The sequence below is a fragment of the Anopheles bellator genome, chromosome 2 (genome assembly GCF_943735745.2).
Source record: "Anopheles bellator chromosome 2, idAnoBellAS_SP24_06.2, whole genome shotgun sequence".
In the NCBI taxonomy this organism is placed as follows: Eukaryota; Metazoa; Arthropoda; class Insecta; order Diptera; family Culicidae; genus Anopheles; species Anopheles bellator.
In genome coordinates this window covers 6,494,422-6,564,180 of record NC_071286.1, presented here as the reverse complement: position 1 = coordinate 6,564,180, position 69,759 = coordinate 6,494,422, and the positions used below count along the sequence as shown (strand labels likewise).

Here is a 69,759-nt window from a genome sequence, read left to right as displayed (position 1 = left end):
ACGGCCCGCAGCATTTGAAAATTTCGTGATCCCCAAAACACGTTCCTATCGGCGAGGGAGATCGAGGATGATTATTTTATGCGGACACCCGACCAGAGAAGGGGCATGAAAAACTTACTCACGAAAGCTCCGTTATCGCAACGCACAGCACATGGGGAACCGTCGATTGCACTGGCTGCACTTTGCCGAGCGACCGCAACCAGCAGCACCACCAGGACGACGAATGAGAAACGCGGCTCGAAGAAGGTTCGCGACATGATGCTTGGTGCACTAGTGATACCTTCCGCGATCTTTAATTCGCTTTTATGCAGTTCGCCGAGCGCTGGCCTCATGATTGATTCCTCTGGAATGTAGCATGGCCATGGCGATAAGCGGCCATGCGTTCTGAAACTGCGTCTCCAGAAGACGCCACACGAGGCCGAACGGTGCAGCTCGGCGCGAAACGTGACCAAGGCCCTGTTCCGGTTTTCAGCCTGTGTCCCGTGCTCTGCGATACTTCTGCGAAGACATGTGCCGGACAATGCACACGTGGGAATACGGTCGACGATGGATGCAACTCTAAACGACGCATGCATCAGTCCGAAATCTTGCGGCAATTTTACCCATCGAACAACACATTCTGGCCCACTGTGCTCGGTATCCCCGTGAGTGCCTTGCCGCACGCACACATTCAAGAAGCACTCGTTTACTACCTCGCGGTTCCTTCGTGTATGCGCGCATATTGTCCTAAAGTGCGAATTGGTGAGAAAAGTAACGGGTAGTGCGTAGAATTTGTTTACACGTGGCGTCGTCCGATAATGTGCTCTGATCCATCTACTTAGTTAAGTTTACCGCACAAACACAGGCGAGCCATGATTCAAGGACGGCCGAACAGAACGAATTCCAGGTTCTAGTCTGCGCAGTCAACACAGCAACAACTGCGTGCTTGAAACGAATTAGAGCTGATCAAGGTGAGCTATGAAATAACTGGTTGCATGTGTTTTCTTGCTCCTTGGAGAAGTGACGTGAAGCCGTCGAAAGTGTGCCACAGCAGTGCATAGTGTCGAGTGCAAATAAGCCGTGTCCGTGCAGTGTGTAATATCATCCTGCGAGCTGCCCGCCGAAAACCGTCACCGACGGGTGCACCGATTCAAAGTGCATCGGTAATTGCCGTTTTGATCTTTTGTCGCACCCTGCGGTGGGGGGACGACGACTAAAAATAGGACCTTATAGGACTGACCGCGCGCGCGTTGCTAAATGTCACACCGCCGATCCGCACTAACACGGGCGAGCTAAGGCAAAACAACAACAACCGGCTTGCTGCGACGAGTGCATGGAATTTTCGGTGGAAGGTTTACCGAAGCAGAGCGAAACACGTGCGCAGTGGCCCTAAGTTTTTGCCACGCCAATCTGCTCTGACGGAATATGGAACAGCAGCAAGGGACGGCCTCGGATGCGACGAACCAGGGAGGGAAAATACTTTCCCTCTGCTGGAATGCCGGGGCGCTGGCAGCGTCGTACTTCGATTTTGACCAGCTAGAGCTGTACGTCGTTCAGCAGGCGATCGAACCGCGGCCCCAGTACGTGCTGCTGCGTGAGCTGCTGCGCCGTTACCCCGCCCTGTTCTACATCGTTTCCGGTGCGGCCTGCTTCCTGGATGACTGTCACGAGCTGCTGCGCGTGCCTTCCGCCAGTGAGACGGCAAGCGATCCAAACGACACCACCACCGGACAGGGGTCCAACTTTCGGATCTACGAGTTCAATCCCAGATCGCAATCGAAGACCCGGGCCCGGCTGTTGTCCTTGAGGCTCCCGACGATGCCGCGCGATGCCGACGAACGCGAGTGCCAGACGTTTCTCGAGAGCATTCTTCCTTTCGAGCAGGAGCTGCTGGTCCACTGCGTCGGTAATCTGTTGCTCGTGCTGGACGGGGTCGGTGAGTCACTGTCCCCGAACGGACTGGTAACCAAGATCAACCTGATAACGCCCAGCACACAGCTCATCATCGATGGGCTGACGTACGATGCGTTACAGATTTTCGACGCCAGCAGACATCCGTCCGGTTTCAAGTGTGGCACCGAGCGCCGCGGAATGTCCGTCTACAGTTTGTTCAACAAGTGCGCCTCCCGGTACGGGGAAGAATGGCTTAGCCGGCTTATGACACAGCCGATCCGGGATCGGGAGGAACTCAACCGTCGGTACGATACCGTCCAGTGGCTACTCGCGAACATCCGGACGGCGAATCAGTTCGAGCAGTGCCTGAAGCACCTGTCCAGTCTGGGACTTTTGTATCGCCGAATTTTGCAAAGAACCGCCCGCAACGACGATTGGAAGATGCTGAAGAAGAATCTCTACTACCTCTACTCGCTCTGCAAGGCGTGCGCCGAAACGCTGGAGGATCCGCCCGGTCCGGTGGGCACAACGATTGAGAACCTTGGGCGTTACATTCGCAATCCGGCGAACGGCCTGAAGCACGTGCTCTACACGATCGACAAGTGTTTGGACCTGGAGCGGGGTGCCGAGGAAAACAAGGTGGTCGTACGGGCCGGGCTCGAACAGCCGATTGACCAATTGCGCACCCAGTACGAAGGCTTGCGGCAGCTGGTGCTGGAAACATCGCGGCTGGAAATGGAAACCCTCCGAATCGATATGACGAACATTTGCGTCACGTACCTTCCGTCGTTCGGATTCGTCATCAGCACCCAGGTGGACGAACGGCTTCAGCGGTCCAGCATCTTTAGCAACGCTTCGTTCGATCTGGTATTCCAGGCGGACGATACGGCGTACTTCCAGATCAATCTCTGCAAGGAACTGAACACCGAGTATGGCGTGATGATGGGCAAGCTGATCGAGTACGAGCTCGCGTTCCAGAACCGCATCACCTCGTTCGTGGGCCACAAGTTCCCCGAACTGATGGCGGTCTTCAAGGACGCGGGGAAACTGGATGCCCTGCTGTCGTTTGCAACGGTCGCCAAGATGTATCGGTACGTGCGACCGACCATTGGCGACGGTAAGGTGCTTCAAATCCGGGCCGGACGCAACCTGCTGCTGGAACATCGGAAAGCGTACCATCCGAACGATACCGACGTCGGTGGGACTCATACCCACCTCGTGAACGTGATTGCCGCCGACAGCTCGGTGGGCAAGACGACGTACCTCAAGGAGCTGGCCACTATCTGCTATCTCGCCCACGTAGGATCGTTTGTGCCAGCGGCGTACGCCAGGATCCCGCTGCTCGACTCGATCTACACGCGCCTCGATCACCCGGAGTCAATCTTTAGCGGCAAATCTTCCTTCATGTCCGAGTTGCATCAGATGGCGAACGTGCTGCAAAATGCCACCTCCCGATCGCTGGTGCTGATCGACGAGTTTGGCAAGGGTACGGGCTACGTCGAGGGTAAATCCCTGCTGATCGCTTCCATCGAACATCTGCTGAAGCGCAACGCGGAAGCTCCCATCACCTTCGTTGCGACGAAGTTCGTAGCGATTGGAGAGTTCCTACCGGTAGACCACCCGTTTCTGCGCGTGTTCCTTGGCCGACCGGAATCTCGGGAGACTTCCCGGAACATCTCCACCGACGACACACTGCACGTCACCGATACCTCCGGGGCGACCGAGCTGTAAGTGCTAAAGTTCACCCAAAATCGATCCCGATCTCGTCGCTACGGCGCTTCTCACCGTCCGTTCCGACTTTTCAGCCTCGAAACAACGTACCAGCTAGCGTCCCGTGCCGTAGCCTTCGCGCTGATAAAACACTACCAAACGGCTGGCCAGTTACCGGGGCCGGAAACGGTGCGCTCCTTGATGGACGCCACGCCGATCACGCGTGTAGCCGAGCGGTGTATCGAAATTTCGCGCTCCGCCGAGAACTGTAACCGGCACGGAAACGATGACGTTGACGACGCCTAATCGAAACCCCCCCCATGGCCGAGGAGTGTTGAATTTTTCAGCACGTCTCGAGTGGCGGCTCAGCCTGCCACGCGCTGGAGATCACCGGACCTTGCCGGAACTTGGCCGTGGTAGAATTTTGGCCATCACGTGAAAGGTTCGACGGTGACCTTTAATTCCGTGGTCCAACCCCGTCGGGTCGTTACTGGATGGGCAGATGATGTACTCTACTGCTCCGTGCCGTTACTGCGATTCCCTATTCCGACCGTGTCGACGAAAGTGAGCTGCCAATGTCAATCACGTGGTGCCCGGCGGAAGTTGACGGGCGATCGGGACGTGCGTCGTGCGGCGGGATAAATGCCGCCACACAAACCGAACTGGCGCACTGATTCTGTTTGTTTATAATTAATGATTTATTGATTTTCCGCGTTCGCACGCTGACGCTAGGCACGTCCTAGCCGCCGCCCGCGTTGGTGGCCGTATGCGTGTATCTAGCAATTTCCAGAGTAATGCAGGAACGTAGTTCCTGCGGGTCTTGCCCGCCTAATGGCGCTTGATAAAGGGTCATAAATTCGAAATCTTCCACGATTGGTGCCTTTGTTGACCTTCACGTAGGTGTCACTTTGTTGTGGAATGGAATAAACGATGAAGTACGGGGAACTGGGACGATTGGCATGACTCATTCCGTGCCCTGCTGTACATCTTGTTGCGATTCCTTACTAGAGCCGACCGGCTGGCCATCAGCGAAAGTCCATCAACTAATTGAGGCGACAGCACCGTCCCCAAACGGTTCGCCATGAGGAAACATGAGCTTCGTCCTTTTCGCCACCAGTCGAGGGGTCGGTTCGAGGTTGGTGCCTAGACCAGTGACCCATCAATCAGTGGTGGTTGCTGCCATTGACCTTCTGTTTCTTGCCTTTCATTCTTGTCGCCACCGTTGGGTGGTGTCGTATGTCATTCTCCTGCAATAATTCGAGTCTGTTAATCGAACGCGGCCCGTCTTAGCATTACAGAACTATCCAGACACAGCTTCCGAAGGCCAGTCAACATACACTCTGTCAAATAAGTATCGGGAATTTGTGATTGTAAAAAAATGCTTTACTTGATATTCGATTTTTTTGTTGCGTAATGTTGCTTCATATGCCACTCACTTATGTTGAAAATTTCGGCTAGTTTTAAAGCTCAATTAATTTTTTACAACTTTTTTGCGTGAAAGAGTTTTGTCTCATCGTCGATTTCTGCCTTCTCCTAAATAAATTGATCACGAAGCGGTAATTTGAGTTTTGGAAACAAGAAAAAGCCATAGCCACCAATCATTTGGTCAATACGGTGGCTTTGGCACCATTAGTTTGTAGTTTTTGGCCAAAAATTCGCACACAAGCAACGATTTTACACTTCGGATGCACGTGGTCTGTTCAAAAAATTTCACGACATTTGGGTTTCATTTTTTGATTTCGCGTTTGTGGCGGATTGCTTCGCGCAAAATGGCGCATAACTTGGAAGTAATATTCGTTGTTGACCGTTCTATCTATCGGCAACAATTCATGTGGCACTACGACCCTGTAATTGAAGAAAACTGTAAGCGAAACTGTTTACATTCGACCAAACTTTGCTTTTCGACGTTTACATCTTCTCGGTCCTCTGAGAAAATTTTGAACCACCAATAAGCACTGTTTTTGGTCGTAATAGCTTCACCATTAGCCACAGTCAACATTTTGAATGCGTCCGCGCTCTTAATTTCGTTTTCTACACCACATTTGATATAGTTTCCTTGCCATCCATTTTTTGGAAGAGAAAAAAATCGCCGATGGGCCAAAACGCGAGCACAGTAAAACAACTGTCAAAGATTAAGTGATAATTTAAAATGGCCGAACTTTTCACCATAAGTCACTGACATGTGTAGCAATCTAATGCCACAAAATAATCGAAAATCGAATAAAGCATTTTTTTAAATCACAAATTTCCGGATACTTTATTGTCACAATGTACATATTGCTCCGCTGTAGTTCGGGCGGCGAAACTAGAATCAGTTAGCAGTGGAGTCAAAAACTCCCACCACCATGCGAAGGCCACCAGCGTATGTTTACCAACACCCGCGACCGCAAGGGATCGTCTTTTCGCACCTCCAAAATATGTGGGACACCCCGGCGAAGTTTCCGGTCCCATCGGTGGGTCCGACGGTAGAGTAGGTTAATGTTTCCATTATTTCGTCTCTCAGCCGGCCAGGCGATCGTGGCCAGGAGATTGCGGCAGTACGCAATTAAAACAACGTTAGGCCCGCGGAACGAGGGCCGGCCCATTAAGACCGCCAAGGGTTCGGTGTGTGAAACCTTTACTTTCGTCGCCACCGGGACCATCGAAATTAGTATATGGAGGTGCATAGGAGTCTACGACTTTGACGACGCAAAACGGCCGGATTGGGGCCATCTTGAGCCGTTTTGGGGTGAGGAATTCACTTTCAAGGTGTCCAGCATCATTACTTCCCCGTCTGCTGCTGATAAGCATCTCAAAATTACGGACAATTAAGTACGGGAGTGGTTCCCCCAATCGGGCTCCACCGTTATCTAAATTGAACCCAGCACCCGACTGAAGGAATCTTCAATTTCTCGAAAAATCTCCACCAGTTACGTAAACCTCGACAACCTCTCTCTAAGGCGACCTCCACGGGCCGATCAATTGCCCACACCGATCGGTGTGTGATGATTTGCATCAACAGTTGCCGACAGTTAGCGGATAAATAGAGCCACCCACCCATTGCACCCGATAAAAACCGATTAGTGTGGTTCCTAAAAGTGGTCCCTTTTCACCGCACGGTGCTAATGAAACTGCCGTCAAGAAAGGGGCCCCGGTTTCAGTGTGCACACCCCGGCCTCGCCAAACAGCAACGAAAAAAGGTGGCCCATTAAGTGGTCCCCCAATTTGTTGTCGCATCCGATTAGTCATCCACGGGGCCCGACCGAAGCTGGCTACGCACCTTGAAACCACGTGCGATCCCGCGTGAAGAGATCCGGGCGAGATCGAACGATCCGATTCGATTGGTCCGCATATGATTGATGTTGCTGGTGGGCCTCATTCAAACCCTTTTCGACACTCGCTCTTTCTCGCTCTCTCTCTCACGCAGACCACGCGCGGTCATACCGCACCGCGAGTCTCGCGAAGTCGCCGCGATCCTCGGGGTGGCTCTGTGTCTGTGCGACTGGATTCCATCTTCTCGCCACCACCACGACGACGATGACGACGCATTTACGGGGCACTGTTCGCGGGGTTTCTGCCGGCGGTGACGTTGTTCTCCGTTCGGGGCCGGCCGCACACTCTGGTTCGGCCGGGTTCGGGTTGGCGTGCAGCGCGAACGCGATCCGGTCGCCAGTTCGCGTTTACCCCTTTCAGCGTCACGACACGTGGCCGCTGGTTGGTCCGGAGCGCGCCGCGACGTTGCGAGTTGCGCCCGTCGGAGTATTTTTGGGGGGCTCTTTTCGTTTCTGTTTTTTCTGTTACGCTTCCCGGTGTGCCACCCGTGTGCATGTGTGGTGGTGTGGTTTTGTGTCCGTCCGTCGGGCTGCGTGGCGTAACGCGGTCACCGGGAGGTTAAGGCTCCGCACCGTGACACGCAGAAGAAACGCGGGCGTCGCGAGACAGCACGTGCCCCATTGCTGTTTGTGACACGTTCTTTTCACAGTGTGCACCGGCCAGTGGTGACGGTCAGTGACTGGCCGGCCGAAGAAGATCTGAAGTTCGCGAGGTAACCGTAGTGAGTGTCTGCGCAAAAGATCGTGCGTGAATGTTGAATCCGGCGACGATCGACGGGCGAACCGTAAGGTTAGTTAGAAGGCAACGGCCGACAGTGGAATTATTATTCGTAAACAGATTTGCACGGCGTGAACGGTGGGCCGTCGGTTTTCCCATCCGCTCTGTGTACGAGTGATCTGTGGTTGTTGTGGAGTCGGTTACAGCCGTTCCCCACCCGAAAGTGGTTTCGTATCCATCCACGAGTGCATTCGTGCGTGAACGCGTCAGGCTTCGGCACGGCGGTGGCGGTGCGCCTGATGCGGTAATAGGCCGGGTGAACGGCAAAACCGGGTTTTCGGTGTAACACTAGACGATGGTGATGGCTGGGGCGGGGGGGCACTGTGAGCCCTTTGATTTATCTTGCGAGAGCGGCCGCGGCATCATGTCACGACCTTGTCGAAGGAATGCATCTCGGCGTGGGCCACGTGCTTTCGAGCACGTCTAGACCAGTCGGAGGCTCTGGGAACGGGCAGCTCTCCGGCACTGATCAGATTAACCGGACGAGCGAACAAGGTTAGGCCACCGGGCCTACTCATTAGTACACGAACCGCACAGTCTCTAACGTGAACGGTAAACTCGCTCGAAGAGCCATCGGACCCTCTCAGCCACAGACCCTGAGCCGCCGACCGCGTTATATAATGCTCGGTCGGTTCGCTGGGCTAAGCCATCCCACCGGAGACCGAAGGACACACGCGTAACCGGGAAGAAACCAACACCGGGCTAAACGATCGACACGGTGCCCGAAGTGGCAGGTTTCTAAGCCGCGGCAGCGGCGTGTAGGTTGCTCGGTCCAGCTGCGCTTCGACCGAGACCGAAACCCGAACCACGGAGTAGGAACCACCTTGCCGTGCGCCGTCGACTGAAGGTCGCCACTTTTTACTCGTTTTGAAACCCCTTTTCAGTCAGCGCGACCGCTCTCTTTCGCCACATAAACCATAAACCCGGGGGCCATCCATTGCGACAATTAGCGACTTTCCCACCGTAGCCCCCGTAGGCCAGGCGGCATTATGATCTTGATGACGATCGCGCGGTGTACTCGCGGGCAGCCGTCACCTCCGGGCAATTAGATCGTTGCCTATAATTTGCTGTTACTGTCAGCAGACATCAGCGTTCAATCACTGCTCTCCCGGTCACCCCGGATGGTGGTCAGCGTTTGTCAGCAAGTTGCGGATCCAAATCTTCGCCTTTGCCGACGACTCGTTGGACAGTAGCGCGCGGCTCGAAATAGCTGTGCCCATCGCACACATGAATCATGCCCGAGTGTAATGTCCGACGGTGTAAGATGTGTCATGCCCCTTTATCGGCGTCAACAGGATGACGAATACCGAAAAGTGGAAATTCTGGCCCGCTTTAGGCGGGATTTTGTTAGTAAAGTTACTGCCGCAATAGTAGCATGCCCTACATGCTCCCGAGCGGGCATTCGCGTTTGGGCCATGTTTGCCACACAACAAAAAACAAATGATGTCATTCGCTTTCTGGGGCGGGCACGTAATGGCCAGCTTCCAGCGTGTACCAGCAAGACAACCTCCGACCGTAGAACAGCGAGCTGGCGAAAGAAAATGAAGTAAATTATTTTACCACAAAGCTCCGTAACGACGGGCGTCCAAAAAAGCGGATTCGCCGGACCACGAGACCGGGGGCCGAATCCGATCGAGCGTAACCAGCCACCAGCGGTTGGTCCATAAATTCCACCGATGACCCTCGCTGGCGGGCAAAATATTGCACTTTCCGCGCACGTCAACCGGCGGAAAATGGATGGTTGGGCCTCAGGGCATCGATTGTTTCACCACCACCGTGGCCCCCGGCTCGGCTTCAAACCGGACGTGTACCGGATCTTGACCGTGAGTTTCGTAACATAATTCTAACATGCCCTACCGGTGCACCCGCGCGGCCCACCAGGAACCAGGAAAAAGGGGCGCTCGGAGGAAAACCGGATAGGAAAATCAATTGTCATCAAACCACCGGGGCCACGGTCGTTCCTTCACCAGGCGTTGTTCTTTATTCAAGTGGATGCAAATTTGTGTGTCCTGCTAGGGGTCCTCCGGAACGCCGGATGTTTACGTGGACGTGGGGTCCGTTCTTCACAATTATCCTGTGCCACGGGGCTGGGCTTTTAGCAGTAACGAACCGTTCGATTGCTTGACCCAAGACCTTGGCCGCTTGGCCTGAGTAATGGTTCGGGTGTCAAGCCGTGTTTTTGGTGCAAGAGCACTCACTCCTGCTTACTTGACACAATAATATCCACCAGTACTCTACCCGAGTACTCCAACGTTTCCCATCATTTGCATTTCCATTGCCGCGCGTTGGTTCGGAGGGCAAAGCGGAACTAATTCGCGGCGAACTAATCCGCCAGTGGCAGTGGGCGCTGTGCACTGACCCTTTTCTTGACCTTGGTTCACACAGCAAGGCGTGCGGCGGCCCTCTTTACATACGGCTGAATTTCATTACTTTTATGCCGTCCGATTGGCCGGGCCGGGCCGCGGATTTATTGGTAAGTTGTCGCATTAGGCAGCCGCAATCATTATCGTGCGATGATCGTGTGTTCCGATGACTCACTGACTAGCGGGCGGGAGCCACCACGGGTGAACCGGTTTTCGCCCGACCGAACGAGCAGCTCAGATAAGCTCAGCTGTGTGGCGCTCTGATAGTCCATTAGCCGGGGTGGGGTTTAGATAGCCGGCCGGTACTTGTGCACTCACTCGATAGCAGGGATCCAAATCCGTGGCTCAACCTCGGCCTATCCTATCATGAAACTCGAATCGAGAACTCGAATGTTCGAGTGAACACAGTAAGAGAGAAGGTAGAAGGAGAAAGCCATAGCAAAATGAACCTTAAATGAACGCTCGAGTTCTCGATTCGAGTTTCGTAATTGGGCTCTATGATTGATCCGGCACTAGGGGAAGCGATTGATGTTATTGATTTTCTGACGCCTCCCCCCAACGGTTGTTGTGAGTCGCCACAAGCCACAAACCTCGCGAGCCCGCCAAAAATCTATTACGATGACGTTTAACGGTTCGGCCCGGATGCGCTGCTGAAACGGAGGCACACCCGCAGGAGTGGAAACTTTGTTAACGGCAGTAGATAACGGCCAGAGACAGAGACATGATGCGGGCCGAGGTCCGGTGTCGAAAATCAGCATAAAAATACGTACCAAAAACACCCGTAAGGCCCAAGGACGCTCCTCGTCTAGTGTGTCTTTTCCACGCGGAACCGTTTTTTTAACCTTGCGTGTTTTACGCAGCGCCAGTTTATTGTTGCACCGCGCCTCGGGAACTCGGGAATAAACATAAAACCATGCGCCCGCCACGATTGGAGTGTATTTATTGGCCGAGTTTAAAGATAAGCAAAGGCATGCGCTGCGCGACTTCAAACATTAGACCGAATCGCGCATCGTATAGCTTGGTTCAATTCGTCACAAAATTTTACGGCCACGTGCGCCGGGTCGATTTGTGTATTTGAGTTCCGGGAACAAATGTTTTAGTGCCGAGAGTGAGCGAGAATGGCGAAAAAGGCGCTCTCTCTAAACCGCCATTAAGCTCGCCGCGATGGAACAATCTAAGTGGCAACACTTGTCGGACATGTAATAATAAAAAGGTCCGACAACATGTTTTTCACCGAACCGAATCCAACCACCCACTTGGGTCGGGTGGGCGGCACGGCCACTCATCGATTTTACCCAATAACCGCGCTTCACTGTCATTGCCGCCCTGTGTACGCCGACTGCCAGGTGTCCCGCGGTGATGTTCCCACGTGGGAATCTAGGTCAGCTGGCGGTGCTGGAGGTGGCGGAGGCAACCGGAATCGGTTGTATAGAACAATCGATCCATCGTCGAGCGAATCCTTTTTCCGATGCCCGGACCGCGCGCGTCCACGACGACGGTCACGGCTTATTGAACCGCCGGCCGACGTTCTTCGCGCAAAGCTCATTTGTCCCGCCCGGCTGGGGCGGGGGGTGACCGGATCCTGGTTCCCGGTTTCCGGCGTGCGTGCCCCATCTCAAGGTCGAGCGCAGGGGGCATGTGTGGGTACGCAGCCAGACCGGTGCTCTCTCCACCGGTATGGCTTCGCTGCGAATGCCAACCACCAACCTGTTGGCCAGCCAGGATCGATAAAAGCGCAGGGTGTTGGTCCACCTGTCAATACTGGCGGCATCTCGGCTCGCGGGCTGATTTATGATAGGGAGCTGCGATTTCGGTACGGCCACCGAGTGCCGCTACCGAGTCGATCACTTTTCAATGTTTTATCGATTAATTACAAACTTCGATCGGAGCAGCGAGAGTGGTTTATAATAATCGCTAATTACAAACCACTTTTCCCGGCGAGAAGGGGGCTTATTAACGAAACCGATTCTGCCAGTGCCACCCGTAATCTGGAGACACTGAAACATGCATGAGGTTCCCACGCTAAGGACACCGCCGATGGTGCTCGTCCTCGGTGTCGTGGTGCATCCCCGAGCTGCGTGCGGCCAAGGTCTCTCGTGAGCCAAGGACGTTAAACTTTAATCACCACCGCTAGTGCGTGAGGTGATGGCCACCGATGAGGTGTCCGGTACGCCGTGTGTAGCCCAAAAAGCGAAAATGAATTGTGACAGTTTGGGCGGCACCCCAAAGCACTGCCCAAATGACAAATTCACAAATCCATAAAACGCGACACACTCGTCATTAGTGCAGAGGGGTACAACAAGCGGAAACGGAAACGTCGGCTGGGGGTCGTTCGGAAATTGGTTTCATTTCGACCACCGTAATCACCGCAGCACGCAAATGGAGGGGAAGAGCATCTGGAGCCCCACCTTACCCGGAACGCTCGGTTTGTACCGTTTTGGCAAGCCGTCCCACAAGTTCGTCCCACTCACATTAGTAGACGAAAAAAAAATCATGAATTTTGGTGCTGGCAGCCAGAATGACTGTGAACCGATTTGCGTGAACGGACGAAGCACGCACTTTGAGGGACACTCGATGGCACATTAACCGGGACGGGGTGTTACAAGAACCGAGGTCCAGTGATTTACTGTGCAAACCATTACAGATATGCCGAGACCCCAAAGGGCTCCGAACCCTAGTCTGATGAGCTGTTTCACCTGTTAAAGTGCCCTTCAAGTTCACCACTCTGGACCGACGCGCCTGTAGATCAAACAATCGATAGCACAAACAGCCGAGATAAGAACCGGTTCTGCAATCTTCCTGTTTCCTTGTAAACACCGTTGCATAATGCCCCACAGGTGCTAACGAAATCAATAAAACGTAGACAAACTAGTGTTTATTGCTGTACTGTTTGTTCCTTGCTGGATGCGTTGGAGTACCAGCCAGTGAAGTGACCGTGCTCACCGATTTTACTGAGAACCATTTTGCAACTTTTGATCGATAACACGGTCCGTATCTCGCTCCGCAATCTCGAGTGCAACGAACACTCGGAACCGCTGGTGACGGTAGCCCTCCTATCTGCTTAAGCCTTGAAGGATTGGCTAAGTTACTCGAAGGTTGGAACACAATGGTTTGGCCATTCGGAAAAGACCCGCTGTATCGTTTGTTATCGATGTTTGATGATAATAGCACAAAAACCACCAATTTTCTGGGAATGCCGATACCGCTGGAAGAGAGGTTTGCTTTTTATTTTCGATTAGCGATAAGACAGCGCTGATTATAGTTAGGAAACACAGCCCGTTCGGCTGATACACATTACACGTTACAAATATCTCGGTATGTGGTGGCTCTGAGTTCCATATGTTAGGTCGACCATTATCGGCTTTCTGATAACACTATTCTGACAAAGTAGGAAACAATATGGAGCGCGTTCTGGGCACATGGTGAAACACTATTTTTCGGGGGGATTTCATGAGTTTACACCCTTTTACTCGCTACGCCAGCACTTTACTTCCAGAGAAAGGCCACCAACGCCAGCAGCAATAAGCTCGAGACAGCGATCGAATATCGGTTCGCACTGTTGCAGAGATTGGTGGTACACAGATCACAGTCCCTGATGGTAAATCCGGCTGGCAAGGATGCTTGAAGGGTCGAACACAGGCTCTTGTCGTTGAAGAAACAACTCCTCACAAAGGCTTCACCCCTGACACCACCAATCGTACCTTCCGCGAACACGCCCACGCAGGCTGGCTCGAGCTGTCGTTGCTGAGGCAGAAAGATCTCCTGGCCCATTATCGCGAACGAGCTACTTCCGGCACAGGTTACGGTCACGGCATTGGAGTGGCAGTGGCTCCAGCTTCTGTCACTCGTGCACTGGTAGCACTGAAGGGCCGATGCTACACATCGCAGAGTCGTCCGAAAAAATACGTGCATCAGTTAGAAGTCCATTAGGAATGTACTGGCCAGAATGGCAGTTTGGCCAGTTGATTGCACTCACCGAAAGGAGACAGTGTGGCAAGGACACCGAAAAGAAGGCACAACATCGCCACCGAGCTAACGCGCTTGTACATCTTGACTTGCGGAACTAAACGGTTAACTTCACCGACACTGCACTGCTTCGAACAATTACAAATCACCAATGAACCTCGACACGGTAGATATGAGACGTTTTATATCACATGTGTCGCACACTCTTGCGACAGGTACGGTGTTTTACAGATAAGATAAAACGATCATCCAACTGATCGGAATTTGGGCTTGACTCATTTTCCAAGCAAGGTGCTCCATTCTATGCAACATTTACGAGGCTTACATTATCTGTGGTTCCCCGATTGGTCCGTTGTTGCTGACGGCGTTTTCCCAATACGTCAATCGGGTAGATCAAATCAAACAGTTACATGTTAAGCGTGCCACACTGATGATTCAATTCCACCCAAGGAATGATTAAAAAGGAGGAATGAAAGGAGGTAAGGCCGGTCAATTTTTTTCCGAATTGAGGCAACAGGGCACTAGTAACTCCACAAAGATAACTGGAAACTGAACAGAGCATTTAGCCATAAGCTCGGCGGAAGATGGATACTACGACCGATGTTGTTTGTAGTCTCCTATGAATCCTTTTCTTTGATACGAGCTTAACAATTATCACTGGAGCTCGTGAAATGAACTTATGTATAAAAAATGTTTACCGTAGCATAAACACAATAGAATTTATGTTCCATTTATGTTCCGACAAACTTTTTTCTAAACTACTAATTAGTATTTGAGTATATCAATGGTGCAATGAACATGAACGCAATGAACGTAACATCGCTCAACTAGTACAGGTCACGTTCAACCTTGCCAGCTACAACAACGGAAGGTTACTTTGTGGTTGCTGCTAACTAAAGTCGTTACGGCAGTTCCTACAGTTAAAGAGCACTTCCGATCTTCCAATCCTTCGCTAGATCAAAGACCGAAACTCTGACTCCGCATTAGTGTGCTAAAAACGTACTAGCACTAAAGCCGTCAAGGACGATCATTCAAGAGCATTTTGTTCGTGTTTATGAACAAATCTTTAGCGGCGAGCAAAAACAACCTTCTTCGGAAATCGAACGGAGTTCTACCGAACTCGCACCGTTGCACAGCTCGCTAGTATCCAGATCACAATCCTCGATCCTCTCATTTTACGTTCGAAAGACGCACCAGGTCGCGTTACTTTGCACTAAAGGGCTGCTGGCTGCATTTCCGTGACGTCGAATTGAATAAACACACATTCGCAAGCAGCAATAGCGACAATAGAAAGACGCGAAAGGACCACCGGGTTATCGCTGCCTATGCATCTGTAAAATAGAAATATTGGCAAATCGGGGTCAATTACAAAAGACTGACAGAATCCAATAGCTTTAGTGTGGTACAACGACTGCCCATTATCTTCCAAAGCAGTATGCACAATTATTGATGAGATAAACCCGTTCATCCAAGGGGAGACTTATGCTGCAACTCCATTCTATCCAAGGTTCCCGAAAAGGAGACAAAGAAAATGTGCTCAAAAAGTAACTGGATAATGGTTTCAAACCGTTAAACTGATAATACCAGACAAACATCTCAGCGCGCGGTGGCTATGAGTTCCCTATGCATGTCCATAGTTGGGGTTGGTACTTACCATTGTCGGTTTTCTGAGAATACTGCCCTTTTGCAACAAACTAGAAAAATGTCCGAGAAAAATCATCCATCAGTTGGGAGTTCGTTAGGTTTGTACTGGCCAGAATGGCAGTTTCGCCAACAGATTGAACTCACCGAAACGAGGCGAGTGTGGCAAGGTCACAGAAAAGAAGGCACAATATCGCCACCGAGCTAACGGGCTTGAACATCGTGACTTATGGATCTAAACGGTTAACTTTACGGACACTGCACGGCTTTAAGCAAATAGCAATCGCCAATGAACGTCGAGGCGAGACGAGATATAGATTACGAGACGTTTTATATCGCATGTAACGTACTCTCGCTGGAGGTCACGGGATGGTGGTTAACAGATAAGATAAAACGATCATCCAACCAATCGGAACTTGAACTTAACACATTTTCCAGGTCAGGTGCTCCATTCTATCGTCACTTACGGGGCGACGGAAACCGTTACAGAAATATTTAGAGTTCCTTGTTTGGTATAAATAAATCTCGGAAATCCACGGACCCATTCATTATGTTCAAAATGCCGACCAACCACTCGTCTCATACTGTTAGAATGTGAAACAACAATACATAGTTTTGTATTGAGAAGGGAAATAAAAAATTAAATACTTTATTGAGTTTACGATTTGTCAATATATTACTTCGAACACCAGACGACCAACACCACCAGAAGTAGCAAACTCGAGACACCGATCCGAAACCGATTCGCTCCGTTGCAGAGATCGGTGGTGCACAGATCACATTCCTTAACAGTGACTCCCGGCGGCATACCGGCCTGAATGGTCGCGCACATGCTCACGTCATCGTAGAAACAGTCTCTAAGATAGGCTTTACCAGGGAATCCTTCGGCCGTACCTTCCGCAAATACGCTCACGCAGGCCTGCTCGAGCTGCCGTTCCCGAGGCCGAAAGATGTCCTGGCCCATAATTACCCCCCACGTGGTACTGTCACAGTTGACCTCCCTGGCCTTCGAGTGGCAGTCGCTCCAGTTCGCTTCACTTTCACATTGATAGCACCGTAGGGCAGATGCTTTGTATCGAAAAAGTAGTTATGGGTAAACACACACTTTTATTCGTTGGGCGTTCGTCACACTTTCTTTGGGCATTAGTTAAACTTACCAGAAGGAAACAGCACAGCGAAGAGCCCAGAACACAGGTTAATAGTTGCCACCAAGTTAGCGCTTTTATACATTTTTATCTGTGTTAAATCTAAAATGTCGTCCAACGTTACTCCTCACTGTACGACACCAACCAGGCACACGATTCCAATAAACGTCAATGGTGTAGAGTGGCTTGGTTTTATATAACGTGTCGTACGAAATGCTCCTTATGGAGATATGCAACTTTTGGGTGGCATCATACCAATCTTATCGATGAGATAAATGGATACTTCGAGCGATTGAAAGTGGACCAGAAGCACTTCGTGGCGGAAGTATGTTTCCTGAAGGAACATCGATATCGTATCTGATTACTTAACAATGTTATGCCAACCTACTACCGTGGCGCAATGTGGTTGGTGGTTTACCAATTAATCATCTGTGATTGATGTGATTGTATTAAAGGAGCAATTTTAAGGAGATAAAAGAGTGTAATGTCGGAGATCGTATTTCCAATGTGCGATCTTCTGTAATTTTTGTTTTAAGGTGTATTACACGTAAAACTAAATTTCGAGCTGTGATCGAGTTCGATGTGTGAACGAGTGATTTATTGCAGTAGTTCATTAGTACCTGGCGGCGGTATTTTGCTTACAGTATTTGGCCTCCGCCATTTGCTAAAAGTTTGGTCGTTTTGTAAAAAAAATTGAGAAAGTTGTTGTCGCTTCACAGCAACTGGCATTTTGTGCCAAGGGGATAACAGTGCTCGGTGGTACACAGATCACAGTTCCGGACAGTGACTCTGGACGGCATGCTCGAACACAGCAACCGATTGGAACACGGGCTTGAATCTCTTCCGGAAGTAGTTATGGTTCCCGAAAGCACACCAGTTACACAAGACCCTATCGATCTACGAACACTATAGACTCAGAAGTTTCTTACGAACCCGCCAGCGATGTTATCGGTACGTTCCCCGATCGATCACTACTGATTGATTTTCACTGGCGCTTCGTTTCGCTCGGGCCGTGTTTCACGGTGGAGCGTGCCACGCTACAGATAAGATCTCGCTTTGTGAAGTAGCATCAAGCCGCCTTTCGCTCCGAATTTTGTACCAAACGGCATAACGTTGCCACACAAAGCCAAATGGAAACTGTCATCGTTTGCATTATGCAATTTACGAAAACTCAAACTGGTCCAACTGGGAGGATTGATGCGGTGGTCGCACGCGATTCGTTACAGGCTTCGAGTGAGTTGAGCCACAAAACTTCGTCCCCACCCAGAATGTTGGGTTCGTTTTTGTTCCTTCAACGCCTTCGGCTGCAACTGTTGGTTGGGCTCGCGGTGCAGAAGTGCAACTAATGTTACGTGTTTCAGAGAAAAGTGTACTCCGCTACGGCAATTTCGACTGCTTGTCATCGGGGCGGATGTTATATCTACAATAATGCCAGCAAGTGCAGCTATATTTGGTTGGCTCGGCAGTTCACTCATGTGCTGAGCCCAAAGATATCTGTAAAATTCTATAACTGCTGGTGATAAGATTGATTACCACTTTTTTATCAACTGTTTTATAGCCTCCTTAAGTGCATTACCTCCGCGCACGGGGACGATTGTCAGAGGTTAAGGGAGGAAGTGTGACAAAATTAATTGCTGCTATTGATTACCTTTATCTATGATCGCTATCCAAACTTTTATCAGCAGTTTTACTGCCTTTATAAATAGCTTAACATTAAACGAATCCATTCTGCGCAAGGAGGCATCACACGCCTCTAGAGCTCGCTTATATCTCCCTGGGGCAATTAGTCAGCACGCATAAGATAAAACCCTTTGGACCTCACAACGTTTGTCTCTTAGTTGCACTGTGACGCTAATGCTACTGTGCGACACAAAAGTTGGTGTCACAAAATACAAATATTTGATTCCACCGGCACCGTTACTACGGTGAAGCTATTACAACTGCTTTCCAATATATTCACACTGTACAAAGTACAGAAAAAGTAACCTTAGACCGGCACACGTGGCACAATCTCACGCCTCAAGGTTGTCCGCACAGTCAGGTCGTACAACTGCACGACGGACGGCCAGTTCAAATAGAATTAAAACTATCAATTATTGACCGGAATCACTTTCTTCCTCCCTCATTAAGCGCGGCACATCATCCGTTTGGCCCGCCCGCCTGCCCGCCCAAGCCGGACAACTTTTCCTCGCTTTTTCCGGAAATCCCTTTCACCACGTGTGGAGCTTTTCCACACACCACCACACAGAGACTGTCGCGCCTGATGGCCAGTTCCACGTTGGATCGATCCGGCTTCCCGGTCGGGCCCCCTTTTCAGTAAGAACCTTCCATAATTTATCCGCCCGAGGTGCCCACCGGGGAAGTCTCTGTGGCCAGTCCGGTGGTGTGATCGAAGAAAGTGGAAGAGGAGACTGTGAGAAACTTTCCCTTCCATAATTGGGCTATCACATGGGTCGTCCCACAGCCACAGGACAGCAGTTACTAGTGGTCCCGCCCGGCCCGCCAAGTGTGTCCTTTTTCTCACGCATTGTCGGACTGTCACGTTCGGACCGAGCCGTGGCCACTCGAAGTATTTGGATTCTGTTCCACTTTTGCGTTTCAAATATTTTCCCTTTTTTCACTCCTCCTGTGGGTGTGTGGGGATCGTTTGCTTACCGTGTCCTCAATCTGCTGTCCTCTCGCTTTCAGGTGGCGCATTCCGTGCGCGGAGCTTCTAATGGAAGGGTGATCCGTCCCGCGATCGGTGCCAGCGTTCGAGCATTGGCATTGGGTGCCTCCGATGAAATCGCGACTGCACGCTCCGGAAACCACGGCGTCCTGACAGGCAGCTCGCCGCTAGAAGTTCATCCCTCAGAAGCCTTTTGAGGTAATGCAAGTGAAGTGAAGAAAGTGACGTCAGTTCCGGTCCCAAATCGAGACAACAAACCCCCTCAACCCGGGGTCCGGGCGTTCTTGCTCGAAAATCTCAACCAACAAAGTGCCACAGTGTTTCGTTAAACCGTCGATCGGTCGTTAAACGGTCACACCGGGGTGCCGTAAAAAGTTACAGCCCCAACGACGAGTTCCTGGCCGGCCGGGGCGGTATGTGTAACGTGCCCGGTCGCCGCCGGGTTCGGTATTTCCCAAAGGAATTCGAAATGAAACGAAAAAAGGGGCAGCCACACCGAATGCCAAAAATGTCGACGCTCCGGCGGTAGAGCGGAGCGTCGTCAGTGCGCCGTCATCACCGCCCCGGTTACTGCTGCCCGCTACGTCGCTGCCCCGGATGCAACGGACGTGACAAGTGGTCCAGTTTTTCCGTTTATTTCGCTCGTAGTTTTTGTTCAATCCTGATACCGCGTCGGTGACGAAACGTGCGCGCCGCAGACAGCACACGCCATACTGAAACCAAGTGCAATTAGATACGAAAGGCGAAGGTACCGGTGGGAGCCAAAGCATCCTGTACCGCTCTCTAGCGAGAGCAACATCCGTCCGGCCAGCAACGAGAGGAGCGCAACATAAACCCAACCCAACCGGCCGGAGGTTCGCGCGCAGCCTTCACTCAGCGGAGGCGCCCCAATATGGACGCAACGGGCAAAGTGCAGCAGGACAAATCCAAGCATCGTAAGTAAATAATGCCACCAAGTGGGTCGCTCTGATGAGTCACTCGTTTCGATAAACGAGCATTGATGCTTCTGATTACGTCGGCTAAACCGGTGCCATTTATGGCCGGTACACGTGGTCGATTGTTTTCTTTGCCTTTGTTGATTGCTTTGGCATTTGTGGCCATTTGTCTGTGTATGTGGCCTGTGTATGCAACTTATTAAATATGCATTCGAAAGTAATCGGTCGCACAACAATGTTTAAAATGTGATGAATCAGACAGCACGAGATCCGGAGAAGGACAAATTTTCTTTGTCCCATTGCGGTCTGTTGTAAATTCAATTACCTAAACAGACGAATAAGTCCGATCAAATGGTTATTGTTCACAAAATATTAGGTGTAGCAATTAATTCGTGCGGTTTTACAATGGATGGCGTTACTCACTAAATGTAACACATATTTTTTTATGAAATATGTGTTTGATAGCTACTGTCACTGCGCATCTAACGCGGTATAGATTGTTTGTTCAAAGTGTAAACAACACCTGTTTCGAGCATTTGTCAAGTTTTGTTCCTGATAAAGCCTTTTCGCGGGGATTATTTTAATATGACGAAAAGTGTTATCGAAGGTCATCATATGTTTATGGATGTTTATGGTGAATGTGTTCTAGCTGAGAAAACGTGTTAGATGTGGTTTGCACCGTTAAAAGGTGATGATTTTGGCTATCAAACAAAGAGCGACCTGAACAGTAAAAAAAGGTTGATGATGAAGAATTGGTAGCATTGCTTTTTCGGACTAGTATTTGTTCCGTTACACGAGTAACGATTTGACAGCACAGCGGTTCATTTCTTATGAAAGTATCGAAAAACAGGCCTCTAAGTAGATCGCTCCTAAAGATAAGAAGTTCTATCGACACGGAATCGAGGAACTAACTAAAAGATAAGAGAAAGTAGTAGCTAACGATGGACAATACTTTCATTAATGTAGTCATACGTTTTGTTGTTGTAATTAGGTCACAAATAGCGAAAACAAAACGCACGAATTAATTGCTACACCCAATACTTTGATGTATTTGAATCTTTATTTTGTTTTCATTCACATCACCCAACAGCACCCATTTCGCTGATTCACTTACCCATTTACACTATCAACTTTTTCCTTAACCCATCCCATAACGGGCAGCTAATCTCCTCGCAACATCCATCATGCTTTTCGCTTTCAACAAACGGTCTGCGCTATTGCGGGCGGAAAGTCCTCCATGTTGACCTAGCACAGCATGGCACCGCGAACACGGAAACGTACAAGTCACAACAAAAAGTCTGCCAATCATTCATTTCTGCGACAAATTTGCATATCGGCAAATCTTCAGCCCGCCCGCGGATTATTACGCCTCATCATCACGGGCACACGCTATGCTTCGACGGACATCCGCTGCAATCGGCCCAAACAAACCCCACAAACCGCAAGCATGTGTCAGCCAATCCACCTTCCGATGGCCTTCGGCGGAAAATCTGTCGCTGGTTGCGTGCACCGGGTGCACCGAGCAACAACAATGCAACCCAACGGCAGGCCCCGGCCCCGAAACCCATCGCCGGGACATTGCGCAGTGCAGCGGCCCCCTTATACCCCTCGCCCAGTGGTTTCACTTTCTAAACAACAAAAAAGGGGGCAACACAATCACCGAGAACCCAGCTCACTGGTTGTGTGCGTGCTTCTGCGCGATCGCTCGCCTAGTGTACCGGAAGGCCGAACGGCGGCTGAGTGCCGCGCCTAACAACATCTGTTTATGTTTTGGTCTTTCGACAACAACCCCAGTCGCCCCACGTGCCTCCGGATGGTGGGAAAATTGTGCGCGCGTTTTCCACCACACCACCACCGGCGCAGTGCGTGTCGTAGTATGCGTGCGTCGCCCCGTCCGACTCACCTGTCATCAAACGTCATCGGCGGACAAGTGGAAACCAAAACAAAACGTTACGAAAAGGCAAAGCAAACCCCGAAACGATGCGGCAAAATCCTTTCTGACAGTCTCACAATCAATCTAATCGCTCTTTTTTCTACTCACTTGTTTTTTAATTCACTGTTTTGACACATCGTTTGTGTATACTAACGGCGTTCGGCCGATTTCGCCCGGTTTCGCCGCCACTTTTCGCCTGCTTCGCTGTCGAACGTTCGTGCTCGGCTCGGCTCGATGGTGTTTTTCCAACCAACTTTTCCAACTCGTTCGACAGTCCATTTTCACCTGTCAAGCGAGCGGTCACGGATAGCCAGCACCCGCGGTACCGACGGACCCCAATCGCTCGGCCCGTAGTTAGTGTATTAGACCCCAGCAGCAGCGGCATTAGTAGTAGTTAGTTGGTGCGTTTACAAGGTTATCGGTTTTCACCACCGGGAAGGTTTTTACCAGTGCTCACGGTCACCGTCTTTCGCAGTGTTTCGAGGCCGTGAGAAAATCCGCCGAACGTGAGCAGTGCTACCCCACGCACCATCCTTCAAAGACGGTGCCATCCTTGGGGAGGGTCCACCGAAAAGGGTGCGAAACTTAACCATTGCAGTGGGGTCACCGAAAATCGATCAGTGCTGACACTTCGAGGGACAAGGGAACCCGTATCATCTGGGCTCGGTGGCCTCACCCTCGCGGGTCCTTGACAGTGAGTGTGAGAAAGCTAGACCCAGTGCCACAAGGCGCCAGCACGGGACAGCGAACCGTGCGCCCTTCGTGGACACTTGGAGCCCCTCCGATGGACACCCACGAGCCGGGCGTGCGAAAATCCGAAACCCCGCGTGACTCACCGGACCACCGGAAAGGATATCCGAGGCGTCACGCCGTGGGTGGTGGCAGAGAGTCTTGGTGTGGCAGTAAGCCGCACCGAAGAAGGAGCCGTCGCCGTGAGGGCGGAACTTCTGCGGGTGACCTGGCGCCTAGCGTTACGGTTTTTATTTTTCCTTCCGTTTTTGTTCAGCTGCACAATTTTCCACCCGCCCGTGGTGGGTGTGGTGGTGATTAACGGCGCACACCACGGCTAAGCCGAGGTGCTACACGATTTCGTTGCTGCACCCGGAGCACGACGGAGCTGCTGTGAAAAGTCGGACTCCGGCGACGGTCCGGTGTGTGGAGTGTGCCATATTAAATCGATTGTCCTGCGTCCTGTGGCTCAACGACGACGACGACGTGTGTCTAGTAGGCGTGTGTAGTTGTCGCCGGGCTCGGTACTGGTGTCTGTGTCCGTGCGGGGCCCGATTCGAGGCGCTTCGCAACAACGGCACCCGTCACCGTGACCGTGGGGCGGTATTGATCGAAGGCGACGGAGCGGACATCTCGATAACGCAATCAAGCAAACAGCTTCCTGCTATTAAACCCCCGCTGAAGCAGGATGTCCCTTTCCGTGGCCCGGCCTTAGGTCCGCTCTACACCAGTCAGATGTCAGAAGCTCCTTGGGCAGAGAACGTTGCCAAGCGCAAGGACACCACGACGTGCGCTTCCAACCTTGAGCGCTGGTGAGGCCTATTGTCGGAAGGCCTACTACGACCAGGTGAATCGGCTAGGCCCTTTACTACCCAACCCGTGCCTAATCTGTTTGATGAGCCGCGCTCCGGTTTGTCAGCCGAAAAGAACGACCCCACTGAAGGCCTGCGTGCCCCGAATGCCACCGCTTACTTTTTATTACTCTCACGATCGCCTTTGCGTTTGACGTGCCGTGCGGTGCCTGTAAAGTAGCCGCGATGGTTACAGTAATAAAATTGAACCTCAATTTTTTGTACGCACGCCATTTGGGATATTTGCCGCCAACCAGTGTCATGTCAAGGGGTTTACTCGGCTACGCTCTCTGCCCCACTCGAAGCACATGGCCCGGAAACAAGAGCCCTATCATCATTAACGGTCGGCACAATAGAGCCTCCTCAAAATCCCAGGCACAGGCCGTTGTCGTCGTCTTCGTGGAACTGCTCAATGATTGCCGTCGCGCAGTCAAATCAAAACCCTTCGACAGGGCGCGCGCTACTGGAACGTGTTTTTGTCGTGCATGAAAATTGCACCACCAACCGGGGAACGATAGGAAAATACCGTGCCGCCCACCGCACGCCGATTTCAACTGCAAATGCGTGTGCGTTTCTCCATCGGAGGTCTCTGCATTCGATGCAACGGCCACCGGAGGCGCTTAACGGTGGCGATTGCCAACAACGCGGTGCCGCGGTGTGCAACTACACTGATTGCTGGAAACAGGTTCTCGCAACCATTGTCCGAAGCTATGCTTTCGTCAGGTGCATGAAACTGCATTTTGTTTCAACTGGTGTGACGTACGGTGGGTTCGCTATTTACGGTTGTCGGGGTCGCGCAAATTTGCCCCAAAAGAAAAGCCCTTTGTGTCGGAAAACGTTGGTGTTTTTGGTCTTGGAATGGACTTGGAATTGGAGTAGTTCCGTTTAACAACGCTAGAAAAAGACAAAATCTACATGTGAAAAAAGCATGCCTTTTGCCGGAGATAGCAACCCCTGATGATGATGATGCTAATGGTGCACAGATTTACGCAGAAACCCATTTTTTTTTTGTGAATAGTGAAGTCAAATGTTTTGCAAATCTGTTTGAACGAACGGAGCCGCTTTGAAGTTGATGCACCGCGTGGGTTCAAACTGCCCACAGTCGCAACAGCGACCGATTCATCAGCTTACACCGACGATGTACAGGGCCTACCTTTAGTAAGTTGATCCATGACCAATTTGAGAACCTCTTACGATTTTCGTGTAACTCGAAAACTTGTGCATTCCTACGAGGGTGTTTTGAACCCGTCCGGTTATCTTTCTTTTTTACTTCGTCTCTTAAGTTCGCCCAAACAATTTCCTTGTTCGTCGAAAAGTTGTTTAAAAAGAGTAAAACATGCGTTTCAGTTTTGGCGAATTCTTCAAAACTGACCCTTGATGTTGGTGAGTTCGCTTGGATATTTCGATTCCTTGAAAAACAGCTAAAAGTCAGAGAGAAGCAATGTGCGGCATAGCATGCTCTAATCAATAATGTTACCAACGACACCACCAACTATCGCCTCAGGTGACATTAGGAGCATCGAGTAGCCTTCTCTAATGGTTTTCGTTTCCAATCGGTTTCGAGCTTACTACACGATAAACTTGCGCAAATTGCTGGTATTTATAACTAGTACAACCAAAACAGGAATTCTCGTGACCGTGCAGTGACTTTACAGGGGATTTTGAGAGAATGCTCTGAACTTCAAGAATGAAATGTTCCAACTCCAAACCCGTTGGTGAAGTTTTGAATTTGTCAACCCAATAATTGGGCAAACCATTGGGCCCCTGGGAGTTGCTCCGTGATTGATTTGAACTTCGCGCCTCACCCGGGCCGGCCGATCGGCCACCTGGCCCCATGACATCACCCGCTGGCCTCGATATAGATTTTTGTTGTTCATTAAGCCAATTGAAGAACCATCCCATCGTTGTCCTGTCCTAGACCAACGCCTAGCACAACCCACTCCGTAACGGTGCTGTCCAGTGCTGATCTTGACCTCTACTATTCGCGTGCGTGCGAGTGTGTATTTGTTTGAAAATGCTTAACAATTTACACTTCCCAACAAAGTTGCCACCATCGGTCGCTCAAATGGCGCGCCGATCCAGTCCTCGGGGAGAAATATCGATGGATGTGTTTTTGATTGAGTAATAACGACGATAGTGATTCTGCATTCTACCGCGGGCCCACCCAGGCCCAGGCCGGAGCCGCAAGTGATAGTGAACCACGCAGAGTCGAGTGTTTTAATTGACGTGAAATTGGTGTGTCTTGGATGTGGTGAAACGGACAACGAAAGCAATAACTGTAGAGCCTCTCTCGGTTAAAGTCTCGGCCGCGGGCCCTCGAATCGCTATGTGATCCTCAATAGCGCCCCATCAGAAGTCGAGTAATCACAGACTCCCCGGACAAGGATACGATGGTGGTGGCCAGCCGGACCGAAGCCAGGAGCGTCACGAAGCACCGTTTATAGTCGTCCGATCCGTGCTGCCACACGGACCATCACCATGCCGATATCGCATGCAACGACGGACTCGGTCGAGCTGGAAGTCCTGGAAATTCGGCACGATTCCAGCGAGGACGATGCCGACGAGGCAGCGGCCGCTCTTGGCGGGCGGCGCAAGCACCCGCAGGCTTGTCGCCGCCAGCAACCCCCGACCGGTGGCGCCGCCGGCGCAACGGGTGCCGAGTGTCGCCCCGCGTCACCCCCGAAGCGGAAGCGGTTCCGACGCAATCGCACCAGCGGCCGGCGGAAGTCGAACTCCCAGAGCTGCGGCAGTCTGTACAATCTGGCGGCGACACGTCCGCTGCACGCCCAGCGCTCGGAACCGAACGTCAACTTCTACTCAAGCCCCGGTGAGCAGCCGTACGAGGCGACGATCGACGTAAACTTCCACGTCCAGGACAGCTCCAACACGCTGGACGATGCGCCGGTGCTGGAGAGCTGCGAGAGTCTCGGCCGATCGCGGAGCGGCCGAACTCGGTGCAGTTCCGCGGGCACCGGTCACCGCCTGCTGATGGGTTGCTCCTCCACGGGCGCAGAAATTGGTGTTGGTGGTGGTGCTTGTGGTGGTGGTCGTGGGATTGATACCGTCCACTGTGACGACGAGGATGACGAAGCGGGACGTCGACGCCACGACGGCTCCGGAGATGAAGACCGCAGAGGGCACCACCGTATGCTGGGTGCCGATGCCACCCACCTTCCGGCGCACGGTTTCCGGGCGTCGATTGTCTCCATGCTCGGCCGGCTGGGCATGTGGAACACCGGCAAGGCGGCGAAGGGAGCCGGCCAGCCGTCGGCACCGATGGCTCGCAGCGAGACCAAGTCGTCCTTCGATCGCGGTCAATCTTACATATCGAACGGAGCCACCCGACTGCGATCGATTTTCGGCGGTAAACACCATCGCCCTGCACACATAAACACGTGTCCTGATTGCATCTTCTCGCCCACCTCACCCGCACCCACACTAACCTGTTGCTGCACCGCACCACACATCTGTTCGCTTATTGGCTTGGCGCTCATCATCTCCATTTCGCGGTCATCATTGTTGCACCCACCGCCATTGCATTGTCCGCTCATTCTGCAATTGGTCGCATTTTCCTTTTTTTCCATTCCATCGACGGCTTCTCATACGCCTTCTCATCAGCGCCTTGCTCTCATGGTACGAAGCGTTTGACGCTCTTTATTTACCACTCTGTTACTTATTTTCTTATTCGATTCACCTTTTTTCATCCCCACGAAAGTGTTCCATGTTGTGACTTTACATAACGTTTTAATTGCTTTTTTTTTCTTCGTTTTACTTTCCAACTGTCGTTTGTTTGCTTTTTTGGCTAACTTATTCTTGGTTTTCTTCATTTGTTTCAACGAGCAGAAAATGAACGACGAATACGAGCCAACGATAGAGAATATAATACACAGTTTAAATACGCTGTAAGTATTTTCGCGAGGCGGATCCTTTCTTTCCTCTGTAATGGCGTTGCTTTATCTTTCTTTTCACGGGTTTTTCTTCCCCCTCCCCAAACCAACGCGGACTTGAACCCGGACGGCAGAATAACTTCATCAAAACGTCCAAATATTCGATATTAACATTTCTGCCTTTGAACCTGCTGGAGCAGTTCCAACGTCTTGCCAACTTTTACTTTCTCTGTCTGCTGATCCTCCAACTGATACCGGCGATCTCGTCGCTGACACCGGTCACCACCGCGATCCCGCTGATCGGTGTACTGATGCTAACTGCCATCAAGGATGCCTACGATGATTTCGTAAGTGATCGCCGTTGGGTCGCCGGATCCGACTTCCGTTCTACTTTTCATGTCTTTACCCATTCCTGCAACGCAGCAACGACACATGTCCGATTCGCAAGTTAACAACCGGCGCTCGAAAGCGCTCCGCCACGGCAAGCTGGTGGACGAGCGGTGGTCCGGGGTGCAGGTCGGCGACATCATCCGGATGGACAACGATCAGTTCGTGGCGGCCGACATCCTGCTGCTGTCGTCGAGCGAACCGAACGGGCTCTGCTTCATCGAGACGGCCGAGCTGGACGGGGAGACGAACCTCAAATGCAAACAGTGCCTACCGGAGACGGCCGCCATGGGCCAACAGGAGGACCTGTTGTGGAAGTTCAACGGCGAGATCGTGTGCGAGCCGCCCAACAACCTGCTGAACAAGTTCGAGGGCACGCTGACGTGGAAGAACCAGCGCTACCCGCTCGACAACGACAAGATCCTGCTGCGGGGCTGCATCATCCGCAACACGCAGTGGTGCTACGGGGTCGTCATATTCGCCGGCAAGGACACCAAGCTGATGCAGAACTCGGGCAAGACCAAATTCAAACGGACGACCATCGATAGGCTATTAAATTTTATAATCATAGGAGTAAGTAGACTAGACTAAGGTAGAACTGGGGTCGTAGGGCAACGGAAATGGGCACCATTTTTCATCGGGAATTTGCACTTGGAATTTTCCATCCACCCGATGACGGCATCTTTGCTGGGTGGAAATGGAATAGATGCACCGGCAGAAAACGCATCGCCGCCTGCCAGTGACAGAATGTTGCGCGAGATCGCGACTGCTAATGATTTACGGCTCTTCGGAAAAAAGTGGTAAAACAATGCAAATATTTATGTGCCCGGGGTGGCGGTTCTCGCCCAACTAGCGGCGACCATCAAACGGCGGGAGGCTCACAGTAGTTTGCTGCGTCGTAGGCGTCGGTAGCAGATGGTGGTCCACCGTGATTCGTTCGCCTCTCCGTCGGTCGGACGAGCGCGGTCAATAGAGTTGATTGAGAGGTTCGCCCCTCGAATCGATTCGCGCCCCAACCGGGTTCCAACCGGGCCGCCCTGACTCATCGCTGGTTGGTGGCGCTTCCGAGTAATCATCATCCTTGCGCGCAATTATTGGCAGCGAATTGATTAATGTACCGTGCGCTGCGATCGTATCCGGCAGGCCTCGATTAGAATGCAAACGATGTCGCCTCGTAATGCGATGAGGGCTGAATGTACCGATTTATTCGGTATAAATAGATCCCTATCCCTCCGGACCTCCAGGGACAAATTTTACATCGCATTGGACACCTCAAAACGGGACTAACATTCTTCGTCGCTTCCCGTTACAGATAGTATTCTTTCTGTTATCGATATGCGGGTTCTGCACGATTGCGTCCTCAATATGGGAAGCGTTTTTAGGATATAAATTTCAAGTAAGTTTCCGTGTCATTTACTCACCCGCCGGTTCACAGGTCGCACCACTTACGCCGCCTTTGTCCCACTTCCAGATTTATCTGCCATGGGAAAGGATAATCCCCAAGGATTACCTGCAAGGTGCAATCAGTATCGGATGTCTAGTCTTTTTTTCCTACGCAATCGTACTGAACACTGTGGTGCCAATATCTTTATACGTGTCGGTAGAGGTAGGTACCGGTGGAAAAAAGGAAGCTAGGCGAACGAAGGAGCCCAACAAGATTGACCCCAATGGGCATGACATTCGCTCTTACAGGTGATACGGTTCGCGCAATCCTTCCTCATCAACTGGGACGAAAAGATGTACTACGAAAAGTCGAAAACCCATGCCAAAGCACGGACGACCACGCTGAACGAGGAGCTGGGCCAGATTCAGTACATTTTCTCGGACAAAACGGGAACACTGACGCAGAACATTATGACCTTCAACAAGTGCAGCATTGCCGGTCGTGCCTACGGCGACGTGGTGGATGTGCGAACCGGAGAAACGGTCGACCTGTCCGAGGTACGTACGAACCAGTTACTAGGAATGTTGAAGGTTGTAGAACCCCCTGGCTTGCGTAGTATTCGATTAGAACTCTTCACCGTTTGCCACTGTTTTCGTCCTACTCTGCGTGATAGTGTGTGAATGAATCCATATCTGATTGGTTGTGTCCATAATTTGGTTAGAAGATGTTGAATGAATATCAAGATTAAAATTTTGTTAAATTATATGGAGTCGTTTTAATTCACGAAATATTTTTTTCTAAATTTTGTACTCGTTACTTTTAGTGTATTCTCTTTCAAATAGTATAAAATAGATAATATTCCAAAAATCTAATTTTCTAATTAGTTTGGCCCCTTAGAAACATATTAAATTCAATTTTTGTCTTTTTGACCATTTTGTTAAAAAAGAAATACAAAATAATCAATCTTATAGTGGTTTTATAAAATGCAGTACAGCCATAGCAATATTGCGAACCTTGCGGTTCTCTTTTCTACATCCGGACAAAATTATTCAACAACTTAGCTGTAACAACTGTGCTTCGAATAAATGCAACTGCAGAAAGGCGCTTGATGCCACCAACAGCACCCACTACTGCCACTGCAAATTAACAATCCTTCCGGGGCGATGGTGAACCGTGCTGCCGGTCCGTGTGATAGGCCTTCGAAAGGCTGTAGAAAAGAAAGCGCTTTCCCACTTTCAATTGTTTCCTCTTTTCCTTTGTCCGTTTTACCCGTTCTACCATTTGTGTGACGAGTGTTCCTTTCACAAACATTCGCACAACGAAGCGCACTCGATTGTTTGCTCGATTTCGATTCTATGTGTCGTGTACCAAGGAGTTTAAATTTACGTGTTTTCTTTCTTTCTTTCCTTCCCCAACGTATCTCCCGGTATGTCTCAATTGTCTCAATCTGGTTTGCCGTCGCCCATTCGCCCTTTTGGCTGCACAATCATTCGTTCGTCTATTTTTTTGGTTTGTTTTTTTTTATCACTCCTACTTCCATCTTTTCATGTTCCATGTCTGTATTTTGCTGTGAAACCGTATCTTGCTCCATCTCGTCGAGATTGTGTCCTTGCTTTGCTTCTTCCTACTAATGCCTATTGTTTTGTCGATTTTAATTTGTTTTTGGTGTGTTTTTTTCTTTACCTTTCTCTCTTCTTCTACACCTCTCTCTACCCATGTGCCTGCTTTTTCCGTTTTCTCTGTATCAACGCGTTGTTCGTTTGTAGCCGCCATTCAACAGTAACACGTCGCTTTTGTTAAACGCTGAAGAGCCACCAGGTCGCAGCACACCACAGCCAACAACCACCGCCGAACCAGTTCAGATTGCAAGCCCCTCAAACAAACAGCATCCACCTTCACTACATGTTAGATTCAGTCAGCACAGTAATAGCCAAGAAACGCAGACGTCCATATCCACTAAGCAAGACACACAAGCCTATATCCCGGCGCAGCCGACCACCGACGTACCACCAAGTGGGAACAATACGCAAGGACTGCATGTATGCATGTGTTTATTATACATATAAATTTCTCACTTTGCGCACACGTCTGCTGAAATAGTTTGTTGCTCATGCTTCTAGCCAGTTTTGTTTCATATTTTTGCCCAGCTTCAATTGTGCGTTTCTGTTTCCGTAAAGCAAATGGCTCTTGATAATTTGACATTTTCCACCGTGCTTAAGACGCTTGAAAGAGAGGTATCATCTCTATCGCCTATTGCGCCACAACGCACAATGGCCAACTATCTACACGATCACACCGATACGTTTCTGGTATTAATACAGTACATATTACCATTGTTTAGGTTTCCTCATACAGCGTGGTGAGTTTTGTTTTCAAATCCATTCGTTGAGCTTAAAACACTGCACAGTGTCAATGAAGTGCGAAGCTTCGTTGCCTCTCACGCCATAAAATTGAGCCACGCTTTTATTGCCAGGATTCCGTTCATTAGTGACACGCAAAACAAAAGTACAATCGAAAAATACAATCGGGATGGAAAATGATAAATTATCAAGAATGCACCCGCAAGCATAGAATTTCGATGATTGGCATGTTCGGCAAAAGGTGATCAATTGCATGGGAAGCGGTTTTGCTTCTGTTTTTAGGTTTTTCTCGATATCGTTTGCTTGCTTCCGGATTTCCGGCGCACTTTTTTTTCGAACCGTGTCTTCGTTCTCCAGGGCCATGCAGCGGACATTTCATTCAAATGCCTTTTATTTTTCTCTTTCTTTACTGGCTTTTCAATATGCTTTCTTACCAATCCCACCAATCTTGTCCCATCTTCAACTATCGGCTGCTGCTTTTGCACTGCGAAACCACATTCCATCACCGACATTGGCCAACAATGCCCGTTGATCCTTTTCGGTTGCTCATGGTTGCTCTCGCATAACGAACGGTGCCCTTAAACACACCGACACGGCGCTAGGTTACGGAGTCGGTAGACTTTTCCTTCAACCCGGAGTACGAACCCGACTTCCGGTGGTACGATCAGGGGCTACTGGACGCGGTCCGGGCGGACGAGCAGCATGCGCATAACTTTTTCCGTTTACTAGCTCTGTGCCACACGGTGATGGCGGAGGATAAAAATGGCAAGTAAGTAATGGCAAGGAGGGCCGCTGGACAATGTATGGCCTCCCGGAACTAACCGATCCCGATTCCCGATATCCGCTGCAGGCTAGACTATCAAGCACAAAGTCCTGACGAGGCGGCCCTCGTGTCGGCGGCCCGGAATTTTGGATTTGTTTTTAAATCTCGAGCACCAAACAGTATAACAATAGAGGTCATGGGACGGATGGAGGTAAGGATATGGGTCAGGGACCACCGCTCCGGAACCCGCTAACACCTACTTCCGTTCTCTTGCCCACAGGAGTATGAGCTGTTGAGTATATTAGATTTTAATAATGTTAGAAAGCGAATGTCCGTGGTTTTGCGCCGCAACAACTCCATTATTCTGTACTGCAAGGGCGCCGACAGTGTGATATATGATCGGCTGGGGCCGAACCAGCACGACCTGAAGGCTCGCACCCAGGAACACCTGAATGTAGGAAGCCGTACCGCATCGCTTCGGTTGTTAGTTCTCGTGACCGTTACGCTTGTTTTTTTTTTTGCAGAAATTCGCTGGCGAAGGCCTACGGACGCTAGTCCTTGCCGAGCGGAGGCTATCGAAGGAGTTCTACGAGTCGTGGCTGGTGCGCCAGAGAGAAGCTGCCTTATCTTTAGACGGTAGAGAGGACAAGCTGGGGGCGATATACGAGGAGATCGAATGTGATATGCAGCTGGTCGGCGTGACCGCTATAGAGGATAAGCTGCAGGATGGTGTGCCGCAAACGATAGCGAACCTCCAGCTGGCGGGCATCAAGATATGGGTTCTGACGGGCGATAAGCAAGGTAGGTAACTGGCGTGGCCGGTGACTAATCTCCGTTGTCCAGGACCCCTGATCGCTTTTGTTTCGCCCACAGAAACGGCAATAAACATAGGATACTCCTGCCAGCTACTAACGGACGACATGGTGGACGTGTTTGTGATCGACGGCATCACGAAGTCGGAAGTGGAACAGCAACTGCGGAAGTACATGGACTCGCTGCGGATTGTCAACACCTACCACCCGGCGAGTAAGTCTTGAGACTGGGGCCACTTTTGCTGATGTAGCGCAGGATCAATGATTGGTACCATCACATTGCAGATGTCCAAAAGGGGAGCACTGTGCACGCGCAAACGGTCGCCAGCAGTGACACGAGCGCCGTGACCGCAAACGGTGCCCACAGCAGCAGCTCCGGGCCGATGGTGGACATACAGAATACCTCGCCCCCCTCGGTTTCGGTGGTGACGTTTAGGTGGGATAATAGACATAAATATACAAGTATAGGAGGAAGCGAGGAGGCACCGGACAGGTACACAACGACACGATCGCGCGGACCCTTATCGATCTGCCCAACATGTTTTACTGTTTTGTTTACTATCTCTTCCAAAAAACATTCCCACCTTCCAGCGGTCGGTTGGAACTTATTCGATCGAATCCCAATGTAATCACGCTCCCCGAACCCGGAATATTGATGTATTTTTGTTGATTGTTTCCCCCGTTTTTACTTTATTTTGTTATATAACAGCGAATACAATCGTTTGTTGTGTGGTTTTTGTTTGTTTTCTCTTTCTCTCGCTCTCTCTCTCTTAGTTTGGTTTGGTTTGGTTTGTTGCTCAAAATCTAAACGAACTTGTAACATTTTTGCGTTGTGTCTCTTTTTTGTTCCTCTTTTTTGCACTCCTTGTGGTATAACAGTTTTATCTGTTTCTTTTTCGTTGTCGTTTTCTGTTACCTTCAATATCTCGTTTTCTATTGTTTTCATCCAATCTTCGACTAAAACAATGTAACGAAGTATACCAACCGCACCGGTGTTCGGCGTTTGAGATATTACACTACTGACGTGATGCACACAGAGTTACGCTAGCCAATGCCTTCCTCATATGCCTGTACAGATGAACAAACAATGAATAATAGTAATAGTATCGTAAGAACACTTCCTTCCATTAACCTCTCTATCTCTATCTAACTCACTCTCTCTCTCTCTCTCTCTCTCTCTCTATCAGCCCAAAGCCATCCTCTCTGTTAGTGTTTGTAGTGTATAGATCTTGTGTTTCGTGTTCCGTGTTTGTCACAACTAATCTCCCGGCCCGGCCACATATTTAATCAACCTAGAATAGTTCCTTTGTTGTGTATCCACCTTAGTTTGAACCCCGTTTGAGTTGTTCGTGACATTATCGTTCATTGTATGTGTATTCAATTGCGAATGAATGTTTCGGAACTATGGCTAGATGACTATGATTTCCCAAGCACTCATTAGCAATGTGGATCCCACTTCTACAATCCCGTTCCTTGATCCTTTTATCTGATCCTAGCCGTCCCTTCCCTCAATCACTCACTTCACCACCGGTACGGTATGAGCGAACGAACTAATCGACCGATCACGCGTCATTCGCAGCGTAAACTGTAGCAACTACTCCGAAGGGTTCGAGAAGGGCGAACCGACGCTCACCGAGTTGGACGAGAACACCGGCGTGGCCCTGGTCATCAACGGCCACTCGTTGGTGCACTGTCTGACGTCGGAGCTGGAGAGTAAGTTCCTGGAAATTGCTTCCCACTGCAAATCGGTCATCTGCTGCCGCGTGACACCCCTCCAGAAAGCGATGGTCGTGGAGCTGATCAAACGGGCCAAGAACGCGGTCACACTAGCGATCGGTGACGGTGCCAACGATGTGTCGATGATCAAAGGTAAGCGAACGAAAAGCCGGGCTGCCCGGAAAGGACACTAACTAGCAGCTCCGTCCGATTCTCTCCGACAGCGGCGCACATCGGCGTAGGAATCTCGGGCCAGGAGGGCATGCAGGCCGTCCTGGCCAGCGACTACTCTATCGCCCAGTTCAAGTTTCTCGAAAGACTGCTGCTGGTGCACGGCCGCTGGTCGTACTATCGGATGTGTAAATTTTTGCGCTACTTTTTCTACAAAAACTTCGCATTCACGTTGTGCCACTTTTGGTATGCCTTTTTTTGCGGCTTCAGTGCTCAAGTGAGTATAGCGCCGGTTACTCCACTGGTTCGTCTTTCAACCGTGCCTTCTACTCCACAGACCGTTTTCGATCCGATGTTTATATCCGTGTACAATCTATTCTACACCTCGCTCCCGGTGCTGGCGTTGGGTATCTTCGAGCAGGACGTGTCGGACAAGAACAGTGTCGAGTATCCGAAGCTCTACACACCCGGCATCACCAACGCACTCTTCAACACGACCGAGTTCATCCGCAGCGTCCTGCACGGTATCTTCAGCTCGCTGATACTGTTCCTCATTCCGTACGGTAAGGCGTTGGCCGTTGTGCTAAGGACACTCAAACTGACTAATGAACTCGATCGCGTCTTCACCAGGCACGTACAAGGACGGCATTTCTCCGGATGGGTACGTTCTGAACGACCACATGTTACTCGGTTCGGTAGTGGCCACGATACTGATTCTCGATAATACTGCGCAGGTATGTGTGGGACTATGGCAGGAGCATAGCGTGCATTTTAGTCACCCAATACCCTCCCGTCTCCCGGCAGATCGCACTCGATACGTCGTACTGGACCGTGTTCAATCACATCATGATCTGGGGCAGTCTGCTGTGGTACTTCTTTCTCGACTACTTCTACAACTACGTGATCGGTGGCCCGTATGTCGGATCACTAACGCAAGCCATGAAGGAAGCCACCTTCTGGTTCACTACCGTCCTAACGGTCATTGTCCTGATGATACCGGTACTGGCCTCGCGGTTCTACTTCGTCGACGTGTTCCCCAGCTTACCGGACAAGGTAGAGGCACCGTGCTAGGGATTCGCCATAATTACCACTGATGTTTTTATTTAAACCCTGCTTGCTTGCTTTAGATTCGTGCCCAGCAGCGACTGGCTTTGCTGCGTTCTCGTCAAAGTAGTGACGTGTTGCGTACTCCATCGGCTCGTAAAGCCCGCCGATCACTCCGTTCCGGCTACGCGTTTGCGCATCAGGTAAGCCGCGGCGCACCCAATTGCGACATGGCCCAATACTTATCCCGCTTCGTTGGCCCTCGTTCGCAGGAAGGATTCGGGCGGCTCATTACGTCCGGCAAAATTATGCGCAAGCTGCCCCAGGACTTTGCCTTTCCGCTCGGATTGGGCAGCAAAAAGCAACAATCAACTGAATCGACCAAAAACAATAACAATAACGTTAACAACAGTAATGCCAATAATGTTAACAACACAAACAACGGTGGCGGCTTGGCAGGAAGCATCGCCACCGGCGGGAGCGTAACGACTGCAACGGCGGCGACCGGCACCACGCTGACGGCGATGGCTTCGGCCGTTAACGGTAATCAAATAGTGAATCTCCCGGGTAGCTCTAACAGCGATCACAGTCCGAGGGCCCCGTGCCAGGACCTGGACACGATCAACCTGTAAGCGAGCAGCAGCGAGCAGCTCCACACCACTGTACCTGCTAAGAAGATTCTTCACACGGAATTCGTCAACCACCCCGGACAAGTAACGAAACACACATCCTCAGATATCCTTTCCTGATTCTTGATACACTTTTGGAGCCGTTTGTTAAAGCATATCTCGGCGTCGGGGAACCACGGACGTTGTTTTAATAACATTCTTTCACACCACTGACAATTCGGTCCATTGTAAGGCCGGAAGCTGTTGCACGGGAAACGATTCTACCCAATCTCTATCATACTACAAAAGGCGATCATCATCGATCCTATCCTTTCTGCGTTCAGGAGAATCTGTCTTAATTCATGATATTTTAACGCTCATCAACACAGCGCGTGTTGTAAGAGATCGCCACTATCCTCACAATGCTACAATGACATATAACAATAAAGAGGCAAAGGGAAATCCGACGCCGGAATCTCTCCGGATACTCGTGCGAGGACAGTAGATCGGCAACGACACATAGCGAACATCGGGAACAAACTGTTGTCGCCGTACTTACCCATTGCCGATCAGCTGCCTATTTCCTTCTGTCCTTGAATCTCTAACAAAACAAGAATCTAGTAAAACTAAAAAAGATCTGTAATAAAAGAATCGAACTCGTAAAGCAAAAAAGAAAAGCTAACATAAATAACTGATTGTGATCGTCCTGTGGGTACACATTTAACCCAAATATGGCAACTACGAGGAAACCAAGCGAAAGGTACACAGATTAACCATATAAAACAGTTGCTGAACGAAAGATTATTACCGTTTCGGAAGTGTTTGTAAATACCGAAGCAAGATCTTTAAAGGCACGCACGCCTTTCGATGGCCGGCATCCGCAACGGCGCGATGGGCTTTGCAAACCAACTGTTTGTTAACTGTTTTGCATTTGAACCGCGTTGCGATTTGATTTTGAAAACTCGAACACGAACTATTTGTCTAAATGCCCGTTAGATAACTCTATTAACAGATGGTAGCATCAACACACAGTTATAACACTATAAATTTTGTATATATTTCGCATAACAGAATGTGAGGGGTTGAGGTCAGCGGAGGCTCGGAACACGGATCGAACCGAATTGAAGCTCGGCGACCGAGAGAATCAGAAACAATCAAGCAACAACGCTAGGCTAGGCGACCGAATGAGGGAAGCCCGAAAGAAATGGGATGTCATTCGTGTAACGTAAAGCGACAAAAAGCCATACCGAATGAGGATATAGTCAAATGTGATGGCGAGCCTTGTGTAGTAAGAGGGAACACTACTTGTCGGGTGATTTTAGTGGAAACACACACAGCAATTGTATTCAGTTGCAACTGTTTAGCTAACATGTTTCGTTTAAGTTAGGAACATTGGATTCGACAACACATTAAGTACAGTTACCAAATTGCCGCGTCCACTAGAGCGCGAGATCGCACGGCGAACGGTTTTTAGATTGTAGACAAACGTCCTTACGTAGCGTGTTGACTCTTTGAATGTGAACGCCAGATTGGGTATTATATTTACACAGCCTCTGAAAGAAGTTCTTGCATTTTTGCTTTCAATTATGTTCCTTTGCACACCTAGCTAATGGGGCCATTAAAGGATAGATTCGGCTCCTCAGTGATAGTTTTTCCATTTTCATTTCCACCTCTTTCCTGGGCGAGCGCGACTTGCTCAAACGAAACTAGTTCCACGCGGTTAGTCAGCAGGAAGTAGGAAGAAGGTTATCGGTTTATGATTGTGTATTGATTTATGTACAAAGCAGCCTCTAAAAGGGCGAACGTGCATCTAATGCAAAACCCCCGAATGTTAACCAAATGAAAGCGGAGAAAGTAATCGGAAAATACCGAGAGAAATTAGCGAAACAGGTCGCTCAGATGCATTCCTACGAAACACCACAAAACACTACGAATTAAAACCAACACAACACACACTCAGTGTTACGATGAAACCAAACAGAGAACGGTGGACGAATTGTGGCGCAGGTGGACGAATAAAAGGAAAATACATTGTCGGTAAAATCGGTAAAAGGATTCTCTTCTTCACTGGTGGGATGTTGATTCGCTGATAAGCAAATGGATGACACAAAACCTACAAAACTCTGGCGTGATGACGAGGGTTTCGTTTCATAGAATACGCTTTTATTGAAAATTCTTTCTTGTCTTAGTGTTTAAACCGAAACGTATAAAATATAGTAATACTCTAAAATACCCCTTTTACATCGTACATTTGTTGTAATGTAACTTACGAGTTTAGGAAATGTATATAATAGATTTGCATGCTTCCAGTTTTCCGCTATTGCTGTCCGAGAAACAGAGACGGCCGACGAAGCGCCACGTCGGCTTCCTGGCCGCTCTCGGATTTTTGTTTTTGCACTTTATCTCTGGAGTGGCGACTCCAACGAACTTGCACCCGGATGTCACAGGTCACGCGCGTGAAACAACGAAAAGGAATGGATATATTTTGCAGAGGCATTATATTGCAATCTCCACCGCACAAAAGGATACATGATTTCGCGTGAGCGGAAGAGAGCTCCCGTCAAAGGTTTTTGTCTTATGATTAACACTGAACGTGTCCCTTCCCTAATCGTCTCCGGCTTAAGTACCCGCGCGGCCCCACCTTGGCCCGGTAAATATAATTGCTTTTCATTGCATCCTGTTCGATTAATCTGCAGTGGCCAAAGCTAGTGTTTTTGGAGCTAAACTATAAAGAGGATATTGAGGGGTTTTCGATGTTGCTTGCACTAACGTTTTCTACCAGACAATGTAACGGGGTTGTAGCCTACCGAGTGTGTACCGTGAAGGGGCTCAAGGAGCCACGAAAGAAAATGAGCGGATTTGAGATTCACGATCGTTCCCTCGCTTCGGAACGGACCATCACCATATTGTTTGGCTTGAAGCAGAAGATGGCACACGAAATATGGAGGAAAAAGGATCGTTCCTGAAGTGCAACGACGCGGCTGGCGAAAACAAAGACCAACTTATCGACCGACCGCCCAAAACGATCGGTTCGTGAGATGAGGTTATTATGTTGCTCTAACGAACGAGCTATCAAAAATCTCTCTATCTCTCTCTGTTGTGCTTACTGCTGGAGGGTCTGTGCACTCTGTCGGAAGCGTATGGAAAATTGTGCCCTTTTTTTCTTGCGCGGTTCCGCACTACAGTATCGCTTTGACCGTCACTGTGCTGCTACCTTCGTTGCGGTTATGGGCGTGTTACTTTTGTGCCTGAAATTTAGCCTGCATTTGGGCCAGCTTCTCCTGCATCCGGCGAATCTCTTCCTCCTTCTCGCGCAAAATCCGATCTTTCTCCGACAGCACTTCACCCGGCACACCGTTCTCTTCCTTTATCACGGAGTTGGTATTTTTGCGAACCGATTTCGCCAGCCGCTCCGAGCGATAGTTTTCGTAGTGCACTTCCTGGGTCACCTCCTGCAGATCTTGCATGTGTGTGCTAAAAAAGTGTGGTAGAGCGTTATTATTTGATCATCTGTCGAATGTGCTTCCAGCTTCCATCCTTTACACTCACATCAGCATGGTACGCAGCTTGATGAAATCACAATGGTCCGGGTTTTCCACCTCCACCACACCCCACGGATAAAGACGGCCGCGTACCTTGCGTCCCTTCACCTCCAGCAGCGTGGTCGAGCCGCACACCGCAAACGGAACTGCTTCCTTCAGCTGGCGTACCTGTTCCTTGTAGTCCTCGTCCTCGTCACTATCGCAATCTGGCAGTGGATAGATTTTGATCCCATTATCTTCGATCTCCTGCAGAATGCGGCACTTGAGGCGTTGAATTTCCTTCTTCGTTAGCACGTCCGCCTTCGCGATCACGGGCACGATGTTCACCTTGCAGTGCAGCTTCTTCATGAACTCGATATCGAGCGGTTTCAAACTGAAGCAAAAACGTTTGGAATCTGGCGTGATGCAACTGCAGCCTGTTTTGCTTCCACCCAGCAGTGCTTACCCGTGCCCAAATGGTGAAATGAAGTAGAAACAGCAGTGTATCCTGTTATCGACGATGTTGCGCCGATTGAGGCCACTTTCGTCGCGTAAAAACCGCTCGTACTGCTCATCGATGTACTCGAGGATCGCACTGAAGCTGTCGCTGTTGTCGATCGCGTCGCCAAACCCGGGCGTGTCGACTACCGTTAGGCGCAGTTTGACACCCCGCTCCTCGATCTCCACCGTCGATGCGTCCAACTTTACCGTCATGTTTTGCTTTTCTGGAATGAGACGATCGGAGCGAAATTCGCCAAAGCGAAAAGACACACTTTAATGTCAATTGGAAATTCCACGATCTTCCGCATCGAGCCGTTAGTAACAGGTCGCCATTCGGATTCGCTCTCCACGTTACTCAATGCGCGATCGCGAATTACGCGATCGCGCGCGCGCGTACGCTTCGAGGAGCCTGTAACACAAATTGTAACGCTTCTAAGCGATTCCACTCGAAGGCGTGCGCCCGCTATGGCGTATATGCGCTAGTGGCATAGGCTGTTTTCATTTTACTTTCACCACCAAACCACAGCGCTTTGAATGGGTGACGCGACGGGTGAAACCAGGGAATGGAAATGTTTAATTAATTGCAAAGTAAATAGAAAATGGCGTAACGAGCACGACCGCGTTTTGCAGTTTGACAATTCAGACATTCACTATCAACCGTGCCGGTGGGAGTGGCAGTAAATCAAACTGATGAGCACGCCGATGCCAATAAAAAACCATCAGTTTACAAATAGTACATTAGCAGGTCTGTAAACTACGCCCACTGCCATTCAAGAAGCTGCTTCCGCATCGTACGCCGTTTTAAAGGAAGTTTGATGAAGTTTTTTGCCACTTACATCGCTCACTTGAGTCTAAGTGCCACACCTTTTTCGAGCGTACGGTAGACTAAATATCATCACATTTTGGAGTGATCCTCAAGGCGTTTCAATGACCAAATTTACTTTACTTTAGACTACTTCCATTCAACAACCGAACACGTTGTATGATTATTTCCTGGTTTGGTCAGGGCTAGTTTAACGCAATGAAGAATCCACATCTGCACCGAACTACTTACCGACCGCATTTGGTATTACGCGCTCGGGATAGAGATCACTGAGAAACAGACTGTTGACCAGTGTCGACTTGCCCAGACCGGACTCGCCGACGACCATCAGCGTGAACTCGAAACCCTTCTTCACCGACTTCCGGTGCACTTGGTTGGGCAGGTTCGCAAACCCGACATAGCCGGAGGTTTCCACGTTGGAAAACTGTTGGAGAAAATAAGATCAATTATATTTTTATAGAAGTACCAAACACAGTACATGACGGCACCACCCGACACCCACCATTGATTTACAAATCAACCTCAAATCCCGCATCGCGACACAAAACACTTTATAAGCCAACGGTCGTTGCAGTCTCTACAGCACAATCCAGTGCGATCCGGACCAGCGAAGCAGTCGAGCAATTATGTGCGAAGATTACTTGTTAATAGCCAGCCATTACTAGCTGATCGGTGAGTGGAAAGAATGTCCCTCTGCCGTCGACCAAAACGCGCACGTGATCGGTGGCTAACCTAATTTTCCTATCCCTTTATACTGCAGCGGTACAACGCAGGGCGGTTGGTTGTGATGGTGCCGTTTCGATTTGATACGTCGAATCGTGGCCACCTGTCGGAGTTTCTCTAAGAGGCTCGTGCATGCTTTAGTAGTTCCATTTCTTTCTCGGCGTACGTGCGTGGCATTGGCCAAAACATGGCGCTATGCGCTTTTCTTCGCTCGCCATAGCTGCCGCGGAACCGACGAACCATATAACACACTGCCCCAGAGGTGTGTGTCTCTACGGTCCTGCTTCTAGCGGCACCGTCGATAACCGTTTGGACATGCAAAGCGCGTACCTACTCGCGCATAAACTGGCCCAGGGGTTCAATCAACTCCGGGAGAGCCAACAGGCCGGTTGGTTTTAGAAGGAAATACAAAAAAGGTGTTAAATTGAACCAATTTAGCGGTGGCTAAGCATGTTACAGTACATCCGCATCATTTTTTCAAGTAATGGACCGCTACATGGGGAAAATAATGCAAAAAACGAGAGGATCGTCTATTAGATCGGTCTGTTACGACGACTCAAAGGCGTCGTGACGTGATGATGATGCGGGCTTAAAAATTGCAATAATTGATCCTCCTTCTTCGCACTCAACTCTCCACTCGCCCCTCAAGCATCGCGGAAGATGAAAAGATAAACAACCCTCGAAAATATTCATTAGATTAGTTAACACGCTTCGGGGTTCGCTGCGAAGATCAGCTAATGATCAAATGAAATAAAAACCCCACGGTTTACGTGATCGTCTCGTGAACCGAAATTTGGTGGCCTGCGTCCAGAAAGTGGTACAGCGAATTTTTGATTTAGATACCCGCTTTTCGTTCACCCAGACACATCTGCCACCCACCCGGAAGGTGTACCACAAAATCGATCAACGAGGCAACGGAGCGGATGGATGTCGTAACACGCGTAATTGATACGCGTTCAATTTGCGATGAAAATTATTTATTTTTCTGCTCTTTGTCCAAAAACAAATCGGTGGGATGCCTACACGGTTTGAAATTGCCAACTAGCACATAAATTTCATTTTCCCATCAACGATCAGCGGTTCGGTGCATGGTCGGATAGAAAACACAAATTCTAATTTAACAATCAACTCAGTTGTAGCTCTTTGAAACCGACTAGAATTCAATAGCTGTTGAGGCTGTTTTATTATAATTTAATATAATTTTATTGCTAAAAGCAGACATTCATTCACGACAAGATGAACCAAAGAGAACTACATACATTTCGAAAGGAGGTTACAACTCTTACCGAGATACCGACCTGGGTTTCAAACTCGGCACATTCTTTCTTCATTGAACTGCATGTTTTGCAATGCAGTGTTGTATTGATTTGTTTCCTTCAAGAGAATTGTGTCCTCTATCGGGATTGGGATTTGAGTCATGTCGAATGAGAGCTGCGCATCGAATGAGATCGCATTACACCGCATGTTGAACGCAAAAGCATTTAAGTCATGCGCCGGGCGGCTGATGGGATAAACAGTATCTCGGCGTCTCACAAAGCCGGCTGCAGCCTCTGCGCTCTATTTAGCCACGGCACGAACAAGTAAACACCCCGACTCTCGGCTCGGCTACCACATCTACGGGGACGTTACAAAAAAGAAGATTATTCCATGAGCCGGAAGTTTACAGACAACAAGCTGCCTCATGAATGAATGCGCTTCGTTTCAACTGATTAAACCCGGTCCCCAATGCTTGGCATCGTCGCTCGCGTTTTCGTTCCCATCTTCTCTCTCGCACGCAATCCGAGAACCCGATGTTGGACAACCCGGTTGAGATATGTTTCTCCATGTGGCGCATAAGGAACGGAAAACTACGGTGCACATGACTCAGCGACACACAACAAACGCAACGTGAGCATGTTTGACTGGCCACGCTTCGGCCGTAACACAAACAAGACAAACTATTTTAAGCGAATGCTACGGTCCCGGTGTGGCTTTAGCCTCCGGCGGTCCACCGTCAGCCTCCAGCCAAACAGTGCCGTCGTCCGTCGCGTCTTGCCGCAATTAATCCACCCGCTCAAGTGGCGCGCGCGCGGGCCAGATGATTTTTTCAATTGCTTGTTTCGTTTTTTGTTGCTCCCGAACGAACCGCGGCGACGACGATGAGGCAACCGCAGGCCATCACTGCACCCAGACTGCATTTCTCTCGCACTGCAACGCCGCTGACCCCACGAGGATGACAATTCGTTGCTCGCGGTGGTGGTGCGAGACAGTGACTCACTGGGGGCCAATGCAGCGATATGTGCAAATTCAACTGGACGATTGATTTATGGTAGCGCAGCGACCACCACGGAGCGGGAAGCCGATGGCGAGTTGCTAATACTTTTCAGGCTTAGCGCAGTAGGCACCGTCGATGGGGCACTTTCGCTCGAGTGCAATTGTAAAACAATTGCAACCCTGCAAGGGAATCCTAGGGTAATGGCCAATACTTACCGATTTACTCGTATCGGACATCGTGCTGAGGCTGTTGCGAGGTAGCTTTGGCGTTGGAACCACACAACTGATAACGCTTCGGAATTCCGGCTTCGCTTGTTAAAACAATGGAATCCTTTTGGCAGTGAAAGGAGGCACAGACGAACGTACAACCGATACGGTGGTCCTGAGGATTGCGAATGAAGCCGATGGTTATCCGCTGGCAAATCTGCGATATTTTTAATGTGGCTGCCCGAAGGACACCGGGATCAATTCACACGCACACACACTCGGAGCCCACCGTCCTCGCTCGCCCTCCTTGTCAAACACCGCCGACGGATGTTTCTGGTCCGGCTTGGGTTTCGTTTTTTTCCCGACGCCTGTCCGGGAGCCAAGGAGTGCTAGGGACGCCAAACAGGGGTGGCCGGATTTGCAGTGTTTGCGAAACGTTGCGTACCTGGCAAAGGTTGGCTTCGTTTTTTGTCACCGTTTTTTAAACGCCACCGAAAATGACCGACGAACAGGCAAAAAGCGCAGAACACTTCGCACCCCGATTTCCAGCGCTAACTGACTGTGTGTGCGGGGCGGGTATGGGAATAAAAACAGTGTACCTAAATCACCACCAGCGAACTCAACACGGTGCGCGTGAGGGAGAGAGCTGCTAGCATGCGCCGTGCGAAAGAGCGCAAGCATCCGACTTCGACAGTTGGCTGGAACGTTCAGCGCCCGTCACACTACCTGCCTTAGGCGAGGCTTTCAAAATGAATCGTTTTCCTTTCGTAAAAATAAATTAAAAGATCCATCTTCCGACAGTGTTACCAATTTCTTTTTCAATTCTCTTTGGTTTCCTATGTATCGAATCGAATGCCGTCGGATTTAATGACGATGGAACTCTCTGACACATTCTAATGTTGACATTTCATAGAAAGTCCCACAAAATACTATCACACACGTTTATTCCATTTTGCAACGTTTCATTGCACAATTCAAAGAACATTTAAATGCGAAATAGTTTTGCGTTTGCAAATAAAAATTCACCACCGAGACGGTCGCTCATCAACCCTGGGCAGTGGTGGATCCGTTTTAAAACGAAACGTCAGACGCTGACAGTTTGATTGTGTACATTTCTCGCCGGCTTTTCTTTTTGTACAGCAAATTGCAAACGGTTACCATTCGCACGGATTCGCACATTCTGTTCGTTTTCAGCTCCACCACAGAGGCACACACCCTCCAGCATCACCGATGGAAAACCGGTTAAATCGTTATGAAAAGATTGACTTTTTGGGAGAAGGACAGGTAAAACCGGGCGGCCCCATTCGCGGAGTAACATGCCGGCTATTACTCACGCGCCTCGTTTTGTGTTTGCCTATTTCAACAGTTTGCTACCGTGTACAAGGCACGTGATGTGGAAACGAACGAAATAGTGGCCGTAAAGAAGATCAAGATTGGTAACCGGGAAGAAGCGGCCGATGGTATCAACCGGACCGCGCTACGGGAGATTAAGCTGCTGCACGAGCTGCACCATGAGAACATCATCGGGCTGTTGGACGTGTTCGGTCACAAGAGCAATGTGTCGCTGGTGTTTGATTTCATGGACACCGATCTAGAGATTATAATCAAGGATCAAAAGATAGTGCTTACGCCGGCCAACATCAAGAGCTACATGATACAGACGCTGCGGGGGCTCGAGTACCTGCACATGCACTGGATACTGCACCGGGATCTGAAGCCAAACAATCTGCTGATCAGCGGCAGCGGGGTGCTGAAGGTGGGCGATTTCGGTTTGGCCAAGTTTTTCGGATCTCCCAACCGCATCAACACCAACCAGGTCGTCACACGGTGGTACCGCTGTCCGGAACTACTTTTTGGTGCCCGCCACTACGGAACGGGCGTCGACATCTGGGCCGTCGGTTGCATCCTGGCCGAGCTGCTGCTGCGCGTGCCGTTTCTGCCGGGCGAAAGTGATCTCGATCAATTGACCCGAATATTTCAGGTGCTTGGCACGCCGAACGAAACCAATTGGCCCGATGTCAAGTCGTTGCCGGACTACGTACAGTACAAGTTCTATCCACCGATTCCGCTGCGTGACATATTTACGGCGGCATCCGAAGATTTGCTCGATTTGGCCAACAAAATGCTCACCCTGTACCCACTGGGACGGTGTTCGTGCACCGAGGCGCTGAAAATGCCGTACTTTTCGAACAAACCTGCCCCAACGGTTGGCCCACGGTTGCCCATGCCGGCGAACTATAATGCGGCCAGTAAGCAGGAAGAAAAACCGTCGTTGAAACGAAAAATTCTCGATAGCATCGATGGGGGTACTGTCCCCAAACGTTTACAGTTTTAATAGCGCGCAATCCGAGAGAAAAGAAGGTGTAAATAAAGGTTACTTCCAAAAACTGGTCTAGCTTTTCCTCCGTAACTGGTTTCATGGTGGCCTACTCTGTTCTCTCCCATTTCTTTAAATTAAATTTCGTCCTGCTAAAAGTACTATTTTTTTAATGTTCGTGGGGCTAACCCTTTTTAAATGATGGTGCCTCTCACTTTATTAAAAAATGCATCTGTTTCTCGCGTCGACGAATCGGTTCGTCGGGCAAAGGAATTTCCGAGCTACATCGACGAATCGACGAACGCTATCGTGTCAATTTTGACGTTTCGTTCGCAAAGCAACAAGGACAAAACGCAGGCAAACTCTTCGTGCAAAAATCTCCCGAAAACACATTCATTCGCATCATTACTCTGTTTCCCATTCGCCTGGATTAATGTGCATGCGTTTGGCCATAGGCGTGCGTGCTAAAATCGTGCCAAATCGCTGTTGTGAATAACCGCACTCCTCAGTCTGTTTTTGTCGCGTGTGCATCGTGGTGTGTGTCCGTGTGGCGGTGTGGCGTGAAATTCGCCGTCAAGCTGACAGAATTACTCCCCCCGTTGGGGCAAATCGCAATCCCATTGCACAGCTGCGTGTCCGTCGGTCGTGTTGTTGTGCTCCGTCCCAGCCGATGGTGTGCTTTAACCTTTCTGACATTGAAAATTGTTACACACCGCGGCCTGGGAGCGCTGGTCTCGCGGTGCCTGCCTTTAACGTGATCGTGGCCGGGTGAAAGTGTTATTTTAAACAATTTATCAAGCGTTGGAAATTCGCAGTGTTTTCCTGTACACACCAGACATACTCATATCTCACCCCGCAGAGGGTATTTTCTAATTCGGTTTCACCGTTAACACGGTTTTCGTTGTGAAACTCCAAGCACTAGCTGCCCGTCGTCGCGGTCGGAGTCGCCTGCCGATTGGGATACCAGTGGAGGCTGCTTTTCGGTCCATGGTGAAATCCCCTACAGCAACCGGCTTTACGACTACCTGAGACACTATCGGGAAGGGTGTGTTCCGCTCCCTACAATAAGCCTTCGGAAAAGAATGGCCAAGGACGAGGAAGATGATTTGCTGCCCGACAAGGATGCGGCCAAAGGATTCTACGCCAAGTACGAACCGAAGGAGATTCTGGGCAGGTAAGTCTGGGCGTATACCGAGAGCCATCCGGCAACATCCTTCACTCTTACATCACCAACCAATCTTAGCAACCGTAAACTCGGCCCCACCGAAAAGTGTCCCGTTTGGGCAAAAGATTCGCATTCGTTGGCCGTTACCGTTTTTTGCCCGCGAGCCGTTGGGTAATCAATTCCCCCGGCACCACGATCAATTTATTTCAATTGATCGCAAACGCGATCGCGAACGTGGCGCTTGGCGTTAGAGAGAACCACCTTAACGACCGTCCGGGGGGCTCGTCCGTGCGATCGATGCGAGCAAAGTGACACCTTGGCGAAAACACTGGTTGATGCGCGCACAATCGGTTGCGTAGATACGCGCCATCGATCACGTACAAGTTGTTGCTTACGACAGACAGCTGGCTAGTTGCTCACGCGAGACGCCCGTGCCAATGTCATTTAAAATTATCCTAGAGTCGTGTGCCGTGGCTTTGGTAGAGAAAGGGCTCAAGCCGAGTCTAGTTGTCCCTGGAAATTTTGTAAGTCTACGATCGAGTACGATTCGGCGATTGGAAAGGACTTTTATCTTGATAGGGAACTGGATCGGCTATGAAACCCTTTTTCTGTTGACTAGTTTCCCGTTGACTTCGGATCATGTCTCAGCCATTTGTTTGTTTGGGTAAGGTTTCTTATCAATCATCCGTGGCTGCAATGATAACTTCATGATAGCTAACTCCCGGATGGCACAGGAAGATTTACGACGGGCAATTGAAAATCTGTCCCAGCGATTGTTTATTGTCGTTGGGCCACCGTAGGGTATGATTGTTCTGCCCCATGAGCACGCCTCGTGGTGTGGGATTAATTCCTGGAGTAGGTTGGCTCGTGGCCAGTGCAGAAACTTGTCCGCGCCGGTTCGCGTGCGGTTCTGTTATTGTGCGAAACCGTCACAAACCCTACGAATGCGCGTCAGCTGCGTCCCGTCTCGATTGACGCGAGTTGATCTAGTAATGGCCGGATTTGAAGACGAAAGAAAGAAGCTAAAATTAATTCTTGTCCCCACAACGCTCCGCCGGGAACGCACGCCGGCTGATCAAGCCACCAGTGCAGAGCGCGGGTGTTTATTGGTTCTAGGAAACTCTCATCCTGCTGCAGAAAGTGTTGGCCACCGACGACAATCGGGAACGAATTTCGTGCCCCCTCCGAAAATAATGTTGCCCTATTTCGTCAGCAATTCTTTTTTTAAGGTGCGCTGCGCTATTATTATGGCCACTTGCACTTGTGCCACGCGCTTGCCTGGTAGGTTACGGGGACGGCAGACGGCACCGGGCTGTTCAGCGAAGGAAATCATCCGCTAATCTCGTTGCGGTTCATTCATTCACCGGTCAAGGGATGGCCAACGGTTGATGGCGGCGGCTCCAAACGAAATTCCCTCCGATGGGAATGTGTGCCTCCACATACCACTGACGTCACAGGGACCGGTTGCTCGAAGCCGTGCCCCCGCGAGAACATACTTTCTTATATTTTTCGCTGAAGAAGTCATCATTCAGCACGCGCGCCCCTGTTGCTGTAACTGTTGGCTATTTTTACCCCATCTTCACATCCCATACGCCGTCGATCGTCTGCGATCTTCCTCGTAACTCGTGCGCGACGATGCGCTGTCGAAAATGTAAACATTTTGTGACGGCCGCTGCCAGCGACACAACCAAAGTCGATCAACCGACGACTGCTGCTTCCCAACTACGAAACCAATCCAAGCCAAGCTGATTGAGAATCTTATTTTATTCACGACTGGTTACGATGATTGGCGCCTAAGGGACTGAAGGGGTAGGCGATTCTGACACGCGCGCCGCCAGGTTTTTCGCCCCTCTCGAGAGCTTGCTACGAATTGGACCTCGATTAGCGAACTTAGGAACTGCGCCGTGCGGCGCGCGTGGATGAATGAACCCGGTCTGGCGCGTGGAATGCATCGCCGAGTCGGGTTGTTCAGCAACGGGTTGTTTCCGGTGTATTTTGTGCAGCGGCGGGAATAATGTGCCAGCGTGCGCGGTCTATCACGGGACATCAGTCCAGGCCGTGTGATTCTGGATCCAAATTATCCGCATGCAAACGCTTGAGCAACGCGTTCGGCCTTGGTCATGTGGCTTGCCCCACAATGCCAGGGATCGTAAGCAAATGAACCGCAAATCTGTTCAACAACCGAGTCGCCAATTGACAGTGATTTGTGGTCGCGCCGGACGAATGATCGCGACAGTCTGAAACGGCGAGATTGGCGAATGGAGAAAGAAGAAGACGGGGACACTGTTTGAATGAGAAAATTGGATTGATGATTTAGTAGGATGTGTGGAGACTGTTATCTCAACTCCCTACCTGCGCGTGATTAGCGAAGACGACACCGTGCCGAGCCGCGGAAACATCTCCTCCAGATGGATTAATTTGCAATGAAATGCTAATTTCCTAGTGACGAACTTGTTACGAACCGATTAGACCGATATCTCCAGTCGTCGGACATTATTGTGGCGACAGCGGCGTTTGATTTAATAACTTCACATCGTACGACTGCCGCTTTGTGATGCGCTTTGTCGCTGGGCTCGTATTGCTGCACCAAAGCGACACGTTTCGCTCACGTTTAGCCGGCCCAAGGCACGTGCCATGCCGGCGTCTAGACCGATCGAGCAGCGCCAGTGAGTTGCATTATTCATCGATCGCTAATGATGCTCGTCATGAAATGAATTATTTATTCGCATTGTCGAGCCCCGCAAACTTTACGCTCCATTTTCATATCAAACTCTACAGGGGCATCAGCTCTACGGTGCGGCGATGCATCGAAAAGGAAACGGGCAAAGAATTTGCGGCGAAGATCATTGATCTCGGGGCGGCAGAGATGGGCGATTCGAATCACATGCTGGAAGCCACCCGACAGGAGATTCAAATTCTGCGCCAGGTGATGGGCCACAAATTTATCAGTAAGTATCTCGATCACTCGATCGACCCCAGTTGCTGTCATGGCGTATCGTTCGATTAAAAATATTACCCTCGTTCCCAATTTCAGTTGAGCTGCAGGACGTGTTCGAGTCGGATGCGTTCATTTTCCTGGTGTTTGAGCTGTGCCGACAAGGCGAGTTGTTCGATTACCTTACGTCGGTGGTGACACTGTCGGAGAAAAAGTCTCGCTACATTATGCGCCAGATATTTGAAGGCGTCGATTACATACATTCGAAGAGTATCGTGCATCGCGACCTGAAGCCCGAAAACATCCTGCTAGATGATAATCTTAACGTAAAGATCACCGACTTTGGTTTCGCCCGTGTGCTCAAGAATGGCGAAAAGTTGTACGGTGAGTGAGAAAGGTTTGAACAGCCGAAAATGAAGGACTGTGGCCATCATCACGAGTTTCTTTTTTGCAGACCTTTGCGGCACACCTGGATATTTGGCACCGGAAACGTTAAAATGCAACATGTTTGAGGACGCGCCTGGCTATTCGCAAGAAGTGGATATGTAACTATCGGGAAATTGATCCTTTTTTCGATTGCCAACATTTCTGGCGTCGTTTCTAAATCGTTCTCAACTCTTTCAGATGGGCGTGTGGCGTTATCATGTTCACCCTGCTCGTGGGCTGTCCTCCGTTTTGGCACCGAAAACAAATGGTGATGCTGCGTAACATCATGGAAGGCAAATACAGCTTCACATCGCCCGAGTGGGCTGACATTTCCGGTACGTTGCGGTGGCATACCGGTGGCGAGTGTACTTCCGACAAACGGCTAATGAAATTGTCATTTTTACACTCCGCAGAGGATCCCAAGGATTTGATTCGCCGATGCTTAGTGGTCGATCCGACGAAGCGAATCACTGTTACGGAAGCATTGAAGCATCCCTTCTTCAACACAGTAGTAAGTAAAACCGGATAGCGTGTCTGCTTGTTTTTTGTTGTTGTTTTGATTGCACAAAATCGAGTTAAGGCCCTAGTTTTGGCTACTTGAGTGTGTGCGTGTGTGATTAGCGGTGAGTTTTCGCAGAACTTTCTTTCGGTCTGCCTTACCCCAAATTCGCTTTCTCACTATGAAGCTTCACTTCCTTTCCTATCTGTCTGTAGATATTGATATAACTCTTCTGAATTCTTGCATTTAGTTTGTTGCTCTAGTTTTACTGTTCCGTTCAATAACAAACAGTCAGCCACACGCGGTGAAAGAAAGGATGGAACTCGACAAATATTCTGGTAAAGCCTGCAAAATGTGCCTTAACGCGATCGTAACGATAAGAGACCCCACACCGCATTCCGGGGTGACGAAAGTCTCTCGTGATCACCTTCGTTTAATGGTGATTGTTTAAAGGATTTATAAATAGCTTTCGCGCGACGCGGCACCGACTCGTTCGCGGACAGGGATTATGAGTTCAAGATGATACTAAAGCACGCAAGTGTGTTGTTATCATTTTTTTCTACCTACTTACTGTCCCACTTATTGCGCGAATGAAAATCTGATTAACTTAAGCGAGGTGGCACTGTTTTCCTTTCCGCTCGTCGATGGCGCGTGATGTTTACCTTAGTTGCGTTAGTGAGTTAAACGGACAACTTTATAGGTCTACATCCGCCGTCTAAATGTTCGCGATAGAGATCTCGTGTTCGGTTAAGGCTGGCCGCGGTATAATTTTTGCAGGCTTTTCCGGTTTTTTTTGTTCGTCGTCCTTGATTGTCGTGGCATAGTGTACGCCGTTGAGAGTAGTGTCCTCAACCAAAATTTGAATCAATTATTAACACATTTTTTCCATTTTTTCCTTTTTTATTGATTTATTATCCACACTCTACTCGTCTCCCCTAATTTTGCCATACCGCAAACAATTGGTAAAATATGTGGAAACCTATTATCGGGGCAATGCAAAACAATGGTTTATGGTGTTGGACAACCCTTCCATTGCATTATCAAAACACACTCTGCATCTGCGGTTCAATCAAACGTTGACCGATTGGTGGAAAACCCAACTATTGCACGGCAACCCCCACGCCTCATCACGCCTTCCACTGGTTTGGGGGGAACAAAATGCAAACAAAACAAAACATTCCCCGCAACTGACGACCTGCCGTATCCGTCACGCCAATCACGGTTCGTTTGGTTACAACCAATGCACCATCGCCGGTAATGACGGGGCGATGTGCGGGATCTGGCGACAAACAACTCCCCACGCACCATACACCACCGCACTACTCGTGGTGTAACAGCTTTTCGAGCAAGACATTGGACCTCTGAAACGCAGCCTTTCGATTAAATCGAGACGTTTCAGCCGAATTGCTGATCTCGCAATGGTAACGTTGACACATCATGTTCCTTTTTTATATTCTTCGTTCTTGTTATGTTTCGCTGTTTGTGTTTGTTTCTATTTTCGTTTTGTGTTTGTTTTGTTCTATCTGTTTCTGTTCATTCCGTTTATTTTCTCGATCTTTTTCCGTTCGTATCGTTGCAACGGATATGTTCGTCATTTTATGTTGAATTTTAGTTGCCTTCTTTCACAATTGTGTTACATTTTCTAACTGTTTGAACATTCGCGCCATATAGTAATGGCGCTTTTAATGTTTTGTAAACGGTCAACAATTTCAATTGATTCCCATCACCACGACCATGCTAATATGTTCAAGCCAAAACTGATTAATATTAAACTGTTGGCTTCCTGCTCGCGGCATCGTTGCGATTTGCCTGCTCAATTACCATGCAGGCGTTAATTGCGTCCTCATCCAGCAAACGGGCTGGACATTGCAAGTCTATTTAGGTCAGTTACTCTCATCTCGTGATAGAGGATGGGAATGAAACGTTTGAGGATCAATAAGTGTTTTATTGCTAACCAGTTCTTGTTTTATCAAACACCCATTGACGAAAAGTTGTCAAAAATATTCGTTTGGATAAAAAAAATACAGTCGAAACGTTATAATTATTTTGTGAAGTTTTGTGAACAACCGAACAATGATGGTGATGGAATCAATTGCGTTTATTTGCTTTGTTTTTCGACAAAACTGTTGTTGCCAACATAATGGGACAATACGCGAACAGCAAAATTATAAATCCCCTTTCCCAGAGCAATTCATTCGAAACGTCTCACTAAATGCGGACGCTCGATTACTGACTATCGTCTCTCTTTTTTTTTCTCACACTTGTCTTCCAGAACGCCACGGAAAATGTACGACTAGCAATCAAAATTGAAGCGTAAAATTTTTTAAAACTAATATTATTCACCAATTAGTAGTCGCCTATCTGCGCACAAATGCTATAGTTTGAACGCGGGTCTTCGAAGCACCACGTTCGCACGGAGAGCCGAGTCCGAGGCAAAGTGAACAAAACCGATGAACAACAGCGGATGTTGGTCGGTTATGTTCCAAGCTCACGATGCCCGCTGTGTGTTATGTTGTGCTCTCGAACGACCCGGATGCTTTGGTAGATGCAATTGGCTTAGAAAGCTTGCTAATCGCGCTAGTTAACTTTTGCATTCCGTTGGCTGCAATCGGGTTGCCGGTGTGGGTCTCTGTGATATTAAGTGCTTTTTTGTCGCTTTTTTAATCAAGCATCAGCCGTGTAACACGAGCAAGTAGTTCCAATCGAACGAAATTTCGTACATCATTAACTTTCTAATCGATTGCTTCACCTATTGTCGGATACAATCATGTCAATCGTGTTTCACTCATGCAATGTTCAAATGTTTGCGGTCGTCCCCCTTGGTCTACTTGTTGGTCTATCATTCCTGACATTAACGCAGTGTAGTGCTTTTATGGTTGCATGGTTCATCCTCATTTTGGGTTCCTATTGGTCTCATTAAACATACTTCTGCAGGCTTCTTCTTCATGGCCCAGTGGCACAGTGCATTTTGTCTATCACGCCATGTCCGAACCTTTTTATTCATAAATTACTTCTCTTTTCTTTATCACAGACAGCATGTAGAGCTCTGAAATTAACTTGTACTATGAAAAAACGGAAAGGTAGACTCTTCCTTACTTATTTCTACTACGGCTGCGATGCTAGTGCAGCGGCAGTATGGTGGCTTCGGTGACACTTTTACAGTACCCAACCAAACAGGAACAATTTCAATCGGTTTTACAACACACTCTCACCGTGTACGTTTCGATAGCAGGGCTAGTGAAGTGTTCCAATTTTGTGTTTCGGTTGAAGACTTTTTGGCGTTATCTTGCAAATTCTTACACAATCGTTACTCTCCTTTCTGGTGGTCTAAACGCAGCAAACAAGAGCGGTCTATGTTTCGATTTGTCGATGTGATGCGTGACCGATCCTTTCCATTTGAATGTTGACACACCGGGCTCTTGGCATAGCAGGCGCTTTCTCATTCCATTGCCGATCTCATAGTAGGCTTGTGCCCTAATGGAGAAACTGTCGTGGCATGGCTTTTGATGCTTTCGTGGGCAGCAATACCAAAATAGTGCTTTTATTACGCTTTATAATTAGTTGCAAGTATCTCAAGCGGTGTTTGTAGTTTAAGAAATCAACCATAGTTATCATCTTTCCACTTATTTTGGTTTCCACATCTCCAGCGGGGAGAAAGAGAGAGAATGACAAATACGTAGGTTGTTGATAGATAAGGCAATTTAAAAATACAATCTGGAACTCCTTTTAGCTTGGGGAAGTCGACGGTGTCTTTTGGTTGTACAAAGAAATTATACTCGAATCGCTCTATCGATTGTGGTATGCACGACTCAAGCAATTCTTCTTCTTGCCCTTTGCTTTAGCTTTACCGAACACCTTACTGTATTAATCGAACTTACTGTGTGGTTTTGCTGTGTTTTGCAACCATTTGTTCTGGTCTTGCTTTTGCAAATATTTATTTTGAACCGTTTGCAAACGTAATCGGGAGGAATGTGTCCACACGCGGTTCGAGTGAGCTGTGCGTGGTAGAAAAACTGGAAGATGGTTCTACGCAGTGGTTTGAGTCACGTTGTGGTGTGTAGCTTTCGCGGCCTGCACCATTGTTTGCACAATGGGTTGTACAGAGTATTAGAAATGCCACAACTAGGAACGCTGTGCCGCAGCTACTGTTCGCCGCTTTACGTTACTATTTGTTGTAATAACACAGGCGATGTAATAGAATATGTACTACCGAAAACGCACAATACCCCAAAAACAATTATTGAACCGAATTTGCCTATCTATCTATCTCTCTCTCTTTTTTTCTTTCTACTACCTTTTTCTTTCTTCATTCGCAGGCCACAGTTTATCAAACCAAACAATCAGAATCCCTTAACACAAGCAATAATCATCATTTGTGCTCTTGTTTCACCAATATCCTCTATTGTTATATTCATGTAAATTGTTACATTCACCTCTACCGACTGAAGGACGGGCAATCGTTTAGAGCGATATTAACGGATTGATATATTTCTTCTTTCTCTCTCTCTCTCTCTCTCTTTTCTCTTTTTCTCTTTTTCTCTTGCCCCATTTGGGTCAAACTTTTCGTATTCGTTTCAAACAATCAACCTGAAATGTCTCGAACTAATCCTAATATTGTTCCTTTCAACCTGTTCTGTAACAATAACTTACCTCCTTGTTCCTTGTTAACGTATTATTTGAACCTCCCCACGAAACGAACACCACTCTCTACCCTGTACTATCGGTTCGGTTACATCGCGTTGCAAAATTACAATTGTCAAATTCGCTACCCTCCTGTACCTGTATCCCTCCTACCCGTAACACCCAACGTGCCACCATCCGCATCCGTTTTTACTCTGTTTCTTTCGACCGTGTATTACTTTTGCAACACTTGCAGTTACGTAAGCAAAGTCAGTTCAACGCCAGGAAAAAGTTTCAGTTTGCAATTCTTTGTGTACGTGCAATGATTCGCATCAAGAGGCTACGGTACACGCCGGAACCGTTGCGCGTCGAGGATGCACTGAGAGATCCGTACCGCGTGAAAGTACTTCGTAAGGTAAGATCCTGTTTGGTTTTAGGAAACCCAGAAGCTAAGTCACATTTCACGATTATTTTTTTCGCCCACTGCAGGTCATCGACGGCTGTGCATTTCGAGTGTACGGCCACTGGGTCAAGAAGGGCGAGGGCCAGAATCGGGCTGCCCTGTTTGAAAATACGCCTCGATGCGAGGTTTATAATCTTTATATCAACAGCCTTAACCGATAAGCTGTAATAGGTCTGCCATGGGGTGGAAAGCAATCATCAAACGCCGATATTGAGACTAGATCCGGGGAGACTCGGGCGGAACGGGCGGCCAAGCACAGAGACACGCGGACTGGGAAAAGGACACCCACAGAAACCGGAGGCATCAGCACCGAACCGCAATGGATCGTGACGACAACTAGCGGTTTGCTGAGCGGTTGGAACCACCGTAGGGCCATAGGAGTTGCATTCAGCTATTTTTTATTTAGCTACTACTGTCACCTAAGTTAAACGCTAGCTGGCGCACCAGTCCGCCCGGAATGCGCGTACATCCATTGTCCTTTGACGTACCCAATGTACGTAACAGTTTTCCCAGGCTTAAAGCCCATGGGCCCATCTTCCTAAACCACACTGCGTTAATCCATCACCGTCTCTCGCCGTTGCCTGTGCATGTACACTTTCCGCCTTGGAAAGGGTGCCCATTTGTTCGATGTTTGTGAAGCTACTTAAGCAATCGGCGGAACTCCATGGATTCCAGCGAACCTAGCGCAATTTGTTGGTAGTTGTAGGACTGGGACAATTTTCTCTCACGTGATGAAGCAATAACAGAAGCAGCTACTTCTGATGACGATATTGATTTTTCATCTACCCCCTTTTTTATACGTTAATAGCATTAAGATAGGTACTGTACACCTTACTGTTAATAGGCATTAATAATAGTAATAAACACATAAACAGTGAAAAGCGGAAATATAGATCGAAAAGCCACACTATTTACTGACACTCTCCTCTGTGGTGGAAAGGGTTGTTGGTTATCCGCGGCTCGTCTGCAAACTGGCCACGTGATCGTGCAGCGCCTCGTGTTCATCGGGAAAATATTGGGCGGTCGGCGCGCACTCGGTGCCGATCGTGGTTCATCCCCTGCGGGCGCTCCGGTGTGTAGCGTGATCGAAATCGATCGAATGAACACCGCACCGATCCGTGCCCGCGTACGCAATGGTGCGGCCCGCGATGAAGCCCGCCTCACGCATACAGCCGTGCCGGTCGACGCAAGTAGCAGTGACCACTCTTTAAAGGTAAAACATGGTTTAGCCTACTCTCAGTTTATCTTAAGATTCCGTCCAAGTCCGATCACCGAGTGTTTTCACTGTCAGCCGGGGCCCGCGATTGCGTGTGCGGCCTGTGACTGTTGGTGTGCTTTGTTGTTGTTCTCTTTGCAAACGCCTCGACGGCGTGCTCGACGCGTGCCGTGGTAATACTGTGCGTAAGTAGTCCTTGCCGTGGACGGCGATCGGCCGAAAATCTGCCGCCCGAACTGGCACGAAATCGCGCAGCAAGGGGCAATCTCGTGAATATTGTTGTGCTGTGCTGGCCACGGGTTCACACTCGGCAAACTCCCCACAGTGGGTAGCGAGCGAGCACGGCAGATGAACATGTGACGCGATCGTGTCCGCGCTGGCGATGGTCCTTCCGGTCGTGATCGTGCCGTGTGCACGAGCCACAGGCTGTGGTGCAGCATCCACAGGGAGCTGGAAAGTGTCCGAAATTGATTGGATGAAATATTTGTGGAATGTGCCAATCATCCATCCCGCTCGCCCGTTCACTCGATCGTTCCTTCGCACACAAACACACAAACCGGGGCACACGTAGGCATCACTTCGCGAGCAAGCACCCTCCAGAGAGAGAGAGAGAGAGAGAGCGCGTATGTGTGTGTCGATGTATGTGTATCTCAAGTTCCCGACCGGGGTGAGCCCGTGGAATCGGAGGGATCTCTCCGTCCGCCGCAGCGCATCACCTTTTTGTGGCGTTCTGCTTTCGCGTGACTCTCGTAACCGGTCGATCGGAGAAGGTTGCCAGGTACCTTTCTGCCGTTACTTTCTGACAGTAGCCCCAGTAGCTGGTCCCGCTGGTTGCTGGTGTAGTGGTGCAGGGTTCCGCGGGTTCATTCGGCAGACGCGGTGGGCTTGACAGCGCCGTGTACAGGTGGCCGTTCCCCGTCCGGGAGGCTCGTGTTCACCTCCGCGGGCGTATGTGTGCGAGCGCATTGGCACGGTGTTTTGTAGTGAACGTAAACCGGAGAACGTGTTTGTGGCGTTTTTTTGTTGCTTTGCTTTTCCACCCAACCGGACCGTGATCGGCGCGGTGCTCGTAGGGGTGCGAGTGTCGGAGAATGTTTTGCTAAGGATACGCCGTAGCGCGAAGCCAGACGGCGGCCGGTTGTAGGAGAAACACCGAAACCAATTGCTGCGAAACAATAGTGCCAACCTTTGGCCCGTGGTTGCCGTTTGACTGCGCGTGTCTGTCTGTCGGAGGTCTCCGTGATTGGTTTCCGCCGCTGCTCAAGTGCGCCTCAAGTGTCTGCCCCGCTTTCGCCCGGTGTTCCCGGTGGACGGGACCTAATCACATGCCTCGGAGACCTCCGAGACTCTCCACTCGTTGCCAGCGGTGAAACCAACATCAGGACGGACGGCCTGGCAATGCGCCTGGACCGCTCTCCGAACGGTAAAATGATCGTCATGTGGCACACACAGGTGCGCGCTGAGGCTGCGTTTGTTTTCGTTGCCAGTGCAGGTGCTGCTAATTAGTGAGGCAACGTTCTTCGCGGGCAATGGTTTCATTGTTTTAGTGTTTGTTTTGTTTGGCTGTCATTTAAATCCGTATAGCAAAAAAGCTTCCTTGAACTAGTTTGTTTTGATCCAACGTAGCGAGAGTAAGTGTGCCTTGATTTTCGTACCACCAGTAGCAGTAGGCTATGCGAAAAACGTTGGCAGCAAATAGGTAGTTGGTGGCTTGCGGGCAATCGCGATTGAAGTTATTAAAAGAAAAGGGGGAAAAAACGAACCAAAGCGCGAACCCGTGGACTGGCGGCGTTGTGAAGAGAGCGGGAAGGACGGGAAACGGGCGAACCCGGGGCTGGTGGCCTATCTTCGAAGGGGCACTGTGGGCAAACTGGCACACCGTGAGTGGAGCCCGCAGCGAAGCCTCTATCTCGCGACGGCCAAGATAACTATCGTCGCAGCTTTCCTTCCCGTCGGCCACTGTGACAAGTGTGCGTTTGTGGTGTGACCCGCACGGAACATGCGGCCGCGACTGGTGCGGCTTCCCGCTTGCTGTCGTCCCACCGCCGGTTGGTGGTGTTAGTGTCAATGCACCCCGTGTCAGGTTGCCGTGTCGTTCGGTCTCGTCAGGGGCGCGCTGGTTCGCTGCCAGCACGGCCGCGCCGATCGTCAGGCACGATCGATCGATTCCGGTTCATCATCATCATCAACATCGCCGCCGTCCGTCCGTCCGTCCGTCCGTTCGTTGTCGTCGCAAGCACCAGGTAGCCGCGGCGACCCGTCAAGCGGAGTCGGGCCCGTGCTGAAGCCACGCTCCACGGTGAAGAGATTCTTATCAACGCCGAAGAATGCACGCCGCTCAACTGGGCTGCCTAGATTTGCATGCAGATGAGCTACTGAATGAAAAACGGGGAAAAGAAAAACACAAAAACCTACTCGGTAAGTAAACAGCCCCAGCTTCCCGGTTACCTTCCCCTGTCCCCCCGCGATTATCTCTCGGGGCCCCTTCGGGTCAGCCGCAAACTCAAACGAATGCTTGCACTTGGCGCACGTTGCGCGTAAAACGAGTGCCGGTTCCGAAAGACGAAAGACTTCAATGCTGCCGTTTGGCCGCCGTCGCCGTGCAGCGTGCGGCACAGGCGACGAACCTGCTTCGTGCGGGGCAGTAAAGGGCAGTGAAATGGACATCGCCCGCGGTAGTGGGCTATTTATTTCTCGTCGCTCCTACAATAGATGTAAAAGGATTTATGCAAACTTGTAATGATTAGTGCTATAATGACACCGGGGTCGGTTAAAAAATGAGGCAAAAAAGAGATGAAAGAGAGGGAGAGAGAGAGAGAGAGAGAGAGAGCGAGAGAGAGTGAGCAGATCGGTGGGCCGATGGTTGCTGGTGCTCTAGCGTTAATATTACTACCATCGTTCCGGTTTGTCTTACGATCGACTTACGATCATTTATCAACTCCGTTTTGTAGGGAAGCAGTTTTTCGTTTCGTTTCGTGTTGGTTTTCTTTTTGTAATGCATAATGATTTACAATCATAGAACTCGGATCGGTTTTGCGTTTTCTAGGCCTGCCCGCTCGCTAACCAGCTCCGGTGCGCGAGAACGCGTGGTGGTGGTGGTGGGATGATTTATGCGGATGGCTCTTTTTCCGTCCGTTTTCCGTACCACTTGCGCCAGCGCCTCGGTTGAGCATCTCCTACGGCATTCCGTTGGCATTAAATCAAACGACAAAAAGCGGGCCACGCAACGCAGCCGCCGCCGATCCGGTGCCGAACAGGTGCATCGCTCGCGCAAGACGCATCGCGCCATTCAGCTTCGGTTTGCTGCCGCTGCTTCGCAGGGCGCAAATCAGAAGCCATTGTGGCGGATTACCGTGGTTGATGGTGGTAATTTATACTATCTTTATTATTAGTACTATTTTTACACCATTTCGCTGTCATCGGCAGGTCGGATCTGAATTGTAAAGTACGGGCGACGCACGGGACAGCAATACCTATGCGACGTGATGTTGCGAAATCTATTTATCGCGCTGCGCTGCTTGGTCGCCCTTTTGTACTCGGTACGGCCCCAATCGGATCGGAGCGCGCTGTGCTTGAAAGAGAGTGATTGCTGCCATTACTCAGCTTTGTGTCCAGCATTTAAAGCCGCATTAAAGCGGCGGCTGGCTGGCATCAATGGGAGGAAGCGATTAAAATCCGTCCACCAACCATTTGTATGCTCTACGTCCCGGTGCATCGGTCCGGCTGTTTTATCGTTGTTAGAAATGGGAAACAATGTTAAGCAATCAAATAAATATTTAATACGCAAAACCGCGCCGCCATTGGCACAGCAAATCCGAGTCCCGTTTTCGTTCGGATCGAGTCGCTTTTATATGGTGCACCTCTTTCTGCTAAAATCGCCAAAACCCATCGGAGCCCACAATTTGGATTTCGTTCCGACCCCGGATGGGCCCAGTTCGCCAAAGCTTCGTTCTTGTTCGCTCCTGTGCTCATGCTTCTTGCATGTTATGTGCTTAGCTTTGTTATGCTCAATTGTTTCCCTTCCTTTGTAGGCTGGTTTCGGTCCTGCCCGGCTTCCGTCCCGCGGTCCCGGCTGTGCGGCATAAATTCAATTCAATCTCCCCACACAACGCGCTCCGCTCTTTGTCCCGTGGCTCACATCATCATCATCATCATCAACATGGGTGCCCGCAAGATCGCATCCGATCGACAGAGCGACTGCCCCGCTAAACGCTCTGCGCACACCCGAAAACCACCGCACTTACCGCGCTTCGGGCCGTGCCGCTTGAAGACGCTCACGTTCAGGATCGGAGCGATAGATTTCAGTTCGGGGGCTTTAATGATTGTAAATACCTATGTTAATTTAATTGTATTACCCCTTGCGACCCGTCTCGCTCACGACCCCGCCGGAAAGGGGGAGGGCACCCGCGCGAGTTTGTTTAATACTGAAAATGGCGCGCACGACGCTCGGGGGAATTTGGTTGCCACCGCGCACTTTGCTGGGCTCGGCACGGGAAAAGATTAGCGAAACAGCCCGCGGCCACGGGTTAAATGACAACGAGCGGACGGAGCGGCGGCGGTGTCGGATGTGTTTCGTTTTCTTGTTTGCGCCGTCGAACTTTCGATCGTTTTCGCGACTCTCCGCGCGTAAGCTGAGCCTTTTTTATAAAGGTGAGGATTTTTTGTGTGCTTATTTTGGGGGGGAGAACGGCCCGAAATTCCAGTGGCCGCCAACCGTACCGCTGCGCCCCGGATCCACCGGTCTCACACCGCCGTGTGACTTCCTCGAGAACCGTGCCGGTTCCGTTTGGCTTAGAAATTTGATTCGTGCGAGCTTCGGACGGGTCGAGTCGATTATTGGCCTGTCCGGGTGGGGAGCAAGCGGTGCCCGCGCTATGTAAATTGAAGACACACACGTCATTTAGCTGCTTGTAATGCGATGACAAGTCGTAAAAACCGGCGAACCATCCGGCGGCGGGTCGTAAAATTCTTCATCCCTCTGGTTGGCTCCGACCGCTCCGACGATGATCATCCGCATCGCTTGCGGGACCTGGTTTGGGGCGGCTTGGGAAAATCGTTGCTTTTACCACCGAAAAGGCCTTTGATATTGATCGCCCGCCATCGGTAGCTTTGTAGTTGACCTCTCCCTGCGGTTGATGCTTGCGCTTTACGCAAACGGTTTTACGAGAATGGTTTTACGAGAACGAACGTCTGCCGTCGTTGCTGCTGCTGCTCGATGGGTTCGCCGTCGCTAATGGATCACTCACCGAACGCGCGGAGTATTTTTTCGGGAAGTCTGCTTCATGTTGGCTTTTCAAGCCATCCAAAACGACTTTTGGGCGGACGCAAAAGACCCACCGAGCACTGAAACCACGTGATCGAACGTGATCATTATCAACATTTTATGGTCCGGAAATGTGCGTTTCCCCTTGAGTCCCGTTGGTATCGATCGGCGGCCGAAAGGAAATCAATTCGTTCGTTCGCCGTGCCTTTATTTAATGAAGCTTTATGAATCGCTCATAGATGTCCGTCACCCACGGGGGCACCATACTGGGGGCACCGTGGGGCCGTTGCCGTGGAATGTTGGCAAACTTGATCCGGCCCGGGCCGAGCCCGGAGCCTATTAAATGCCCCCACAGCGCGGGCGCTGATGTGTCCCGATGGTTTCCCATTCTCCGAAAGCCGTTTACTACTACCGAATCAATTCACCAGCAGCAGCAGCAGCCGCAGCAACAGCAGCAACGTCTCGGAATCACAGGAGACAACGATCACGGTGGTCCAATCCGATTTGGGTCCGCATCCGAAGCAGCAGAAGAAGAAGAGGGGTGACGGGAAGCGTATGGATCTCCGTCGGCTGGTGTAAGAGAGAGAGAGAGAGAGGAAGTGGAAGAAGTGGCCCATAAAAGCGAACCCATCGTCAACAGCTTGTCTAAACATAATCACTGGCCCAGTGAAAAGTAAAATTTACGATTATGAGCCATCGCGCAACAGTGGGGAACAGTGGTGGCTTCACTCTCCACCACTGGCCCCACCTTCTTCCCCCCTTTTTCCGCACCCTGCCCACTGTAGAGATCGCGCCCTGCGTGCTCCGGTCCGGTCCGGTCGCAAACTACTGAATGATCCTAACTGCTGTTAATGAGACCGATCAGCCCGATTAGGCCCGGGGATCGGAAACTCGTTCAGGTGCATTCTTCGGGTGGAGGACCGGTCGGTCGGGTGGGGTGTGCGAACAACAACATTCCAACAACAAAACCCGCGGGGCCTCCGACTTCGGAAAGTGATCGATTTTGTCCCGTTTTTTCTTTACATTTCGTTGTGTGTCGTTGGCGATGTTTAATCGAAACGGCGATCAGCGAGCATAGATCGGGTTCTAGATTTGCAAGCCGCACGATTTGATCGCCAACGAGCGTGGTCGGAACGCTTGCGCAAGTGATAGCGGTTGCGAGTCGAAAATAACGATCCGACTGGAAGATGGGTTCCGAGATTGCAAGAGACGCGGCCGTCGTGCCGTCTTATTCGGGAGCTCACTTCGGAGCCTTTAAAGGGCTCGGGAGCTCGATTTGGCCAACGGTCGTGATGATGAATATTGATCGAGCGTGCCACCCGACGCCGACGCCATGGCCGGCCGCTGACGTGCGCTATGCTAATGTTAACCTTTCGAAAAGTGCTACGCAAACACGCAAGCTCCTGCGACACCCCCCCTCGGGGGAAATCTCGGCCAATTTCCTCGTGGAAAGTGAAAAACGGCAAGTTCGGTAAAGCACACACCCTGCACCGGTTCGCTGACCATTAGCGGCCGCGGACCGCGGGGCTCAATTTGTAGGTCGGATGAGAGCAAAAAATCGGAGCAAAAGAAAAGAAAAGTTTCGAGCGGTCCGAAAATCGTTAATGGTGGCCGGCGGCCCGATCCCCCGATCGCGTGTACAGGATGTGCGGTCCGGTCCGGTAGAGGTAGAGCATAATCCATAATCGATCAATTACGACCACCACCACGCCGGGATCGTTTCGTTATTCAAATTCGTACGCGGCCTACGGCCGGATCGGCACGCGAAGGAGATGCTAATGGCCTGTACGGAGCACGGGCACCCCAGCCGGCCAGCTACCGGTATTCGTTCGCGCCGAGCCGAAAGCAAACGGGCCGCTGAGCCGGCCAGCGCCCAGCATGATGCTGGCCCTCAGAACGCTTCCCGGGGGCTAGGAACGCCTGTCCGCCCGCCCGCTCCGATGCACCTGTTATGGCGCAGGTTATTGATTTACCATCGGCCCCCGGGAGAGCTCGGTTGGGTGTTAACCCGTTTTGCTCGGCTCCTCCCGTTTGCCCTGCTGCTCTCTTTTGGTGTCACAAAAAGCACGCTCCATTCCGAGTCCGACTCCTTACTCCGTTAACGCCAAGACACAGCCATCATTTACATACCGCGTGCGTAAAGTGCACGTCGCCGAGAACGGTAGTGAGCTGCTGACGCAATCTTCCCCGGGTTGTTTGTCTTCCCCCGGTCCGGGTCGGGGTCGGGTGGTTGGGCAAACGGTTGATGTTTGTGACCTGTTAAGTGCGTGTTGTTGGCGCTGCTGTGATCAGCCGGGTTCGAGCGGAACGAGAGATCATCCCCGAGAAGCGTGGAACGTGGCGATAGCCTCGGGGGCCCATAATCTCCGGGGTCGGAGCGTGAGCCACCCAAAAGCTATGCTGGCCTATGCTTCGCGCCCTAGCATATAACAGGAAGCCACACTTTTTCACTCCGACCGACTTGTCTCAGAATGGAGCCCTCCTGTAACTGTGTTTGTGTGTGTGTGAGAGAGAGAGATAAAGAGAAGGAGAGAGAGAGAGAGAGAGAGTCTGGAACGACGTCTTTAGCCCGACGGTGGCTGACGTTGGCACTTATGAGTGGGAAAAAGTCTATGGTAAATAGTTTTACAACCAGCAATTAACTTCTTATATGGTCCGCGCCACTTGGCCGCGATCGCAGCACAGGCGAGGGACAATTTATGATGGTGGTGGTGCTGGACGTACCGAGTGGCCAGTGGAGAAAGATGGCGGCTGGCCCACGAACGGTGCGCGACCCACGGCGATCGATGGTGATGATAGTGGCAAATTGAGTAGTCAACTAGGGCGATTCGTTCTCTCCTGCCGCGGCGCGGCGTCGGCCAGGCTTCGATTCGGTTCCATCATCTTCTATCTGTGTGTCCGTGTGTCTGTGTGTGCTCCGGGGTGAGCTCCTTTTGCGCGAAACACGGATCAGAGCGGCCACGGCGCATTATTTCTTCGCTCGAAAATTGGACGCCGGGCGTCGGGCCCTGATTCGACTGAGGCGGAGGGGGCACCATTTGCGCCGAGCCAGACGAGCCCGACCCAACCCAGCAGAGGTTAAACCTATAATTTGGGCTCAATTTCAAACACACGGACCACAGACAACCCATCGCAGGCGCGATTCGGTCGTTGGAGTTCATCGAGCCGCACGGTGTTCGCCGAATGTGTTGATGTGGTTTCCGGGACCGAGATAGGACAGTTGTGGATTGGAGGATCTCCGACGCAGCAGGATCTGCACCATGCACCAGTCGACGAGCGCAGCAAAAGTCCCTTGGACCACGGGAGCCATATAATCATCCGACGTTCGCCCCGATTCCGATCGAGCTCGAGTGGTTGTGCTCCTTTGAGTTGCTCCCCCGAAATGGGGGAGCCGTCATGCATCACCGAGCACCATGCACCGAGAGCCGTTTTTTGGGACGGGCTTTTCCGTCCCGCGAAGGGGCAAGATGCGGCTCGGCAAAGGATACGGCCGCGGCCGATCGTGCTCCGTCAATAATCGCGGGACGTTCATCTTGTTTGCGAAAAGTGTGTCTTCCGTTCGCTCGGTCGGTTCGCCTGGGTCCCAGCTGGCCCGCTCGCTGGTGTTGCCATTTGCGCCGGTTTGGAGGTAATGAGATTTCCACAAATTGGCTGCCACAAAGATGGTTGGTCGGGCCGCGGCCGCGAGCCGGTGCTTATGGTGCTTATACGTTCGGAAAAGTGATAACTGCTTGCGTTTGAATTAATGAGACAAACTGCGCCTTTGCGGCACCACCATTTCCCCCTGGTTCGCGTGGTTCATGTTTTTGGTAAATTATTCGAGCTAATCGCTCGGTGCCGAAGCCGGCGTAACTTAAGCTCCGATTCTGTTGCTGAACGTTTGAACAGCGTACCAAGCACAACGTGGTACATCACTCAAAGGGCACGGAATTATTTTAACGGCACACATCTCCCTTGCAGTTCGGTTCCAATGACGAGGAATAAGCCAATTCACGCGAAATAAGTGAATTTTGTGTGATTGAAAGTAGAGAGCGAGAGAGATCAAGTAAAACAATAAAACAATTTCTCGTCATCTCTGACATCATCTGGACTTCAATATGTCCCTTGATCAGTGTCGCGATGTTTTGTGCTTTAATGTCGTCTTAGTAACTGTTTCATCGATGTTATTGTCCGTATCGGGCCGTATTTGTTACATTTATCTGATAGCTAACTTAATCTAACTTAACAAGATGTGTTATTTTCTCCACTTCACGATAGCCTTATCGCAGGTTATGTCGGCTACTGTCGTGTATGTTTCCCTTTAAATACCAGTTAAAAGCTTCGGCGTTGTGCTTCGCCCGTTGTGATTAATTTTAGTTCTAAGTTAAGTTGTTTGTTGTCAATTACGCTACTTTGCCAGTTGACTGTTTTTGTAATAATACATAAATTTTTTTAAAACATTGGATTCACATCCTTGTAAAGGACAAATAAACAGCTATTTCAAGCTACAGATCCTTAAAATAGCTGCCAGCAAATGGTTAATATAATTCTTGAAAATGGAAAAAAATGATAAATAACAGATCAATGCAAAAAAAATTCAAAGATAGTTTAGCACTTTACAATTGAATAAGTTGTATGTTGGCTTAACACTCGTATTTGCACAATTACCGACTTCAGGACTTTAGCTTCGCCGGTCGCCGATCTCAAGGCTTCACCAGTCACCAGTAACGTTACACATGCTGTAAGAACAGCGTAATAGTATCTTCGAAGGTGAAGCAGCATCGCAAGCACCGCTGTAGTTGGCCCGTTTTTTTCCGCCGCCAGCAATTTGTGCTGTAGTGCCGCGCCAAACTGCACCAAATATCTTCATCTTCATCATCATTATCACGCGCGCGTAATTGCTGACCGGCCTTTTGTCGGTACGCTACACCGGCGACGGTAATAGCTTTATTAGAGACGGTGGCGGAGTTGCACAATGCACACAATCACAGCCGGCACTCCCTCCAACGCGGCCAATTATTGCGATGGTCTCATCAGGCACGGCAGCCGAGCGGGAGCTACAGATCATTATCAAATAGAAAAAAGGGAAACGCGAAGAGTATGCTCCATGCTCGCTGCACTCGTGTGCAGCATAATTATGATCATCCTTATCGTTATCCCGTTGGCAACCGACCATCCGACTGATTCGTATTTCATTAACGAAGCCACTCGCTGTTGTCGCCACATCCCGAAAATCATGTTCCCGAGCCTGTCCGCCCAAGAGCTCCAGGTTGCGAGCGGACAATGACACCAGCGCCGCCGATGCCGCCGATGTGATGAATGTTGTTTTGGCGCGCCGAAATATCACAACGCATCGCGCGGTCCCCTCCCTCAAGTAATCCCGCCGCTTTCCGGTTGAACAGTTTTCGCACATTTGCCGCAACGCAATCCGCAAACCGCAAATCGGTGTTGACTGCGCTGCGTGAAAACGATCAATAGTTCGGAATGTTCGGTTACGGAGCTGTACGGACGGTGGGGTTGTCAATTTAACTTCAAAGCCGAGGATTGATTACCACCCTCGGGTCGATGGACACGACGTTCGGTTTTCGGCGAAACGTTAGCTTGATGGCTGCCGTCATGTTCGATTTTATCCGCAGTTTCTTGCAGAGCGATCGACCGCTTTTTCGGGTTTATTTTTATTTTTGGCACAACCAGAGTCCGGACACAGCCGGGGAACGAGCGAACTGTTCGCTGACCATTCGATGTTATTTCGCCTTTTAATTAGGGGCGACCATATCGATCGCCCAAAACCATGTAAACCGGGTGATCGATTGT

At 50.1% G+C, this 69,759-nt stretch overlaps 6 protein-coding genes across 7 annotated transcripts; 4 read left to right on the top strand and 2 right to left on the bottom strand.

The window, feature by feature from the left end:
• Nucleotides 1-1,404: 1,404 nt before the first annotated feature.
• LOC131212273 (mutS protein homolog 5-like) lies at nt 1,405-7,610 on the top strand. The gene is given in 4 exon segments (XM_058206069.1): nt 1,405-3,599; nt 3,678-3,836; nt 3,838-3,915; nt 7,544-7,610. Coding segments are annotated over 4 exon segments (2,499 nt in total).
• Nucleotides 7,611-12,933: 5,323 nt separating this feature from the next.
• LOC131210220 (uncharacterized) lies at nt 12,934-14,145 on the bottom strand. Its single transcript, XM_058203432.1, has 2 exons — nt 14,011-14,145; nt 12,934-13,909 (listed from the first exon to the last, which is right to left on the bottom strand). The coding sequence occupies exons 1-2, from the start codon at nt 14,081-14,083 to the stop codon at nt 13,521-13,523; spliced, it is 462 nt and encodes a 153-aa protein (XP_058059415.1). The 5' UTR covers nt 14,084-14,145; the 3' UTR covers nt 12,934-13,520.
• A 12,235-nt stretch (nt 14,146-26,380) lies between these two features.
• On the top strand, nt 26,381-37,122 carry LOC131208440 (phospholipid-transporting ATPase ID). Its single transcript, XM_058201194.1, has 22 exons — nt 26,381-27,266; nt 27,746-27,804; nt 27,924-28,136; nt 28,213-28,749; nt 29,489-29,572; nt 29,648-29,782; nt 29,869-30,117; nt 31,327-31,599; nt 31,902-31,919; nt 32,523-32,689; nt 32,771-32,894; nt 32,964-33,137; nt 33,208-33,484; nt 33,557-33,709; nt 33,781-33,988; nt 35,075-35,364; nt 35,436-35,659; nt 35,720-35,945; nt 36,013-36,116; nt 36,187-36,435; nt 36,510-36,629; nt 36,699-37,122. Exons 1-22 carry the CDS (start codon nt 26,381-26,383, stop codon nt 37,056-37,058), a joined length of 5,130 nt encoding a protein of 1,709 aa, XP_058057177.1. The 3' UTR covers nt 37,059-37,122.
• Nucleotides 37,123-39,185: 2,063 nt separating this feature from the next.
• LOC131208522 (septin-1) lies at nt 39,186-45,628 on the bottom strand. Its single transcript, XM_058201300.1, has 6 exons — nt 45,508-45,628; nt 45,072-45,237; nt 42,111-42,303; nt 41,022-41,280; nt 40,584-40,949; nt 39,186-40,508 (listed from the first exon to the last, which is right to left on the bottom strand). The coding sequence occupies exons 2-6, from the start codon at nt 45,090-45,092 to the stop codon at nt 40,271-40,273; spliced, it is 1,077 nt and encodes a 358-aa protein (XP_058057283.1). The 5' UTR covers nt 45,093-45,237; nt 45,508-45,628; the 3' UTR covers nt 39,186-40,270.
• Nucleotides 45,629-46,207: 579 nt separating this feature from the next.
• LOC131210308 (cyclin-dependent kinase 7) lies at nt 46,208-47,397 on the top strand. The gene is made up of 2 exons (XM_058203536.1): nt 46,208-46,346; nt 46,429-47,397. Exons 1-2 carry the CDS (start codon nt 46,293-46,295, stop codon nt 47,395-47,397), a joined length of 1,023 nt encoding a protein of 340 aa, XP_058059519.1. The 5' UTR covers nt 46,208-46,292.
• An 845-nt stretch (nt 47,398-48,242) lies between these two features.
• On the top strand, nt 48,243-58,367 carry LOC131208389 (phosphorylase b kinase gamma catalytic chain, liver/testis isoform). Of its 2 annotated transcripts, XM_058201124.1 has the most exons (9): nt 48,243-48,553; nt 51,323-51,492; nt 51,579-51,863; nt 51,934-52,024; nt 52,104-52,240; nt 52,319-52,416; nt 53,742-53,825; nt 57,281-57,439; nt 57,514-58,367. In XM_058201124.1, exons 1-9 carry the CDS (start codon nt 48,462-48,464, stop codon nt 57,646-57,648), a joined length of 1,251 nt encoding a protein of 416 aa, XP_058057107.1. In that variant the 5' UTR covers nt 48,243-48,461; the 3' UTR covers nt 57,649-58,367. The 2 variants fall into 2 exon arrangements, with proteins under 2 accessions (XP_058057107.1, XP_058057108.1); XM_058201125.1 differs by lacking the exon at nt 53,742-53,825.
• The last annotated feature ends 11,392 nt before the right edge of the window (nt 58,368-69,759 follow it).

What these genes read in the sequence shown, in the direction of transcription:
- LOC131210308 (XM_058203536.1), top strand. Translation starts at nt 46,293, where the DNA reads ATGGAAAACCGGTTAAATCGTTATGAAAAGATTGACTTTTTGGGAGAA. An exon ending in ACTTTTTGGGAGAAGGACAG is followed by an intron (nt 46,347 to 46,428) that starts GTAAAACCGGGC and finishes CTATTTCAACAG; the next exon opens with TTTGCTACCGTGTACAAGGC.
- LOC131208522 (XM_058201300.1), bottom strand. Translation starts at nt 45,092, where the DNA reads ATGTCCGATACGAGTAAATCG. An exon ending in CGTAATACCAAATGCGGTCG is followed by an intron (nt 41,281 to 42,110) that starts GTAAGTAGTTCG and finishes GTCTCATTCCAG; the next exon opens with AAAAGCAAAACATGACGGTA. An exon ending in ATTTCACCATTTGGGCACGG is followed by an intron (nt 40,950 to 41,021) that starts GTAAGCACTGCT and finishes TTTTTGCTTCAG; the next exon opens with TTTGAAACCGCTCGATATCG.
- LOC131210220 (XM_058203432.1), bottom strand. Translation starts at nt 14,083, where the DNA reads ATGTACAAGCGCGTTAGCTCGGTGGCGATGTTGTGCCTTCTTTTCGGT. An exon ending in TGCCACACTGTCTCCTTTCG is followed by an intron (nt 13,910 to 14,010) that starts GTGAGTGCAATC and finishes TGCGATGTGTAG; the next exon opens with CATCGGCCCTTCAGTGCTAC.
- LOC131208440 (XM_058201194.1), top strand. Translation starts at nt 26,381, where the DNA reads ATGCCGATATCGCATGCAACGACGGACTCGGTCGAGCTGGAAGTCCTG. An exon ending in GCGGAGGATAAAAATGGCAA is followed by an intron (nt 32,690 to 32,770) that starts GTAAGTAATGGC and finishes TATCCGCTGCAG; the next exon opens with GCTAGACTATCAAGCACAAA. An exon ending in TCTGACGGGCGATAAGCAAG is followed by an intron (nt 33,485 to 33,556) that starts GTAGGTAACTGG and finishes TTTCGCCCACAG; the next exon opens with AAACGGCAATAAACATAGGA.
- LOC131208389 (XM_058201124.1), top strand. Translation starts at nt 48,462, where the DNA reads ATGGCCAAGGACGAGGAAGATGATTTGCTGCCCGACAAGGATGCGGCC. An exon ending in GATGGGCCACAAATTTATCA is followed by an intron (nt 51,493 to 51,578) that starts GTAAGTATCTCG and finishes TCCCAATTTCAG; the next exon opens with TTGAGCTGCAGGACGTGTTC. An exon ending in GCGTGAAAGTACTTCGTAAG is followed by an intron (nt 57,440 to 57,513) that starts GTAAGATCCTGT and finishes CGCCCACTGCAG; the next exon opens with GTCATCGACGGCTGTGCATT.